Source organism: Tympanuchus pallidicinctus, unplaced genomic scaffold (assembly GCF_026119805.1).
Source record: "Tympanuchus pallidicinctus isolate F22 unplaced genomic scaffold, pur_lepc_1.0 scaffold3, whole genome shotgun sequence".
NCBI lineage: Eukaryota > Metazoa > Chordata > Aves > Galliformes > Phasianidae > Tympanuchus > Tympanuchus pallidicinctus.
The window spans coordinates 2,059,163-2,130,531 of NW_026294747.1; the positions used below are offsets into that span (position 1 = coordinate 2,059,163).

At 45.8% G+C, this 71,369-nt stretch overlaps 2 protein-coding genes across 9 annotated transcripts; one reads left to right on the forward strand and one right to left on the reverse strand.

The window, feature by feature from the left end:
- Positions 1 to 6,231: 6,231 nt before the first annotated feature.
- On the reverse strand, positions 6,232 to 60,021 carry WT1 (WT1 transcription factor). Of its 8 annotated transcripts, XM_052692473.1 has the most exons (10): positions 59,922 to 60,021; positions 41,378 to 41,507; positions 36,044 to 36,166; positions 35,863 to 35,965; positions 31,355 to 31,432; positions 22,416 to 22,518; positions 20,952 to 21,102; positions 13,931 to 14,020; positions 12,752 to 12,844; positions 8,060 to 9,433 (listed from the first exon to the last, which is right to left on the reverse strand). In XM_052692473.1, exons 3-10 carry the CDS (start codon positions 36,063 to 36,065, stop codon positions 9,312 to 9,314), a joined length of 762 nt encoding a protein of 253 aa, XP_052548433.1. In that variant the 5' UTR covers positions 36,066 to 36,166; positions 41,378 to 41,507; positions 59,922 to 60,021; the 3' UTR covers positions 8,060 to 9,311. The 8 variants fall into 8 exon arrangements, with proteins under 8 accessions (XP_052548430.1, XP_052548429.1, XP_052548433.1 ...); XM_052692470.1 differs by lacking the exons at positions 8,060 to 9,433; positions 41,378 to 41,507; positions 59,922 to 60,021 and adding exons at positions 6,232 to 7,976; positions 39,498 to 39,996 and having other exon boundaries at positions 12,761 to 12,844; XM_052692469.1 differs by lacking the exons at positions 8,060 to 9,433; positions 41,378 to 41,507; positions 59,922 to 60,021 and adding exons at positions 6,232 to 7,976; positions 39,498 to 39,996.
- LOC128085304 (translation initiation factor IF-2-like) lies at positions 40,460 to 43,425 on the forward strand. The gene is made up of 3 exons (XM_052692481.1): positions 40,460 to 40,579; positions 41,690 to 42,045; positions 42,278 to 43,425. The coding sequence occupies exons 2-3, from the start codon at positions 41,805 to 41,807 to the stop codon at positions 42,982 to 42,984; spliced, it is 948 nt and encodes a 315-aa protein (XP_052548441.1). The 5' UTR covers positions 40,460 to 40,579; positions 41,690 to 41,804; the 3' UTR covers positions 42,985 to 43,425.
- Positions 60,022 to 71,369: the final 11,348 nt, after the last annotated feature.

Consider the following 71,369-nt stretch of genomic DNA (forward strand, 5'->3'; position numbering starts at 1 on the left):
TGCCAGTCAGCTCAGGCAATCTGCACAGAAATTCAGAGGTTCCACTAGAAGGCAAAATTGTTTTTACCAGTTACTAATGTTTTCAGAAAAGGTCAGAATTCTTACTGTATCGATATCCAAGAGAAAGAAAAAAACCTTAAACTTCAAACACATTAATCTCAGATTTAAAAGCAGAACTGAAAAATCCAGCTGGGTTACTTAGGATTTTTTTCCAAGTGTAGTATATGTCTGAATAAAAACATTTTAAGTGTAACAACAATTCTGCCCTTTAAAGATGGATCTCTGTAAAAAGAGCCAGGAATGTACTTAGCTATTTCCAGAAAATGGCCAACTTAAACAACACAGAATGACAAAATTCCCCCTGACTGAAAAAATGTAATACTTTTCATGACTATTTACTACACTGCTCCTAAAATGAGTCCACGTTCTGAGCTAGTATTTCAGCTAAGTCTCCTGATTAGCTCAGCCCTATCCTCTTACATTAAAGATTAATTCCAGGCAGAGAGGGGAAGTTGTGGCTTTTTTTGGTTTTGTTTTGTTTTTTTTTTAAATAAAAAATACTGCCCTGGGTTTCTCTGTTGCATAAAATTATGTTCTACTTAAGTAACATTCAAATCTTATAGTGATAAATGCAGAATCACATGTGAGACGTACTGGAACACAGCAGAACTACAGTGCTGTACAGAATATAATCCTGTCACATACTTTCTTCCATAGTCAAACTGCATATTCATTGCAATAACCAGTATGCTAAACTGGGACTAACTGGTGCTTTCTGAACCTAATCTGGCAATTCTGGGTCAGGATGAAGCCCTATTCCTATTAACTTTGGGAACATGGGACCTTCTTCTCTTTTCTAAGTAGGGATTTAAGACTGCGGATTCAGCAGAGGCTGTTACTGGAGTATTGCCTTATACTACGTGTATTAACAAGGGAGATTAATGTTTTAACTGGCTAGCCTCAACATTCATAGTTAATTGGGAAATTCAATCTGTAGTCGTTTTTGTTTCCCTGCAGTACCCAGTTCCAGTAAATACTCCGGTGCCATTAGAAATTACATTGCATAAGTCTTTATTAAACAAAACATTTCAAGATGTAAAACCTTCAAAAGAACAGTACTTTTTGCAGAGGCTGTCTCCTGAAAATTACTTTGGGTCAGTGCAATTTTTTTCATATAATTTGAGATACCCAGCCTGCACAAAGCGTTCTGTCATCCGGTTACTCAAAACCACGCATCAGAGGAAGCAGGTGAACTACAGAGGGTCTTCAGTAAGAAGGAAAAATCACTCAGGTATCAGGCGCTTCACGTTTGTCATGGTGGCCACAAAACAGTCTCCCTTGTGCTGACTGACTTTAATTTAGCCCTCGCTCATAACCCAGTGCCCAGCTCCTGCACATGCGCATCCACGAAGCGTGAGAGCCAGAGAGTGGGAGGGCAGGATGACAAAGGGCAAGGCCAAGACTATCCAGTTTGGATCTGCAGTTCAGCTTTGAAGGCTTGATGTGAAAATATACACAGCTACTGCCTGCTCCGTGTGCTGTGTAATTAAAAACAAGGCTCTACCATTTGGAGCCGGGAAAATTTCCTCACTGGTACGCTGGTTACTTTTTTTTCTTTAGTACATCACCATTTGTTCAAGGTACAGTGGGAACGTCTTGATTTTGCTTTAGAAGGAAGGGAGTCTCTGAAAGGCAGAGCCATTAGGCCTGAGTGAGCTGGATGAGGGCTCCGGGGTTAACAAAGCAATTGTGGGCAACCATCAGGCAGAGAGAGTAGCAAACATGCTGGACACAAACAGGTGATAAAAGCCGATAAGAGAGATGACAAAATTAAGAAAATAAAGAACACCGTTATAAAGATTTATAGATCAGCTAAAGCAGAGCAAAATAAATGAAAACAAACACTGATAAAATAGAAATGGGGCATCAGCCATATAAACAGACAGAAAACTTCAATGCTTCTGTGTAGTACTATGACACTGCTTTGTTTACACCAGCATTGACCTTTTGCTCCCAAAGAAGTTTATTAACCATCTTGGTCTTTCTTTGCGTCGCTTTACTCATCAAGAGAAAGTTGTACGGGGTTGATACTGATGAATGGCTTTTTCAGAAAGTCAAGTTATCCTTGACTAGATGCAGATGGCCTAGTAAAAAATGAACGCTGCCAGCAGACATTGTCTTTATCAGTAGTAAAAGTTCAGCAGGGACTAGACTTCCTCATCTCTGGCCAGAGAAACCCAGCCTTCTGTTTCAGCACCATATCACATATTGTCCTAATGAATTCTTGTAACACACTGCAGCCCAGATAAATATGCTTATATTAATGGTTCTTGGCAGTCTGGGGCTTGGTACAGAATCGACACAAGTGTTTGGATTCTGCCTGAAGCAGACACTAGGAATTTACACAGCTCAGAAATATTAGACTGTTGTTAGGTTGTTTGTCCTGTGTGCTGACCTTCAGTATTGCACACTGCAGTTCACTCACTCTGGACTGCCTTCATAAAGGGGAAGCCTGCAGCACGCCATGCTGACGCCCTGCAGCCCAGGGCAGAGGGAGAAAGCAGCTCTGTCACTAGGAAGTTTCACCCATCCCACAGCAGTACAAGCACTCATCTGAGATCCTATGTCTAGCAGCCCAGTGGACAATACTCACTGCAGGCAATTCGAATCCTGCTGCCACGTGGCCTTTCCTTTCCTTGACTCTGTTAATTCTTCCTGCCAGTAATAGAAAGAAAGCGAGGCAAGGAGCAGTGAGTGATTCACTGTGAACTTCTCTTCAGAGCATGAAGCACATTCTAGGCAACAAGCTCAGGGACAGCAGGATCTTGGCCATTAAAGAAGGCCCCGGGCGATACCAGAGACAAATAGCAACCAGATTGCAAAAGCTGTAATTCTCAGTAGCTACCCAGATCCACTCGGAGAAAGGCTGTGAAAGCAGTAACAGCACAGTGCTCGGGGTACTGACACACATTTTGAGTTGTGTTGCATGATATTCTCCAGCTCGGCTTGCTGCTTTGCAAGCGCTGTAACTTTGTGTTGCAAGTTAGGAAATTCCATCAGCGGCAGTGGGTGGCTCAGCTGTGTGGTGCTCCCAGAAATGTAGCTGTCCTGCAAACAGGGAAACCTTCCATGCTGAGCCACCTAGTGTCTGAAAACGAAAAAGCTTCCAAGTTCTTTGTCGGGCTGGATTTCTTACCACGCAGCAGATAAAAACCTCTTTATTGGCATTTATGGTTTACCTTTGCTGTGGCATGAGGCCCATAGCTTAACCTAAAAAGCTCAATGATGTAGCTAAAAATATCAGAGACCCTTCCAGGAGGGAACATTAAGCAGATGTGGCTACTTGTACATTAGTACTAGTAGAGCACATTCACAAGAACACACAGTTTCCCGAGAAACTCTGGGGCAGGATTTCTTTGCAGGCAGTGAAGTTATTCCTTCATTTATTTATTTATGAAGTTGTGTTTTTCAACATTTCACTGAAATGAATGGAGTTCTGGGACATGACTCAGAGACGAATGAGGCATAAAAAGAAACAGCCTGAAAATAAATACAGTTGTATTTCCCTCTTGCACCGCCACACTAAGGTGATTCAGTGCCCTGTGTGTTTTTTTTTAATCCTCTTGCACCAAAAGAGTTTTTTTTGTAATGCTGGGGGAGGGCGCCTCATTTTGTACCAGATCCATCTAGCCAGTCAAGCCAGGATGATCAGACAGATCTTCCCATTTCTGTTCTGCTTATTTTTGCAGATTAAGATCTTGGCTCTGCAAGAGTTACCCAGAATATAAACAGCCTGTTTCACTTAAAAATAAAAACAAAGCAAAACAAGAAAACCCTGTGATGCTATTAAATAATATTCACACCTCTGTGACACGCATTTTATTCATCAGGATTAAAGAAGCCTTGCCTGGGACTGTGCTTTTATCATTCAAGATGTTCAGTGCCTTTAAACCCATGCATTTGAACACCTTACGGATGGCCTGCAAACTGTTTGTGGCAGCACTTTCCTGAGCTCCTCAGTCCTTAGCCCAAGACCTGTCTGTGTTATGTGCAACTTCCACAAGAATACCACCTTTCACACCACCACTCAACACTCAGGGCCCTCTGAGGATTCAAAGCTGGCATTTCTGATTGGATTTCACACTCTATGGAAACCTGTACTAAAATTAACTGATGCTCTGGCTTATTTCCAGTGGCCAAGCTTGCCTTGGTTCCTTCACCACTATTATTTCAGAACCTCTTTGTGTTGGTGGAGCCACATCAGCTTGTCAGTGCAGAGATGGTTTGAGTTGGAAGGGACCTTAAAGATTATCTAGCTGATGGCCAAACCAAGCACTTAAAACCCGGCTTCATCACGCTGCTATCTGAAGCCACGGAAGTTCTGCCAGGATATTTTATGGGAATTGACACAGGCTGTGCTGGCAATGTCAACGTGAAAGTATGCAGCTTCGTACAAGCAGAGAACATAATCTCTGTATATTTTGTCTTTGACTCATTTGAATCATATCCTAGCCAACCCTGTTGTTTCCTATATTACAAGTAGTCTCTCATGAAAACTAAAAAAGAAAGTTGTGCTTTTTTTCTTCCTTTTGGTGTCTCTGTATGAGCTCTGCACTGATAACTTACTACAAAACAAGCTGCTCAGGTAGGACCTCCTCAAAAATAAGCACTTTTAGCAAGTCTGCCAGGGCATCTCAGTAGGGAACCCAGAGGCAGCAGTCACAGCCGTTGCACCTGAGAGTGCACCCGTTGCTACCTGCCAGGCTCAACTCCCTCCCAGACCGCCTCCCATCATCCCTCATAGGGCACTGCAGACAGCCCTGGTGCATCTATCTCCTCACAACACCCATAGCTGCCCCACTCCTCACTGGAGCTGGGTTTTGGAGCCCTCTCCAAGCTACTGGCCCACCGTGCCTGTCCTCTGAGTTATCTCAGCTCTACCCCCGGTTTTGTCACTGTATCCTTCAATCCTCTCTCTCCCCATAAAAGTGTCTAGCTGTCTCTTAAACTCACTTTACCATTTGCTTCTTTGACCTCACTTGGCAACTTATCCTTGTGTTTATTATTTGAGGTGGAATAGTTCTGGCTACATTCCTGGTTTTACTCTTAATTGTCTAATTTTTAGAATGGTGTCAGTGGGGTTGGGTTTGGGGTTTGTTTTGTTGTTTTTTTTTAACTCACCACTTTTGTGACCACATCTTCATTTTCAGTAGATTCCTTTGTGTCATCTGGACTTCCAGTAACTAAAAGGATCCTAATGAATCTTTTATTGGATCTTCCCAAATATTGCAGCTGGATCTTCTTGTCCATTAGTGCCATTCTGAACTGCATACATTGCCTTTAACGACATCTTTGTTAACTCACGGGGGGAGCAGTTTCCTAAAGCGTGGAAGAGTTCCCCAGCTCAAACACTGAGTGATTCTCCCTGCCCATTCTTGCCCGACAGGGAGGTACAAGCAGGGCTCGAGCAGGACTGGGCAGCACAGCTCTGACCATCTTCTGGCAACCCATCTCTGCCAGCTGGCTGCCTTTGTGTACCCACCTCACTAGGTGCAGGCAGCTCCAAGATGCAGAGCTGCAGGCATCTTCTTGGAGGCCCTCAGTCCACCCCAAAGCCTTGGACTGGTTTTACTGTCAGGTCACACTGATGATTGGAAAACACTGCATGTGATACAGTTTTCTCAGTGCCTGCCTGCAGGAGAGGGAGGAAGAAACACTGGTTTTAAGCACCCACCTGTGTCTTCAGGACCCATTCTCAGTAGCCGTAAGGTTGGTTGGTGGAGCAGTTTAATAGTCCTACTAACATCCTGAAACAGATAGGCCAAGTTGGATTGGTTTCTAAAATGAACAACTTGCCTAAATCACCACGGAAAGAGAAACAAAGAGCTCTTCTCTGCGAGTCCCTCGCTTCCCTCGATGGAATGCCTGAACAGTAGGACTGCCTTTATGTTGTTTGCTTTACTGTAGCAAAGCAATGTCTTGGGACCTACTTTTTGGTCAGTACTCATAAAGAATACAACGTGCACCAAGAATATGATCAGGTGGTTACAATCTAGGCATGTTAGGTCTTAAGTTTTCAGCAAGCAGAGAGTTGGACTTACTTGGATGCATCTACCTTAAACAATCGGTGCAAGGGAATCCTTAATCTTGGCTGACAACATCAGAGAACTGACATTATGTTCCCTTTCCTATCCAACACGTGTTGTACCTCATAAAGTGACAAGAAAAAGCTACAGAACAGAAAAAGTATGTCAGTCACAGTAGACATTTAACCATCAGCCAAAATAACACTGCTGACTAGTTCCAGTTCATGAACACAGATCAGAGGCTGTTGACTGTGAGACTGAAAATTTTCCAGAGAGCTAAAGATACTTGTAAGATAGAATAGCGTGCAGTCCCCTCATCTTTCACATGGAGATCAAGCCCACAGAAACTCAGGCTGCTGAGCAATTTCTGCTTGCCACAAAATGAGGAATTGCATGCTGCAAGAAACAGCATCTGGGGGCTGCTTCTGAGAAATTCATGTAGTAAAGCGCTTCAATAAAGGTGGCTTACCTTGCTGATAGAATCTTGGAAACAGGAAAAAGAGAGGGAGAGACATAAGAGGCCTCACGACAAAGACTCTGAGATGACTAGGAATAAAAATAACAAAGAGCTTCCAAACGTCACCGCTGTCTTCACCGTGGTCGGAGTGTCGGAGGGCGTAATGAGCATCAGACAGCAGAGCTGCAGCAAGTGCTTTCATTGAAAAAGGGGCAACAGCAAAAGCGAAGGGACATACTCTGTCACTCATCACCCCACGCTTCATTTTTGGTTGCTGTCTACCATTATTATTATTTGGCGTGCAATTGACCAAGCAGAAAAGGTATGGATGCAGTTATTTACAGGTCACTGGAAGCCTGGTCTGTGCTGCAGCGGAGTTTCGGTTATATTTCACAAAAGATAGTTTTATTTATGTTTGACTAATGCAGGCACAACTGGAGGCTGATTTTTCTTTCTTTGGCTTTCAGTATAAACACTTCTGGCAGCTCTCTATTTTGGGTGCAGGCTGAAGAACATTGTTTTGTAGTTGCAGAACACTGCTGGGTAAATCAGAGGACATTGTTATTACGACTGAACTTTTCTCTCGAGAAAGAAGGAGGAGTTGCTTTATTTTTTAATTCTGTGCAGTTTTATATACACCATTTACTCCAACTATTTGATGTTTGCCACACTTGTTATGAGTTTCTCCAGAGAGATGCTGTCTTTTGGCAGCAAAAGATAAAGTTGACTGATACAAATGAGTCACAGTACCCCAACAGTAATTAACAGTGATGCAATACCCCAGCGAAAAAGAGGACTTGAAGAATTAACTGTTGAGTTTTCTTGACGATGCAGCTGCACTTTAAGAGAGAAAGCTCAACCCATCATAGAACTCCATTGTGTACATTAGAGAAAAAAGCTTGGCAAGATACATTAAAGATTTTTGCTGAAGAGATACAAATATTTTGCAAGGTCAAAGGGCTCTCAGGCAGGCTGTACTTACTTCCAAAGAAAAGCAGGCAGTATGACAAAGAAACAATAATTTTTTTTTATCTCCATTTTCACACTTCATCATGTAAGAAGGACTGTCTTTTTCAACCTGCTGAACTGATTTAAGCCACCCCAGCTCTAAGTTAACTTTCAAGTAAAAGTCACTGCACGGCATCCTAATCTTAGAAGTTATCTGTGCTCGTGGTTTCAGCACAGTTCTACAGAAGGCCAATACTGCTATTTATAAAGTGGATTTTACTGCTCTGTGAAGTTCCTATACAAATCTTACAGGTTTCAAGAAAAGGAATAGTTTTGTAAGAAGACGAACGATTGAAGCAACTGTTTTATAGCGCAATATGAAACTTGACACTGTTTTCTGCTGCCAGTATGATTCCCAAGTGAGATGGATAAATTGTGGTCAAGACCTGGACAGGTTAACTAGTGGTCATCAGTGCTGGTGGTACCTTTATATACAAAAAAAAAAAAAAAAAAAAGGATTCTATTGGACAGGGCATTTGAAATTTAATACCAGACATGAAACAAGACATCTGTTGGACTCTCATTTGTTTCTCTTTGAATGGGCTTTAATTGAAAGCTCAGTGAAAAATGCAGGTTACATTCTTAGTGTTATCAATAGTTTGTAACAGCAACAACATCAGAACAGTGATGCATCTAATATTTATACAGTTTCTAATTTTAGATGTCTAAGAGCAATACATTATCAGATATATATATATACACACAATTTCAAGCAATTAAAAGTAAATAATAAACCCCTCCTCCCAAATCCCTGAAACAATATATTTCCTTACACTAATAATGTCTTTTTCACATATACTTGACAAAGAGTCTTTTTTAAGTTACTTATCTTAAGAGTAATCTGTTAATGGAGATCCTGGACCAGCCCCATTAAAAGTTCAGTTTTAAGTTTATACAGCTTGCTAGCCACATAACCAGTGTGGCATTACATTGTAAACAAGTCCCAAATGTCTACAATGATTGGAATCACTTTTGTGTAAAGGAGATCTGCGCATCTCATGATGGAATAAATTTAAACAAATACATTAAAACAGAAAGAGAGAGAGAGAAATAGAGCTATTTGATGAGTAAAACAGTTTGGGGGGGAATCGATTATGTGATTATTTAAAAAACAAGTTAACTTAATGGTAAGATTCTTATTTTCTATACAGAAGTTCTCGTTCATCTAGCACTAGCTGCTCCAGAAATAGGTTCTTTTAAAAAAGGGTTGATTTGTGAAATTCAGAAGCATTGCCTCCAAGTTTAAAAGTTTGCCCTGTGGCAGCACAACTACAAAGTTTACAAAAAGTATCTCAGCTGATTGTTCTGCCTCATCTTGTGAGGATAGAGGTTCTAGCATTTGGAAACTTCAGCATGTGCTCAAAAGCAGTAAGCGTGAAGCTTACCTTCAACAGGCACTACTCGCCCTACCCACAGCGGGACTAAAAAGAGTACAGTAAAATGCACCTAGAACAGCTCAAGCAAAAATAAGAACAGGAAACTGGAAACACCTACAGAATGTAAGCATAGTTTAGAGTAATCTTGAAACTGCGGTAATCTTGCTCGTTTTTTAATGAAATTGCAAATAAAGTTTGAAGTTATTGAACAGGGAATTCTGAATGTCGAAATGGAAGCTGAGCAGAATCCTACTGTTTAGTTAACTTGTGTCAAATGGGATGCGAAGACAGCCGCAGCTCTCTGACAGAGGTGATCGAAGATGGCTGATAAAGTTTGCAGTAGCTCATAATGTCCCATCTGGTTTATTCACTTGTTTGAAATGCCTAAAGGGCCAACTGCAGTTTAGTCATGTTCCTCTGGTGCATGTTGTGATGACGGACTAATTCATCAGACCTGGCAAATTTTTTTTGACAGCTGGGCCATCGGCAACTGAAAGGCTTTTCACCTGTTAACAAAACACCCTGTTATTAACTGGGTAGAAGAGCTCGCCTGGGACATCACTGCTCCTTCTCTTTCTGTAGCGTTGTGAGAAGCTAGGCAGATCTCCACCAGGAAAGGTGTGCTGGGCCATCCTCAGAGGTTGTGGCCGTGCCCTCAATAACTGCTCACCTCAGCACCCAGTGCTTTCTTACAGACCACTCTGCTGATGTTTAGCCACAGCCTTTGCAGGCGAGGCACTGCATTCTGCAATGGATCATTCCTGAAGACAGGCCCTTACTGAACATCCTAGTGTCACGTATACTTTACTCTCAGTTCTTGGATGAACTGGTTTAAAAGTAACTCTGGCACCTACAGAAGTTTCGGTCACACCTTTGACTATCAGTCACTAGGAGAATTGTCAGTGATTATTCAGAGCTTGACCTCTAGTCAAGGAGAATTTTTCCTGCGAGCTCACTAAGTTTTGCCCAAAGTTATTCTGTGATGGTGAGGGTGGTGAGGGTGAGTGGTCAGTCAATATGAAGTGGCTGAACCAGACTGAAAGTTTCCCACTACTGTCTAGATTCCTTCCTGCAGGAGATTTTAAAGGACCAGAATACCTAGTATTTTTATAACATTCCCACGAGTATAAATAATAGCCACTAAAAATGACCCCAAGCAAAGTGGTTGCAATTTTGACAAGAAATGCCATCACCTTTTTACAGTTTAATCTGCTGTCTCGATTTTTCACAACATTATGTGGAATTTCAGGCCTTGTGTCTGATGCTGCAGGAATGCTGCTGGAATGCTTTCATTAGCTCAGAGCAGTGCCCGGTGACTCCTGTTTCTTTTAGGCTTGCCTTTTCTTCCCCCCAGCTCAAGATAGATGCAGAATTTTATAGTAGGTTCAGCTCTGGGACAGGACTCTTCCATGCCATCTTACACACCTCGTACTCTCCATCTCAGGACACCTGGGCTAGGTAGTTCAAGCTCATCCAACCATCTTCTTCTCTTCTTTGCCTCACACTTTGTACATTTCACATACATCCAAACTCAGGCAAAAATCTGGGAATCTGGGAGTGGCACCAAAGTTGTGTATTTCTGTTTGCAAAATCCCATGAGATAGACAGATCACATAAAGCAGGGGAATCTACGTAAAATCTATTTTATCCACGCCACATATATGCTGGCAAAAGCATCAACCATCTCACGAGTGCATAAAACAGTATAGGACAAAGCTGCCAGAGCTACTGATAAAAATCACAGATTGTATCAGGTGGCCTTCTTTCATCTCAGCTGCATTTGCAATATCATCCTGCGACCTGATGTGAGCTGTGGAGATTTTCACCAAAGCACCACCACTAAAGCAGCATGCAGTTTTGCTGTTTCACAAGCAGTGTGACTGTCCACTCATGACAGGGACAACATCTATTAGTTCTGGGCTGGGCACAAACTACCTTACAGCTTCCCTGTACAGGTTCCAGAAGTCACTTTTTGATTGCTAAAAATGTATATGGATGTGTGGAGCTTTTGTTTTGGATTCTTCTGTTGCTTTTTTACAGCTAAGATTGCTTTTACAGTAAACTTGCTTGCGGAGACAAGAGAGCAAATAGTTTAAGAACTGACTTACATTTAATCCCACAACAGATAAAAGTCACTTGCACTATGCTTCATCAAAATTTAACATGGAACAAGTTAACAAGTTAATTATTTTGTTGTAAGAGTTAGAGAACATGAAAAGAAAGGAATGAAGCTACAGGGCAAGATGGACATGAAGAATCGCCAGCCATCACTCCTGCTTGTTCCTCTCAGGTTATGTGTGTTTTACAGTCAGAAGAGCACAACATCCAGCTGCCGATGGAAGCATCATCACAGCAGGAGCAACTGGGCTGCAGAGCTCACGCAGAACCTCAGCAGAGGGGCTATGAGGCCATCAGCACCCAAGGGCTGCTTTCAGCAACAAGGGAAGTGCGGGCTTGGATTGCGTGGAGCAAGGAAGAACTAAAATGGGGAGATCAGTTTCACTAGAGAAAGTGATTCTTCACTGATTTAGCTGGCTTAGGCTAAAAAAATTACTGAAGTCAGGAAAGTATGGAGTCTTTCCCTGAGTTAGCAGATCAGCTAGTGGCAAAATGTGAAGGGGAATGTAGTTTCTCCTAACTTGCTAACATGTGGCAACCACTTGCCATCTTGTCTCCATGAGAACGTTACCTCTTGATGATTAAGAAAGTATCTTTCTTCGTGCACATGCACCAAACCCAGGTCCTACAGTTCATCATGAGCTACAAAGCTTCTGCAAGTTGCAAATGCTGATATTGCCACTGCTTGATGCATTTACCTAGTTGGTGCCACAGAAAATGCCATTATTCTTAGATGAATTGCTTCCTTTATGAAAATTTCTCATTTATTTTTGAAAGTCTTTAATATGTGTTTTTATGATCATGAAGAGAAGAAAGAATCCTTAGCAGAGGAAAAAGGATTTTCAAGCTCCTTGTCATTCAGTAGAGAAACTGAATCTAAAAGGTTAAACTCAGTATGGCAAATACTGTGATGTCTAATGACATGACAAAATGCTTGGTAAACAACTACTTCATAAAAATACTGCCTATGTAATGGAAGGGAACAGAAAGTGTCAGTTCACAAGAATAATTCTAAAGCTTACAATACAGATGACATTGCAGTTGCTTCTTAATGGTGTTTATATTTACTTGAGGGCAGAGTAGACTAAAATGCCTGCTTTTTTTTTTCCCATGTACTGCTATGAAATATAGTTTCTGCACAAAGGTCCTTGAATATCTGAGTAAGCTTTTACTTCAGTGTCTGTCCATATGAATTTGCAAGAGGCACTCCTTTCATCTTCTGGAGAGATTACAAAGCAGCAGCAGCAACATCTTTGCCGTGCTACACTGCATTAGGCTCAAGTGACACTTAGGAGAAGCACAGGTAGGCATGAATGCTTTAGATTACAGACCTTCAGCTGGAGCTGGAATTAAAATTTCTTTCTTGCAGTTTTTTTCAGGGAACACAATAGATGGAGTTGACATTTGTGGGCTGAGGCCATGATGTTCATTTCACTATAGCTAACAGAATATATTTTACCAAGCTGAAATTTCATGAAAAAAAAAGAAAGCATAGTTTCAAAAGTCACTTAAATCCCATTGCAAAAAGTGACCGTGATATTTAGGGAATATAGTCACACTGGCAAGCCAGCGCACTCTGAAATTATTTCTGATGTTTAGAATATTTAATACTCGTTAAGAAACTTTCTAATCATGTAATTTACAACAATATTATTTTAAACTTATAAAGAATAATGAAATATAAATGTGAAGAAAAGTTTACGCACTTGTTTTACCTGTATGAGTCCTGGTATGAGTCTTCAGGTGATCAGATCTGGAGAACTTTCTCTGACAGGTTTTACACTGGAAGGGTTTCACACCTGGAGAGAGGAAAAAAAATCTGTTTTTAGAACCCAACACCTTTTGGAAGGCTGAATGACATCAGCTATTTCTGAATTTTCAGAAGTCTGGATTTTTTTGGTCCTGCTCTGAAACTTCTCGTGTCCCACGCAGGGTGCACTCGTGTTTCAGCTCCCAGGCAGGGGGCCATGGTCATCACCATCTCCTTTTCTGTGATTTTAAGAAGAGCAGTTGTCTAGCCTGTTCATCTAGATCTCCAAGAACTCCAGAAGTGCTGAAATGGGCTGTCTTGATATTTCAAACAAATATCAAGCATAAAAAAATGTTGATGAATTTGGAATGAACTCACGAATAGTTTGGCTGTCTCAGAATGTCAGTAAATGATAACCTAGTAAGTGATTCACCAAGAAGGACTGCAGAATGTAGGCAGGGCTCAGTCCTGATCATGACTGTTACTGCCTTCTCCACTGGATGTTAACATCTGCTATACACTTTCCTGCTATTCTTAGTCAATTGCACTCCAGTATAATCCAACCAGCCAGATCTTCGACGTTTTTCTCCTTGCTACTCCTAGAACCCTTCTGGAAAGGCTGAAATCTAAGATTAGGTGTCTTGCTGAATTAGGTACTTTATTTGCTATGGTTTTTCCTTCTCCCTTCTGCTTTCCACATGGAAGTGCCCAGTAAGTTCACCAGCCTTTCATGCTGCACATAGTGTCATTGCCACACAAACATCAGAACATCTACAGCAGCACTTATCTGGTTACTCACTGGCAACTCTTCCCTGCAGAGCTCTCAGGCTTTAAAAAACAGTAGATGTATTACATCAGAATACTGTATAGCAAGCAGTTTCATTTAGAAATCTATTTCAAAAAGATGGTGATAGGATAAAAAGGGCACATATACAATCAACGTAGTGCTTAAATGCCAACAACAAAGAAACGCAACACAGTCACCAACCCCCTCCTAAAGTGAACTTTAATAATTTGTCACTACTGGCATTGTGCATTAGCAGATACATCAGAAGTCTAGAAGTACACTTTATGGATTCCAATTCAAATAGAGATATGGACTCTTTTAAGCAGTACAGATGCACTGCCAGCATACCTGTGTGTCGTCTTTGGTGCCGTTTGAGTTGGTCTGAACGAGAAAATCTTCGTTCACAGTCCTTAAAATCACACTGATATGGTTTTTCACCTGCAAAGTACAAACAGTTTAGCTGAAAATGCGGGCAAAGTGGGAAGCGTGTCAGGTAGAATCAGCAGATTAAATGCACTACCATAAGAAATGTAGGCTTCCCCACTTCCTAAAGCAATTTAAAGGAAGGACAGCCTCAATTGCTATAGATCCATACAACTATACTGGACCAAGTGGATAAAGGCTGGCATAATTTACTACATTGTCACCATTATTGAATCTGTTCACTCTAAAAAATGGTCCACCAGATGAAAGCTATGAGAACTTTTAGGTTGTAAGATATTTTTTGTTTTCTGCTGAAAAAGAACAGGGTTTTTTGTTTGTTTGTTTGTTTGTTTTGTATTTCTTTGGAATCCACAAGAAACCCTTGCCAATGGTTCCAGCTAAAAGTAATTTGTACAAGGGAACAACTGGCTGCTTGCTCTAAATCAATTTTCAAGCAAAAACTAAGTAAATTATGTGGTACTTTTCACCATACTAAATGAATTAAAGAGAGCAAAATTCAACTACAAAACCATACATTCTTCCCCAAAACTCAAATGATGTTTCTTCCACAAGGCAATTCTAAATAGAATTTTGCTGCACACCTCCTGCAGGCAAGGCTGTGAATTATTGCAAAGCTTCATGTCAAAACGAAGTCTTCCTCCAGCCTGTATAGTTCAGCAGAGACCTTCAGCATGCATTCTCCCTGGCACCAAAAGTAAGCTTCTGATTTAAAGTAAATAAATTAATGAATATTTTGAAATCCTGAAGGCAGGCTAGTGTCATAAATGAACTCAGCTTTTAAAGGCAAAAGTTTTTTTTAAAGCAGAAAGACTCACCAAACACAAAAAGATGCAAGAAGAAATGAGCAATTGAGGAGCCTGAGGAAAGTGGGAAAGGTTGCTGGAATGTAGCATACCACAGAGTTGTGAGAATTCACTCAGCATAAAAAACCCCCTAATCTGTGTGCTGTTACAGGAGGAGCTGCATGACATTTCAGATCCCATTATCATCTAGTCTAAGGCCCCATTGCACAACACTGCAATCCTGCAAGAGACTAAGATATAACTGCACTTCTGCCTACATCAAATCTGTCTCCAGTGCCACAGCCCTGCAGAGAAGCCTCACTGAGCACAAAGGCCAAAGAAACACCTCTCACTGCAAAGCCGGCCGATCCTATGTTTTATCTGTAAGATGCACATCAGAACAGCTGGGATCTGCTCTGTCTACTGTAGAAAGTTGAGATACAAAACAAAGACACAGCACGAAGGATCTAGAGAACAAAAATCAGCTGAAGACACTGGAGCTGTGGTTTTGGTTACTATCTTAGTTTAAAGCAGAAGCCTTCTGATGTAGGTAAGAACATAAGCAGCAAATTAAGAAGAGCATTCCAAATTCATACCGATGTGGTTAGAATCAAGATTTCACAAAAGCAGCTAAATCTGCAAGAACAAGTTGACTTCCTGTGGCAGTCACCCAAAGGAGTTTACAGATTCTCAAACCTAGGTGCGGACAACTTCCACGTCTGCTGCGCTTAATTTATTAGCATCAAGGATTAAAGTTGCCACAGGTGTTTGAAATAGTTCCGCACACTTTGACCACAAGGGCTCCCAGGGGGGTGCCTGCTTTTCAGAAACCACTTACTTCCAAGGAATTCTGCCCTTTGGCAGATTTAAGAGGGGAAATGTCAGCAGTGCAGAATGCAGTGATAGGATGATTGTCTGCTAATTGCAGTGTAAATGCAGAAGATAGTTAAGGAGGTCTTTGAATAAAATAGTACAGCAGGCCTGCTAGCATTTGCCTTAAAGAATTTCTTCAAGTACTTTGAAATATAAATGATTAAATTAAGGACAAATTTAAGCAATGTACTTTTTAAAGGAATCAATCCAATATGCTTACACAGAGATATGACTGACGCTACAGAAAACAAACAGTAAATAAACAAGAGGCAACACAATATTTGGCCAGAAAGCCTAACTTCTCTTTCCTTCTACATCTTCCATGCCAACCAGTGTCAAGAAAGAAGCCTGCTGAAGCCAGCTGCCACACAGCAGTTAATTTCTGCCAGTTTCACAAAAACAGGATCACCGAGTCGTCCCATGTTAGAAACCTGCTGGTGCCCCACGAGGTCACTATGCAGAAAGGGGTTTGACCAGTGTCTTGTTTCCCTCCACCTATCACAGCCCCTCCAGTAAAAGGCTCGAGCCTCTCGATGTACAAAAAATATCCCGTAATAATGTCACCTTCCTATGTGACCATATACAATTTCAAAACAAAACAGGAGAAGACGGAGCTTCACCAGTCCTTTCACCTGTGACTCAAAGGATCCCACGATTACTTACATTTTATTACTGAAAGAGGGCAACAAAAAAGGCTAAGCTTTGTGTCTAATGAGAGGACGGATGGAACAGCAGCACTGGAATGCTATCCAGAAAAATATTTAGAGAAAAATAAGCTCAAAAATCACAGAACAAGTCTGAATCAGCCTTTGCATTCATTGCAATAAATACACTTAATAAAACAAACCTTTCTGCTCAAAGCAGGTTAACTCAACCTAGAGGAAGCATGCACATCCCTGCTGCAAATTAATTTGCACGGACACACAGGAAAACAGAAATTCCCACTGCTGCAGCAGTTGCACAAATATTCATAATCATTTCATTTCATTAAGGCACACAGCAAGAGCAGGAGCTTGCTGCTAACCAGAGAACATGGGGAGAGGAGGCTAATTTTGAAACAAAAGACAGCAAGTCTTAATGAGTATCTGAAAGCTTGTCTATACTCACTTCACCAACTTCAGCTGCTATTCTTTTACACCCAACTAATCAAACAAGCACAATCCCCATCATCACAGCTTTAGCACACTAATGTGTTTTTGTTCAACACAATTTGCTTTAGCAAACTCAGAAAACTTTTGTTTTTCTGTTCAGTACAGGTTATTTATAGGTAATGTTTTCTGTCATTTTCACACCAGAGCTCAGGTGTGAGACAATCTCATTACTTTTGCAAAAACAGATCTCAAATTTTAAACACATAAATAATTTTATTTCATTCCACAGAAACGGGATTATTTCATTATTCCAAAGCAACACTGACAAAAAGTGCTATCCTATAAGTTACTGCACTGGATACTTCAGGGGTCTGTGCAGTTCCCAACTCAAGCACAACAGCACCCTCTTATCTTCTGCTTACACAGAAGATAGAGCTCTGTCTTTCAAAGGTACTGTAATGATGAACTGTGTTAACGACTGTAAGGCATTTAGCAGCATGGTCACACATGCCATAAAGAAAAGATACTATGTTAGTCAAAGCAAAGAAATTGTTCTGAGATGATTAGCAAGAAATTGGTTACTTATCCGCATTATTTGTGCTGCCCAGAGCCTCAGAAATTCACTTCCAATAGCGATCCCCTGCCACATAAAGTATTTACTTTCTTAATTACACACTGTCATACTTCATTGTACAAACTGATACCTGCACTTGAGCACATGTAGGCTGAAGAATATCCCCAGCAATAAGGCAGAGTACTTTCTGTACAAAAAATCCTGTTTAGTGGTAAAAACAGTTTACAGAAACCAATTCTGTGTGGCAGGGCCCTGTTTGATTTTGCAATACTGCAACCAGTGAATGGGAGATCTGATGAGCCAAGTTCTCTGCAAATATTTATGAGAGAAAACAAAAAGATAAGCAAAAGTGAACATTATTTCATAATGATATAATCTGTTTTTCTAATATCAGGTATGTGGAACAGCTTGTTTTCAAATTGTGTGTCCGTAATTAAAAAATTGACCTACCACTATACTAAGAAAGGTGGGAAGGGCTTCAAACCCTTGAGTGAACACAGGACCACCTTACAGAAGGATGAGTAAAATCCTGTGAGTAAATGAGTAAAATATGTTGGCTGTAAAGAGGGATCCCAAACAAACAATCCTCCACTTGAGCTACTATCTGACAGTTCTCTAACCTCAAAATGGCTTGTCAGGATTCCCCATTAGAACACCAGAGTGGAAGAAGATGTAGTATGTACTAGGCATTACTTTCACCAGCCTCTTTCCAGCTAAGTGAGTATGCTGATTCCAGCAAACCCAATTTCTATACTTTGCAGTGAACTCTAGAGCAGTGGGATGGAATGGAGTTCATTGTGTTACAGGCAGGAAAGTGACATGAGAGCCTAAGAGACAGCTATGTAATTATCAACATATACCGACAGCTTCATCTTAATTATAATTATCAACATATACCAGCAGCCTCATCTTAATCATACTGGTCACTTAAGATATCCCCTCACATAAACCAAAGATGTGGAGAACAGAAAGATGGTAAGTGTGAACTGTAGCAATCGTAACTGTTACCAACAAAACACACACATTCCTCATAGCAGTGACTGATCTGCTCTTGGAGACAACAGCTCTGTAGGAAGGGCACTTCTACTATCAACAAGTCCAGCTGCCTGACCCTTTCAGTGCTAACCAAAGGTTACAGCATGTCATCCAAATGCCCCTTGAACACTGACAGGCACGGGGCACCAAGCACCTTGCTAGGAAGCCTGTTCCAGTGTCTGACCACCCTCACGATAAGGAAACATTTCCTAATGTCCCGTTTGAATCTCTCCTGGTGCAGCCTCGTGCCACTGCCGCATGTTCTTTCGACGATGAGGTTTTCCACAAGGAGCCACAGATCAGGGTCAGATAAAGAAAGACATGAAGTTACCTAGGAGGCTGGAAATGGCTCTGCACCACAAACCATCAGTTCATCTGCCCAGGATTACAGAAGAGCATGGCACTGGCAAGGACCACACGGACACCAAATCCACACCTTCCACTGTGCCACGCAGCCAAGAAGATGTGTTAACTCAGAAGTGTTGGGTCTACCCACTCCACATGCTCCCACAAGTACAGTTCACAAAGCACTCATAAAAGCTAGGAATAACAGGCTACAAGAAGATATAAGAAATGAAGGGCATCATGTCTTACGTACCTACAAGCAGCTTGGAATTGAGTAAGTGAAATTTCTAGATAATAGTTATAGGAAATGGTTAGTACTCGTGCAACAAGCTGGAGGATGGAAACCTAACTGTCCCTGCCAGCCTGACAAAGGGGCAAACTCCTTTCTGGTCCTAAACCTGAATGCCTCAGCCACACAATTTAACCAATTACATAAGCAACACTCACACCAGTAGTGCAATTTCCCCTTGCTTCCTCTCTTTAGCTTCAAGCAACCTTGGAAGTTCACACAGTCTTATCTATCATGACATTTTTATCAGCAAAGCCAAACTCTGGGTGTCAAACTCACCACTTATAGAAAGCAACTTGCAAAGGTTCAATGGAGAAAAAACAAGTTTTATTGTCAACATAACACAATATAATGGCAGAAGGATCTGGGTACATCTGTAAAGAGATGTCTGAGGGGAAAAAAAAATGTTTTTCTCTCTTCTGTTCCACCAAAGGAGAAGGAAGGGCTGTTTATGACCTCAAATAGAAGGGCAGAAGTCTCTCTAGGGATGCTAGACTGTTACAGTCCTATTCTCTATCTTGTCTGGGGCTTTTGTGACTCTATACGGCTAGATTATATAATGCTTGATATCCTCTTTAGTTTAATAATAATAACAGTAATAATAATAATAATAATAATAAACCATGTAAGCAGAAGTTCCTGTGGGGGCATCCAAAAATAATACTGTGAAAGCCAAGCAACTAACTGGAATGAAATACAGAAACAATGATTGTGATTGCTAAGGTAAAGAGTAAATCAAGCTAGGGATGAAAGAAGCTGTGATTATGAGAAAGATTCAGAACTGTTTAGGAATACTAAAAAAAATACTGCCGTTAATGCACCCCAAAAGATCTCCAAATTGTTTTCTGTTTCAAATTTATTTACAGAAAATATAATAGCACTTCTGTAGACCTTTGGCTCTAAAGACTAAATTCCAGTTGTAATCTAAATTACATCTGTAATTTTAGCAAAACTGAATATCTCTGTCAGTGTATTTTATGACTTGCATATTCAGAAATAAAAAATGCTTTGTAATGTTCATTTCTTTCCTGTCATTGTCGTATGCAAGTAACTAATGTCAGCATATGATACCCAAAAGGAAAAGTGTGCAACCATTTTTAATGAAATATCTGTCAATCTGCTAAGTCTTAACAGTTGTCTGTTGTCTGTTTCATCCTTTTGACCTTCTGTCAGTGTTGACTGAACATCCATATTTACAGATTTTATTCACAGGTTTCTAATTAGCACAGAAAGCTGTCTAAATAGAAATGTGATGAGCAGCAAAAAATATGCATAAGGAGCATATCTAAAGCTATCATTATATATTTTCAACACAATAAATCTTCACATAGGGGAAATAGTCCCTTTTAATCATTTGCAGGGTACAGCAGGGCATTTTATTTCCACATTTTCAGATGCAAACTGGATGGCCTGAATTCAGAGAGAACTCAGATCTTACCATACAAATTACTGGCTTCTAGCTCAGTTCTTCATGGGATGATCCCACAGCAAATATGCTCCTTTGCCAATCCCTGCATCCGACCCCAACCAGACAAGGTTTATACAGGGGGACTAGATTATAGTAAATGTCTCACTTGCTCTTGCAGAAGAAACTTCTTCATAGTTAATGACAGTTAAATATTGGAGCAAGCTTTGATGCTTCTAAATTTAAAAAATAGAAATAAAAATCACAGCCCCGAATGCTGCCCTGTAACAGTAAGAGAGGGAGGGAGGTGATTGACTTGCTCTCAGCACTGCTCTGTGTTTGACTTCAATAGACTCACAGTCTTCTGCATCCGAAAGAGGGGCTGCTCAGATGACAGAGCACGCACACCCCTCAACCCATAGAGTCTCCCTGCCCCTGAGCTGGTAGAACATCTCTTGCACCGCATGCTGTTTCAAAATCCCCTGCCCAGCTAACACGATGCGATGCGCGCCATTCGATGCCATCACTTACCAGTGTGCTTCCTGCTGTGCATCTGTAGATGGGACAGCTTGAAGTATCGCTTGTTACAGCCGGGGTATGCGCACATGAAGGGACGTTTCTCATTTGTCTCGCTTGCTGATCGCACGATGGTCGGAGCCACGCCTGGCACTCGTCGCACGTCCTGCAATGCCACACACTTGCTAATGTGATGTGAATGTTCACAAGCTCGTGCTCAGCAGGCGAAAGGCAAACAGTCAGAGGCACTTCTCCATGACGAGAAATGCTTAAATACACCACACCGCAAACAGTAACTTATATTTCAGTGAAAGACAACGTCAGTGTATCTTAATCTGTTATTTCCAGAGCATTAACATTACATGAAGGTGAAACAGTGAACTCAAAATGATCTCATTAATATTTATATGCAGGATTAAATATGATATGGAAGTAAGACTGACTGGCATAAGAAATAGTTTTAAATACATACTGCCACGTAGATAAGAGCATTAGCCAAACTAACATTGTATAACATCAAATATCCATATGAAATTAAGGTGCAGGCAAATAAATGTATTAGGTTAATACAGATTGTTAAAAAATCAAATAAGAAAAACTGGTGGAGCTGGTGAACAGATTGGCTTCAGTGAGTTTTGGCCATCATCCACCAAATGTTCCACCAAAGACCATCTTCTCCTCCTGACACAGCGAGCTTCCATAAGCATGTCAGCTGCTTACTTTCATTTACTGGGCAAAAAGCTGGCTCACAAACCTGTTTCTGAGAGTTTGCTACTGAATAGTGACTTGTGAAACCAATACAGACCAGAAAAAGGAGAAAAAAATGCCATCTGAAAACTTCCATCTACGCTGATTACACAGAAAGAGCAACACATAGGAGGCAAATGTTACGTGACGACTTTCCCATTGGTTTTAACAAGCTGTATCTTTTACAGTGGTGTTTATAGATGATATAACTGTGCCAGAAAAAGGGGAAATTCACTTCCATGAATGAAAAATTCCTTCCAAATATTTTCTCTAGTCATTAGGAAACAGTCGCTTCTTATATTATTATATTTTGCTCTAAGGAAATGTGTTCGAATTAGTAAAGCTTTGGAATGCTTAAAAGCAAAATGTCATCTAGCACCTTCTTACATGGTTATCAGACTTAGTCCGTTGTAGCACAAGTTCCACATGGCAAAGTGGCTGGAGCTAGAAGTTGCAAGCTGAATCTATTTTGGACCATCTGGAGAAGTTGGTAAGAAATACTGCCTCACAAGTATCTTTTAGAAATAATCCTAAATGACTGAGTCAGAAAGAAATCTTACATTTTACTTCAGTCTTTTCAGTGAAGTCACAACACTTAATATCAGCCATTTCTCAGTGCCACAGGGAAACTCAAATCAAAGCTGAATTCATAAATACTAGTAAGGTAGTAAACAAACATTACAAACAGGCAGCAGTGTTACTTCTCTGTGAATAATGCCCTACTATACTCACTTGTATGCCTCTAAAAACTCCATGGGTGTGTATTCTGTATTGGGCCCCACAGCTGTATAACATGGGAGCACTGTGGTTCTCATTTTCATATCCTGTCGTATGGCTGCAAATAAAGAAAGGAATAATGGAGAAATGAAATATTTTTCAGTACTTTTTTCCATGCGAGAGGTTTAATTTCTTAACTTGGTGCTAACATATGTAGAGTTTGCTTTCAAAGGCAGGATATCCAAGCTCAAGAGGAATTCGCCAAGGGAAGCCTGCTCCACCTTCACGTGGACCTGCTCCCTTATAGCACGGTGCACAGACTCCATGCACACAACTGTCAGCATTCTTTAAGACTGTCCAGAAAAAAACAAAGAAGAAAAAAAAAGACGAAGAAAAAAGAAAAAACATGATTTGAACTCTGATGTGCTTCCACAAAGATTCTAGGTAAGGGGGAAAAATCCACATAGCAGCATAACTGTGTCATGTGCACATGTACACATTATTTATCAGCTAAATGTGGGGCTGACTATTGCTAATATCTTTTGGAATGAGCAAAATGCTTCAAGTTTCACATTAAGTGCAGTGGATTTTTGTCAGCACTTCATGACTCAGATATTACCAGATACTACCAAGCAAGTGATGACATTTATAAGAACAGCAGTCATGTACTCATAAACAGAGATTACAAATCAGTGTCCAAACTATTTATCCCACGTATCAGCTTGCAGGATGCATTACAAATTAACCCTTTATTTAAAAAAAAAAAAAAGCCTACATTGCTGGGATTCCTTATGCAGCAACATGACAATTTAAAAAATAACTTATGCTGTGTTTTCAGGGTGAATCAGCCACATATTTATCCATTTATGTTTATTTTTCAAAATCATACACTCTTCTGTCTAGAACATTAGGAATATTGCAGGTTGGTGGGTTTTTTTTCCTGCTCGTGGCTTTCTTAATGTTGAAATAATATAAATATACTTTAAAAGAGTATGTTAGATTAGTGTGGACATTGCTACGTGTATTAATGGACACCAGCAACAGTAAATGTTCATATTTCACACTGCACTAGAAATTAGAAAGCCCAGAACAAAGCCCAAGGGCACAGAGCTAGGGACAAAGATGGATACATAGGATGTTATCCCAGTCTTTGCCAAATGCTTGCAATAGCAATTTTAAGGGGTCCCTGAGGCCCAGGCTCTTGTTTCACTGTGCCTTCCTTTCTCTTCACTCAAAGTTCATGTGCAGAGTAGAATTACAAGGAAGTTTTAAACCTCTTAAGTGATTTGCAGAACAGCCAGTGGAACTGGAATGCGGGAGATGTTTCAACAGTTTGTGAACTTTGCTAAAGAGGAAGGGAGCACTACTTGTGAACTGCTGTTACTCCAGCACTGGGTCACATTCCTCGGTATTCCTCCACTTAGCGGCCTGCAGGCTGCCACCTGGCACGTGTTCCTCTAGTTCAAGTCCTCTGCTGCTTCAAATACTAGATTCAAATCCTGGCTTCACCTGGCTGCTCAAAACAAAGGCTGCACTTTCTAGGAAAGCACATTCTGTTTGTTTCAATTTTAGGTGCCAACCAGGTGATGTAATGAAATAAGCCTTTGGGTGCTGGCGATGAAGTATCTTTGATCTGCAATATTACCTTTAATAATAAGAGAAAGGAATATACTGTGAGCTGATTTAGATGCATTAAACACTTCTCTAGACACATACCATTTCTAACTAAACAGGTTCTCCTCTCTGCTCAGGGTCCAGATGTGGCCTTTTGTTCCATAATACAAAAAACATTTGCACAACTCGTATTTCCCACCAGCACTGAATTCTCCTCTCCACCTACAGAATCACAGAATGGCCAGGGTTGGAAGGGACTCAAGGATCATGAATCTCCAACCCCCTGCCACACGCAGGGCCACCAACCTTCACTTTTCACAGCAGCCCAGGCTGCCCAGGGCCCCATCCAACCTGGCCTTGAACACCTCCAGGGATGGATGGGGCATCACAGCCTCTCTGGGCAGCTGTTCCAGCACCTCACCACTCTCATAGTACAGAACTTCCCTCTGACATCCAACCTCTATCTCCTCTCCCTCAACTTCAAACCATTTCCCCTTGTCCTGCTTTATCCATCCTTTCAAAAAGCAGCAAAGCCCATAGTTGATTAAAAAAGAAGTGGAAAGGAACCAAGACCATCATGATACTCATGTTAATTACAAATTAACACAGAAATTTGATGACATTACATATCAGTAAGGAGGAATTCCTGCAGTTGAAACCATCTCTGATCTGTAATGTATCAACAAATAAAGGCTAAATAAGAACTCCAGCTCTAGTTACCCTGAGTAGCTGTGTGTGTTATCACCCCATTCCTGTGCTACCAACTGAGACACCAATTCAGATAAGAAGAATTTGCAGGGCTGAAACTTTAAAGGAGAAACAGTAACATATAGTAAAATGGCACCAAACACAACCTAACTTCCCCTCCAAATTCACATTTTCCAACTTCCAGTGTTGAATGCTTCTGCAAAAAGCATTTGGCTCTGAAGTAACTCCTCCCAAGAATAAGAAACAGAACAGAGAGCCCACCAGTGCCCTGAAGAGTCACTCATAGTTCTCCTCCTCAGTTGTCATTGCATGTTTGGGATGGCTTCCTCAACATTCAGCCTTTTTTGTATTTCCCCCCATTATTTCTAATTATACTTCATTATAGCTTTACACAAAACTGCTATGCTTAGAAGATAAAAACTTTTCAGAGCTTCTTGACACATGGAACACTAAGAGGTGAAGAGGCATCTATTTAAACAGCTCTCTTTGAGAAATGTTCTAGCAAGCAGGAATCACGGTTCCCATCTCATCAGTGCTGGCTGGTTGGTCATAAGATAACTGCAAAACAGTGAGATTTTGTGCTTATGGTGATTTTTATTCACTATGGAATAATCTATTCTTTGTGGAGATAGAAATTAACAGGTGACTGCTCCTCCTGACGAATGGAGAAACGTGAATGCTGAAGGGGGGGTTTCAAAACCAGCCCCCCCTACTGCTTTCTTGAACTTCACCTTCCATCAGTAGTAACCTTACTGTGAAATAAGATTTTTTGGCTCTGTGTACCCATGATGTATGCCACAAAACACATGCTATGCTTCACACAGCAGGCTTGCTTTATAATGCTTGTAGCTTACACTAAAATAAAAGCTCCAGCAGCAAACATAAATCTCCTGAATACATTGCTGGAACTCAAACATCTACTGCCTACAAAAGATAATGATTGCATGCGAATGATGCAAGTAACTGATGGATATATGTCTCCAGTACATTGAGTAAATGAGAATCTTCAGAGGGTAGGAGATCCCTCAGCTTTTAACTTTTCGTGTCAGGCATTCTGTGTTTAAACAATCAGAAAATACTTCATGCACATAGGTCATGAGATCTATACAAGTAATAACAAAAAATTGTCCCAGTGCACTCTCCAGACCAGGTAACATTCCACACCTTCAGCAAAGCACTACGATGGCTGCACTGTACATCTCAGATCCTCTAACAGCATCTGCACTGTGAATTAAAAAGATGGCACGTCAGAGATGATGCCATGCTGTTCAGATGGGCAGAGAGAGTTCAGGGCAGGTAAACATTGACATCTCAAGAGAGAGAGGCTTCTCCAGCAGGCCCACACGTTCCCTCCTGCAGGTGGGCTGCTCGGGCAATGCCCCCCATACCCAGGGTTGTGCCCCCGAGCACAGCTGGTAGCATGGCCAAAGCTCCGGGGGCTGAGCAGCCCCAGGAGAAATACAGCTGAGGCCGGGGGGTAACCAGGGCACAGGCAGTGGAAGGAAAAGGAAAAAAAGCCTAGTAAGGCTTAGCTGTATTTGGGAGAAACACTAGACCAGTCCCTCCACAAGTCCTAAAAGGACTCAAGAGCTAAGTAAGGCTGGATGCAGCCAAACTGGCCTGTCAGGATCTAGCAGGAATTTCTGTTTGAGTAAAGACTGAAGGACTTGGCTTCACAGTTTGTTTCTGCCTCTGCTTGTAAATACACAATTCCCTTTAACTTCAATGGGAACAGGACATGGGCAGAACTGGACTACGAATATTTGCAATTCATCACGTTAGCTGGTGAAACAACTCAACATTTTGTCCTCTGGTCCTAGGCAGCCAGAAACAGACCTGGAAACATATGCACACAATGCAACTCCAGATAACTGGGCAACAAAGACTGATACTTGCAAGGCGAAATGCTAAGCAAGCAACAGTGTTGCAGAGTCCTTAGAAGGGCCTGCATTTCCCCTTAGCCCAGCGCATCCCCAGCACCCGGAGAGTAGCTCTTTTAAATGATTAATCTCAAAGTTGTACACATCGTACAAAGATTAATAAAAATGAAGGTTTTACTGATGAGAATGTGTGATGAAAAACAGAGCAGCTTTAGAGAGTTATATCAATCTAAGTGGTTATAAAAAAAAACTCATAAAAGATGACATTCTAATCTGAATATTTAAAAAAAAATAATCAAGCTGCAATTTCTCTCTCACACCATTTTTACTTTGTTAACCTGAAATTGTCTGTCTAATGTATAAACCAGTTACAGCTTAATCTGTAGAGTTAAGCTTCTTATTATTATTTCATGAACCAAAAAAGGGAAGCTTCAGGGCACACTGAGAAGAGTTAGAAAATTTCAGATGAAAACACGAATACAAATTGATTCATGAGATTCAGACTTGAAAGAATAAAAAAAGCCAGAAAGCAAGATTACATAAAACAGGCACCACATTAAGCCTCGATTTAATTGTGTTTCAATGCAAGAACAGGAATTTTAGGGTTTAGAAACAGAGCCAAAAATGAGGCGAAGTGAGGGTGTGGGCCAGTCCCGTTGATAACAGAACATAAAGGAAGAGAAGTAGAGTTAATTCCCTCTGCTAAAATATTTACCATCCTAACACCCTGGGAAAAATACGTAGGGAGACAGCAAAAAGATTCTGATTAGCTATACAGAAGATCATGTGTCTGCCTGTTTTGTGTCTAACACCATCACGGAGTGTGGACTGTAAAGCTGCATTTTTATCTTATTTTCCAAGGCAATGAACATCACAAAAATGTTATTTCACTATGCTGCAGCCATTCTGCCATCTTCAATGAGAAAACCAGCTGGAGAGGAAGGCACTGGACTTCAGGGCACCCTATTCTCATTGACTTCAACAGTTCAGGGTTGTTTTTTTTTACTTTGACTGCAGTAGAATCAGGATTTCACCCAACACTTCCCTTCAAAATGAGACCCTCAGCTATCAGGGGGAAGGGAAAACGGAGTACCACAGACAATGGGTCACTGTCCATCTCAAATCCATGTTGACTGCAGAACTGACTCTGAGCAGGAAGTTTTACACCTCCATATTTTACTAATAATGCTGTTATAGGAAACAGAAAAACCTTTACAATTCACTCCTAGACAAAATAAGTTTTCCTTGTCTTGTTTTAGATGCAGTTTTAAAGATCATCACTGATTTTCTTTCCAGTGGACATGAGCAAGCAGAATGTGTACAAATGTCCTTCAAACACACTGATCATTCAAAACACAAGCAGAAGCTAAAGGTTAAAAAAAAGCCACTGCATTTGCCTGGCTTTATATCTGACTTCAGGTTAATGTCAGAAATATGGCTTACAGCTCTCATTCAAGCAGCTGAAGATAAAACCATGCAATATTTCTACAAAGCCTTGTCATTGGGTATGTGCCTATCCTTGCCTATCATGCCATATCATTTCCTGCTCGGTATAAATTATTTCTATGTCCCTTTTATATAGAACATGTCACAATATCAGAGGATTTTAAAGTTGTGAGGGCTGCCTTTGCAATGATATTATGAAGGGCAATAGGATTTTCCACGTTGTACAAATAAAAAAGTAATACAAGGGCAGAAGCTGATGGAAAAAGTGTCTGCAGATTTATGACATCCACTCTGAGACATCTGGGATCTGAGGACCCACAGCTTTCTTGCAGCAGTATCAACCAGGTCCCAGCCTCCCAACCAAGTACCACAGAATACCATCAGCAAACAGTGACGCTCACTGCATTAACCTTGAGGCTTTCCCTTCAGATCCCTCAAGTTGCCCGTTTATGTGGCAACTCCTGCAGAGAAGACGACAGCCCTCTCTTCTGCTCAGAGACCAAGAATGGCAGAGGAGTCTCTGGATGGGAAAAAACAAATGTTAGCTCACAGTTAGCCCATGTGGACTCTTCTTCCCTCACTTGAGGACTTCACATGATTTACAAGCACAACTTGAACTCAACCCTATGGCATTCCAAACCTAAAATTCGAGTCACTTGGACTATACAGCAGCAGCAGGGGGTTGCCATCTTCTCAAGGAACAGCTCCTTGAATAGATGCTTATTTAGGGCCACCAGGCCTCATTTTGGCTTACCAACAGGCAGAAATGTCTAGAATTCAACACTCAGGACCCAACTCCGTATTCTGGAGCGGCCTGACCGCAACATTTCTGCCCATTTCCCTGTGTGCATCTCTTCCTTTCACTTGCCACCCTTTCACATCGCTGTGCTGTCAGAAGACAACTCCTCTGTTCACCTCGTGTTTCTCTCTCCACCAGTTAGCAGTACCAGGATGGCACTCTGCTCCATCCCCTCCATCAGGCCATGCCTTCTGCTATTCCTTAACACACTGAAGGCACCAGAGACTAGAACACACAGAAATGAATAAGCTTCCTGTCCTCATAGCTCAACAGGAACGACTGTCATGATGAGTGGAACGGACACAGCTTTGACCACCTGACAGCATTCATGGCCAAATTGCAAACTTTTAATTTGAAGTGAGATTTCACAGCTGATTGATCAGAAACTAGCAGGAAATGCAAACAGCTGAATCCAGAATGCTTCCAGAAAAACTGCTTCACGAGTTAAGGACAGAAGCTGCTAACTGTCTCTGCATAAACTACATAGCAACCACTTCACTCCAGGTATTAATAAACTCACCCTGAACCCTGAACACAACCTACTGAACTAGTCTACTGTCACGTATACCTGAGTTTCAGATGATCACAGAACTCTCTAACTACTTGCAGAACTGACTGGTAATGTTTTCTTCCTGATTACAACACACACAAGCCTTAGCTGAGCCAGGAAGAAGTGCTGGGAAGAACCCAAGGCAAGGAGCTAAACAAGGACTGTCATCATTGGACAGAATCTAGAAGCCCTGTATTTCAACAGAAAGACTGATTCCAAAATTCTTCAATTACAAGATTGAGAAAAGCATCTGAAATACTAAGCGCCTGGGAATCGCTTATGAACAGTTCATATATTTTGGAGATGTAAATCTTGGGAAGAATACCTTATGTTCATGGCAACTGAGCTTGGAGGTGCTGTGTATTGTAACTCTCGGCCAGAAAAGACAGATAACTATTTTGGCTCATATTACCAGAGATGAGGCTATGTCTAGCACTGATTTTCCACAGATTCTACAACCTTGGCCTACACCAAAACTTTCAGCTTTGTTTTACCATAGATCATTCATCATGATTTCTCCTTTTCTTTTCTCTTCTTTTCTATTTCCTTTTCTTTCCTTTTTTCCTTCCCTTCCCTTCCCTTTTCCTTTCCTTTTTTCCTTCCCTTTTCCTTCCCTTTCCCTTTCCTTCCCTTTCCTTTCCTTCCCTTTCCCTCTTTCATGCATTCTAGGTTACATACTTTACACTGCTAACAATCTGACTGCCAGACAAGTAAAAAGCCATTTATTTTGCTCAGTACTCCTTCAATATTTCTATTGTGTCTTTTTTTTTTTTTCTTTGCTGAGTTCCCCAAAGAATAACCTCTTCCTTGCTTTAATAACTTGGACCTCGGTCAAGGTTGATGCGTTACTCCATTTTGCAGGATATTTTCTTCAGAAGAGACAAAACAGTGTCTAATATTGCAATGACTGATCTTTGAAGTGTTCAGATTAAAGAGGAAATCACTAAGAGTCACGGAAAATAAATGTAGGAAATAAGCTTTAAGAAGAAAGAATCGGCAGCAAAGGCACTGAACTGTGCACAATCTGGGGATCTTCTTAAAGACAAGAGATGTCCTTGGCAGATCTCCTCAGCCTCAGCTCAGGTCACTCCAATACACATGGGTTACCATGCTATTATCTGTCCCCGCAGCCTTCCAGCACCCTTTGTGAGTGAGCCATCAGCAGCTCCAGGATGTTGTTTCCTTCATGCTGCAGCACTGCTCTGTATGGACTAAGCCGGTACCAACCAAGGCTTCAGCACTCGTGGACAACTACGTGAAAGCACAGATGTACGTGGTATTTTCTAGATTCCCCTCGCTGCTCAAGCGAGACTACCCGCACGCGCTTAGGCACCGGGAACGTCTCCAAGCACGTCGGCGATACCAACCTTCAGGAGGGAAGTTTCCGCTACTCGAGGCGCAACAGGCAGCCTTTGGCTCTGCCTCGACTAGGATCCAAAGGCGGCTCTTTCGCTCACCGGCAGAGCGGCCCCCCCTCCCCTCCCTTCCCTCCGCCCGAAGCTCCCTGGGGATACGGCCGGCCCACGGGAGCGCCGCCGGGGCACCGGGCACGGACCGCAGAGCTGTGCCGCCCCGCGGGGCCCCGCGGCGCCTTGGGGCCTTCCTGCTCGGCCGGCGGCAGGAAGCCCCGCGGGGGAGGCGGGCCGGAGCCTCTTCCCCGCAGGTGGGAGGGCGACAATGGCCGGGAGGAAGGAAGCCGGGAGGCGGCGGGCCGGGACACAGGACGCAGGGCCCGGCGAAGGGAGGGAAAGGGAAGAGGGGCGGTAGGAAGGGGCGGCCGGGGCGGCCCCTCGGGAGGGCGGCGGGCGGACCTGGGGAGCTCGGCTCGAGGGGTGCCGGCAGCCTGCGGCCGCTGCTCGTGCCGGGCACAGGAGTCCAGCCGTAGCATCAAAAGGGACGTCGGCTGCCTAACGCGACCGGTCCGGGCGAAAGGTTAGACGAGAGCGCAGCGCCTTACCCCTTCAGCGTGGATCCCAAGTTCATCTGGTTCCACGTCATGCATTCCAGCTGTGATGTCATTTGGTATAAATTGTCACTGCGGTGGAAATAGCCAGAATTAGAACCAAACGCGCTGCCATCGGTTTAGCACCGACTCGTCTAAATAGCAACATTTCGTTATCGTCTTTAGATCTAAAAACAGTAACACTTACTTATGTAAGTGTCTTATCGATGTAAGCATTTGTTCCTCGGGAAGGGAAGGGAAGGGAAGGGAAGGGAAGGGAAGGGAAGGGAAGGGAAGGGAAGGGAAGGGAGTCCCTTGTAACCTACAAGCCTGTAAGTCAGTGCCTGGCTGGAAGCTGAGACACCAAGCTTTTTCCCTTGCACAAAAGTCACATCCGATATCGGCACATTTAAATTAATGGAAAGAATAGAGACCCGCGGGCTAACAAAGCAGATTATTTGTTTTAAAAAGGCAAATCTGTTAACTGTTTTAACCGGGAGTGTAAAAGATCACGTGCTTAATGGAGTGAAACAGCTATCGTGACTCGTGATGGATGGCACAACATCTAGGGACTTGACAGGCAGAAGAAAAATGGAGTGGCTGAGCGATAAACTAAGCTCGCCACGGGAACGCGCTGGGACGTCTGATGTCTGCCCGCTCGCTGCGGCGCGCTGGGAACCGGCAGCGACGGCGGCACCCGCGGCTCCTTCGGAGCGGGCACGGCTCGGCTCCCGGCGCGGAGCGGGGCTGAGCGGGGCCGGCGGGAGGCGGAGCCGAGCCCGAGGATCCCGGGGCTGCGGGAGGGAGCGGCTGCTCCGCCGGGCGCCGCGATGGACGGCGGGTGGGGAACGGGCGTCCGCAATAAGGCGCGTCGGGGCTGATTAATCGCGCCGGGATTCGCCGCGCTCAAGCAGCGAGTTTCTCTCGTCCTGTTACTAAAGGGGGCTTTCTTTCTTCTTTTTTTTTCTTTTTTTTTTTTCCGCGTAGCAGGTAGAAGCGACCTAAAAAAGTCAGATTCCAGTGGGAAGCTTTTGCATATAAAAACAAATTAAGTGACTTCAATCTCGAAGTATGCGCGGTACCATTTGTCAGTATCACCGGACGCTATTATTCATTAGTGTGTCTGAACTGCTATTATGCTACTACAATGTCCCGCATATCAGCTCGGGGATTGTTAAACTCTCCTGCAGTTTCCCCATTTGCAATAGCAGCTCGTGCTGGTCTGTGCCAACTACGTTTTGCAATTCCACGAATTCTTCCTGTAATGCTGCCGTAATTAATTCCTCCAGGACCCTGATTTTTATTAGAAGTGCCCGCCCGATGCATTTACAGCAGGAGATTTCCCTTTAACTTTCTTTCCCTTGACAGTTCATTTATAAGAGCCTCCCCCACGATATCCACTTTTTCCCCTCCTTTGCTTTTTCATAAAGCAATACACTTATTCATCTTGTCACTCGCCAGCAGCCACCGTGCCGCACGCCGCCGTCGGGTGACAGCGTCCAAACCCAGAGCCCCGGACCGAGCCGCAGCCCGCCGTTTTGCCCCCAGCCGCCCTTCGGCCCGGTTCCCGGTTCCCGGCCGCGCTCCGCTCCCTGCCTCGCAGCCCCGACAGCAGCCCGGCGGGACGGGCTTCGGGAGCAGAGGGGCGAGGAGCCGCCCAGTAGTTGGTGCCGGACCCGGACGGCCCCGAGGGGGCAGGCGGAGAGCTGGGGCCGGGGCCGCGCCGGCCTTCGGGCACGCCGTGGGCTGCGGGGGGACACCGGGAGCATCGCCGAAGGATGGAGCACGTCGCATCCGACGCGTGACGGAGTGCGGGACGTCCCTCGGCCCCGCTCGCGCGTCGGCGCGGCTCGTTATTGACGGGACCGGGAGATGAGCTCGTGGAGATAGCGGCCCTCGGCAACATCTCTGCTTCGAATGAAGCTTGGGTTGGGAGAAGGGAAGCGGGTCCCTGGGGACGCGCCTGCACTGACTCCAGTCGGAATCGTTGGCCCTCCAAACGGCCACAAAGGAGACGCTAAATATAACTTATTTTCATTAGGAGACGCTTTTAAAGAGAAAGGAGAGGAAGGGGGGAACGTTTCTACAACGGGATTAATGTAAGTTGGAGTGGAATAAAAGGAAGTCCATGCGGAGCAAAAAGGGAACTTAAAAGGAAACCAGTAGTAGATCATATAGAGTTTGTTTTGGCCTGCACCACGGTATTACCGAGTTCTTGACCTCTGCACAGAGAGAGCTATAATCTGAACCGAGACTCCTCCACTTTTAAAGTCTTTGTAAGTGTGACTCACTGTAAATTTTCAACATCGGGCATGTTTACTACATCGAGCAGCGCGAGGTAGAAAAGTTCACATCCCCACGTCACCGCCCCGTGCCCGGCTGCGTCCCGGGCAAAAGCCGCCCCGCGGTTACCCGCCCGCTCGGACGGAGCCCGACGGGACCCGGTGGGACAGCGTAGGGCCGAGCAGAGCCGAAGGCTCGGCCGGGGCGGGGGTCGGCGTGCCCTCCGCGGCAGACTCGGCAGCCCCGCCGCAGCTCGCCTCGTGCCGTGCATCACGGGCGGTGCGGGGCGAACGGCGCGGGGAAAGAGGCGATGTCCCCCTACGCCGGGCTCCCGCACTCGGCCACGCCGCCCCGTTCCGCGGCTAAAGGCGGCCGGCAGCGCCCGCTCTACGGGCACGGGCCGCAAGGAGCGCCGGCACAGCGGGGCTGAGCCTGAAGCCGCGCAGAAGGGCACAAGGTGAAAACAGGCTTACAGACGGTAACACAGATTCCGTCAAATCAGTGTCGGGCAAAAAGAGGGTGGTTGGTTTTCAGGCAGCTGGAAACGCGGCCAGCGAAGCCAGGCTCATCTCTGCACGGTAATTAGCCACCCGCTTGCCGCGGCGGCACCTCCTAGCAAAACTCCTGATTGGAAGGAAAGTCGTTTTTCTCCGGACGCCTCTGAGCCCGTGGGAGTAAGGACAAGGGCTGCTCGGCCTCAGCCACCTGTTCTGGCCTCGATGTGAAGCAGGACGCGTGATGTGGGGCTGCCCCCCGGCACGGAGCGGGCTGTGCCCCGACCCACAGGCTGCCCCACGCATCCCTGCTCGGCACAAGTGGCCATTCCTGCCGATCTCACACGTCCCGCGATCGGGCTCACCCCACTACACGAACGAAAGACCACTTCGGTGGAACAAGAGAAAAAGAACCCTTCGGATCGTGCTTGGCAGACCCTTCGGAAGAACCACAGCTGCTCGCTAAGGAAACGGCAGGAGTCGGGCAGGTTTCTCCCCGGCTCTCCCGAGGGTCCCCACTCAAGGGAAGAGCTGCAGCCTTCACTGAGCTCGGAACCTGTGGCCAAAGCGCAGAGCAGAGCGGCGGAGCAGCCGTCCCGCCGAGGGCAGAGAAACCCCGCAGAGGGGCTCGCAAAGCCTATTTATAGACGGCCCCGCCAGGGCAGCCGCTTTGGTCGCCTCGGCCAGGAGCTCTCCCCGCCGGTTATTCTACACGCTAATCTCTCTGGATAGGCTTCTTTCCTTCCTTCATTACCTCATTCCCTCCTTCCCTTGACGTCAACTCACGTTCGTTAGCGAAGCGGCTTCTGGAAGTGACAGAATTGTGTTGTCCCGCTTCCAGTGCTGATTAATCAGAGGCGATAGAGCCGGCCTATGAGAGGAGCCGCTGCGGCTTCCTTCGCTCAGGGATATTGTTTTGTGTGCCGCAGTTACTTAGCAACTCCGAGATACGGGACCGGCTCCAAGTTCACAAAAAGTTGAAGAATAAATTTTGGGGAACTTCTCACTAAACACGTTGTAAAACTGCGAGAGGCACGCCCAGCCCCCACGCCACACCAGAAAGAAGGGAAGCCGCGATTGCAGCAGGCCTTCTGTTCGCGGGAGCAAAACTCCACATATGCTTTTCTCCCAGCAAGGAAATCCGAGGCTTTGCCCTCATATTGCCCCATTCTCGAAAAATCGCCTCTCTGTGGTCCAGTCCCCTCCGCTCCAGGGAGTGGAGCCGAAACCTTTCAGGGAACTGTCGTACGACCGCCCGATCCCGCACACGCTCTGCACGCACCCGCACTGCCGTGCCCGGTGCCGGCCGTGCCGAGCGCAGGCTGCGCTGTGGGACCGGAGCGGGGCCGCCGAGCGGGGGGCTGCAGGCACCGGGCTCGGCCTCGGGCAGAGAGGGATGTTCTGGGGCGCGCTTGGACCGGGCTCGGCCGGCGGGGAGCCCCCATGGCCCGGGAACGGCACCTGCCAGGCGCCCGGCTCGGCCGGGGAAAGCCCGAGACGCCGCGGGTCTGGGGTGCGGGGCCAGCGACAGTTTTTGTTCTTTCTTAAACTCATGCATCCTATTTTCCTTTTTGTTGATGCCGTTGTTTTGGTTTTGTTTGTTTGTTTGTTTCAAGAGGAAGGCAGACACGACCTTCTTTTCCCGCTGCTACAGAAAGCCGTCGGCACAACACTCCAGCGCTGGAGCTGCCCGAGCAGCAGCCGGCGCGAACCGAAGGGAGGGGGAACGGGGCGAGGCGGAGGTACCTGTTGTAGGGGGTCCGCAGGAGCAGGGCCTGGCTGCCCGTGCAGCTGTCCGTGGGGGTGTGACAGCCGTACACCGGAGGGGGCACCGAGTACTGCTGGTCCCCTGCGGAGAAAGCGGGACAGGTTAGCCAGTGCCACGGCCGCCGCCCAGCCCCGCGTCTCTCCTGTCGGTGCCCATTACCTAGAGATGGCTGCTGGCTCATGGGGTCCTCATGTTTGAAAGAGTGGTTCGTAAACTGCGCGGCGTGGTGAGACGGCGTGTGGCCGTAACTCGGAGTCCCGTCGAAGGCCACGGTGCCGTAACCTGCGGGAGAGAGCACCGCGGGTTCAGGGGCCGCCCGGCCCGCACCCGCTCCCCGGGGCATGGACGACCTCCATGCGGCCGTCGGGTGAGAGACGTCCCCGGGGCAGCCCCAGCGCCCGGGTACCGCGGGGAGAGGCTCGGCCGGGGGGCTTCCCGGCCTCCGCTCCCCCGGCGCAGCCGTGTGACCCGCGGGGTGCGGGGCCGTAGGGGTGCGGGGCCGTCGGGGTGCGGGGGGCGGCTCTGCGGGAGGGCCGAGGCGAGCAGCCCGCTCCGAAGGGCGGAAAGTCGGAAGTGTCGTTCACGTTTCAAGAGAACAGATCGGCTTCGGTAATAAAAAGGATGTTTTCATTAATTGTTGCTCATACTAAAGAGGAAGATTCCCATCTGCTCTGTATACTCCTCTGCCGTTTCCAATTTAGAAGTTACCCTTTAATCTCTTTTTTTTTTTTTTTTTTTTTTTTTTTAAAGAGCAGCTTTCTGAGGAGTCTGCAATGAAAAATGTTACACGCAAAACTAAAACTCCTCCTTTCAGCGAAAATTGCTCTCCAAAATAACAAACAGCCGATTTGGTTTCCTACGCCGAGCAGATTCAGATGGAACGCGAGCACCTCTGCTGACCCCGGGCCGCCGCGAGCCCGTAAATCAGGTGCTCGGACACCGACTTTCATTAATGACTTGGAGCTGGCTAAACAACTTCGGCTAAGAAAGTAATTACAAAGTAATATTATCTCGGCGGCTTCTCGGCTCGTCAGCAGTTACCCCCAGAACCAAGCTGCTCCGAAGTCACTCTTCCAACAAAACAAAACAGAAAGCCCGGCGCGGGCTGGGAAAATGAACGAGGCCGGCCCGAGCGGCCGCTCTCGCACCCTGCCGCGTCTCATCCCGCTCCCTCCGCTCGGGCACCCCGCGGGGTCCTCTGCCTTGGGGCGCGGGTGCCCGGCTGATAATCACAGGCGCTTTTCCGAGCTGTTCCCATAGGGGTAACGCAGGGACCCGCGTGCCGCTTCCGCAGTTGATTGTCTCTGCAGACAATAAATTGGACCCGGCCGTAACACGGGATTTGATCAACCTGCAGAACCGCGCAGGAGAAATTAAGGGAGTGATGGAGAGGGGGAAAAATCCGAGGGCTTTATAGCCCTCACCTTCGAGACGGGTTTGAGCCGACACCGGCCCGGCGGGGCTCACTCGCCCCGGCCCGTCGCCTCCCCACGCCCGGAGCCGCTCACGGCGGTGCGAGCGGCGCTGACAGCGCGGTACCGTGCGGGCTGCCGGCCCGCAGCTGCTTCTCGCTCCTTATCTCCTCCCTTGGCCCTCGGGGCAGAGGCTCAGCCTTCAACTCCCTTTCCCCTCTGCCTTTTTTTTTTTTTCTTTCAGAAAACACTGACACTTTCTACATTACTTTTGGCCCGGCGCAGACTTTTGGTGACCTTCACAATGCAGCTTGGAGCAGAACGATGTTTTTGCCGCATTTTCCGGTGCTGCCTGACCCAAAGCTTCAGGAATGTGATAAGAAAGCCGAGTTCTGAACCGAGCTGCCGATAGCGAGGTCTCTTTAATTAGGGCGTTATCAGAGCCGGGCCCGATTAAAAGGTGCTGAAAATAATTGCAAGCCATACAGCTGCTGCAGCACGGGGCCCGACCGAGGACTCCGGCTGTGGAGGAGCCCAGCCGGGTGAAAGAGACGGGCGGCCCAGAAAGGGAAAGCTGGGCAGAGCTTCCAAAGCCTCGCTCCCTACCCCCACGCCCCGGCCCGGACTCGGCTGAAGTGTCATCGCAGAGCCAAGGTAACGTCTTTCCCACGGTCGGAAGAACAGGCTATAAGCCCGGGAGTTCAACCTTGAGGAGAACGAAAACAAGAACGTTTTATCCGTCGCCGAAAATAAATCAATCAGCGAATAGAAAAACGAGCACCCTTCGCCGAATTCCTCCTCGCCGAGGGAAGGAGCGCTACCCGGCCGGGCCGGAGCGGGAGGGAGGGGCCGCGCTGCCCGAGCTCTGCCCCCCGCAGCAGGGCACGGCCACGCACACACCTGCTCACCGAGTGCGGGAGCTGCCGCCCGCTGCCTTGGGGGGAACAGCGGTGTGCCCGAGAGCTGCGGAGCCCTGCCGGGCCTAAGGCCGCAGACAGGATGGGTGCCGCGCTTCTGAGCGTTAAAGGCTCCCCTCGCTTTTAGGGGCTCAGCAATCAGAGGACACCCGCTCACCCACCCGCATAGGCCGAGGCTCATTCCCTCTCCCTTCTCGTATGACTTCTGCTCGGCCATTAAAACCATCTCAGCCATCTGGAATACTTTCAGGTGTCCGAACAACGCCAGAGGCTCCGTGCAGTGACGGCCGCCTCTGGGGATGCTGTGTAGCTTCCCCAGCCTTGCCGGGTCCCACGCACCGCTCCCAGTTTTTCGACACAGCAGACCGGCAATGTCCGGGCCTCCTCTCCCTTCCCCCGGCCCGCCTCCTTTCGCTGCCCGCCCGGGAGCAAAGGCACCCCGAAACGGCAGAACGCCGGCGGACCCTCCACCCGCAGCACCACGCCCGCGACCCCAGGCTATCTGTCGGGCCGCGGCAGGGCAGAACGCCCGCCGGCAGCGCGGAGCCGGCCGCGAGAGCGCGGCTCCGGCCCCGCCGCACCCGGGCAGCTTCCCCCTGGCCGGGCAGCGCGGGGACGGAGCGCGGCGGGAGGCGCAGCCCGGGGATCCCTAGTGAGAGCTCCGTGCTCTCCCTCCTTGCTCGCTTTAGCGCCGGCAGATGTTTACATTGCGGCCGCTGGAAGAAAAACCATTAGGCGATAACCCCGTTCCGTAGGCGGGGGCTGACCGATCGTTAGCCGCGCACCCACGCGAATTTCTCGGGGCAGAGCGAACCGCGGGGCCGCTGTGCTCGCAGCCCGCCGCGGAGCCGCCGGGAGGGAACCAGAAGCCTCCCGGTGCGATCCCGGCCCGGGAAGCCGGCGCTCCCGAGGTGGGTCCGACGAGCGCCTGGAGAGCAGCACAGCGTCCGGGGCGAGGGGCTGCCCATAGAGGTAAACAACCCTACCCCCACCCCTCCAGTGCGTGGCTCGCGGAGGAACGAGCTCGGAGCGGCGGCCCCATCTCCGTGTCGGGACTGCCTGCAGTCCGAATACGGCCCCGAGAAGAGAGGAGGCTGCTCTGGCCAGGGTCCCACTGTGCCCGCGGAGAGCCGACCGGAGGGACGCGGCGACGGCAGGGGCCGGCCCGACGAACCCCGCACGATGGCTGTGGGCTCCGTGCATGGGGCGAACGCAGCCCGGCGAGGCTCCGGCGGTGCCCGCGGGGCCGAGCCCGAGGCCGGGTGGTTGGCACGCCGCCCTTACCCTGGTTGCGGATGGCTTGCTGGCTCTCCAGGCAGTTGGGCAGGTAGGGCCCGTTGGGGAACATCCTGGCCTGGCCGGAGGGCGGCTGGCTGGGCGGCGGGGCGCCGAAGGGCCCGTAGCGGCAGGCCCCAGCCGTGCCCGTGAACTGCCCAGAGAAGTGGACGGTGAAAGCGCTCAGATACTGCTCCTCATGCGGGTCCGACCCGTTCCAGCTGGGTTCCTGCTTGATGAAGGAGTGCGGCCCCAGCGAGCCGTAGGAGGCCCCCGGGGGGAAGTCCAGGACGGGAGCCCACTGCGCAGCGCTGCTCACCGGCATGGCGCAGTTGCTGTTGCCTGGTAGGGAGGGCACGGAGGGCAGCAGCGCGTTCAGGTCCCGGACGTCTGACCCCATCTGTTCGCAGACCTTCTGCCTGCTGCTCGGCAGCCAGTCTCCTCCCGGGCCGCACTTATTCCAGGACACCTGGCCTCTGCCCGCCAGGCCGGAGGCCGGCTCCGGCTGCAGGCACCAGGCCGGAGAGCTCAGCCCTTTGGGGGAGGTTTGCTCCGCGACGCAGCTCCCCGGGTCCAGCCCGGCGGGAGCAGGCAGCAGCGACAGGGAAAGGTTGTTCTCCAGGATCGCCTCCGGGGCCGCGCCCGCTCGCAGCGCAGGGCGGGGTGCGCGCGTGTCCGTGAGGCCGCGGCCGTGTCCGTGTGTCTGTCCGTCTGTCCGTGTGTGCCGGGGGGTTGGGGGGGCACGGCCGCCTCGCACGCCTCACCTCGGCTGCCTGCTCACCCTCAACTTTGCAAAGCTCAAATAGAGGCGCTCGCAGGGGAGGAGGAGTCAGCCGCGACGATCCTCCATTCACACAACCTTCGTCGAGGGGCTGCCCACAGCCCGCTCTGCTGAACCGACCCGGGCCAGCCGGGGGAGGGGGACGAGGGGGGGGCGCGGGGACGGAGGGGGAGAGGTTAGTGTGGGAGAATATATCTTCCCTACGCATCCCTCCCACCCTTCCTCCGGTGCAAGCGCCACTAAATCTCACCCTAACATCCCTTCGCTTTGGGAGACGTGGCGAGAACGCCAGAGGGATGCGGGCGGCCCCGTAAGTACGTGCTGCGCCGCTTCCCGCAGCCCCGCGCACTTCCCGCGGGAGCCCCGAGGGCGGCGGGGTCGCAGTCCCGGGCACCGAGCGGAGAAGCCGCCGCCCTTGCAGGACCGAGGGAAGTGACCCGGCCCGGGGCGAGCCGACCCGGCGAGGGAAAGTGTCTTTCCAGGTGCTCTCCCCGCGCGGGAGACGTCCGCGTCCCCCCGAGCAGCCCGCGCCTAGAAGGGAGGAGGCGGCTGGGCTGTTGTGGGAGGACCGGGCACAACGAGCGCCCGCTTCGGGGATTCACCCGGCACGGCTCCGGGGAAGACCCGCACTCTCCCTTCCCTACCCAACCCGGACGGCGGCTCCGAAGCACGAACCCGGCGGCACCTCACGAATTATCTCGGGCGGCCCTCCCGGGCAACTCGGCGGGCAGGGGGCCGTTCCCGGCAGCCAGGGGGCCGCCACCTTTTCCCCGCCCCTACCGGCAGGGCGGACTGCGAGGCCCCCGGGACGCGGCCGTGCCTGCCGCGACCAGGCGCACCCCGGCATCCCGCAGATAGAGCCTGCCGCCTCCCCCGATAGAGGCTCACCGAGCGCGGGATCCCGCCCCCTCCTCCCGAAGCACTCGACCGGGCCGTTGGAAGGCTTAGCCCCTAGGGCACGCGTGTCACAGCTCCCCGGGGCCGCGTGTGGCTGCGCTCCCGTTGCACTCCGCGCCCGGCCGACCGCGCTCTCAGCCCTGCGCCGCGGCCCCGGTGAGAAGTCGTTCCCCCAAGCTGCGGTGCTAAAAGCGCCGCGAGGAGCGGTTACCTGCCGCTGCGACGGTGGGCCCCGATGTCCTGCGGTGGCAACTCGCGCTGCGGCGTTCCCATTCCTCGCGGCGTTAAAGGTTACCGCGAAGCACCGCCGACCTCCAAACGATGTTTGAAGAGCGTAAATGCTGCAACAAAATAAATCGAAACGGCCCGTTACTGGCGAAACCGAGTGTAATTTCACGTTGTCCTTACACAGATTAATAACATCCGTAGGGTTCTGCTACTAGTGAAATTTTCACAGGCTGTCTTCAGACAAATCGCTTTTAAATCGCCCTCTTTGATGTGTACATAAACGCGTTTGTTACAGAAATCTGCGCGTACGATAAGAGCGAAAGGTTTCTCTGCCAATACTAAAGGCTGCGTAAGTCTGAAGGAGCTGCTGCTCTCTGTGAGGACACACAAAACGAATTCGGCCTCGGGAGATGAGCGAGCACAGCCCGCTCCCGCGGAGCGAGGAGACCGCTCCTATCTGCTCCCTCTGTTCCCCTCTGCTCCCCCCCATCCTCCCCGCCGTGTGCCCGCAGCCCGCCGCTCCCGCACCCGAGGGATCCCAGGCCGTGGAAGGGTGCAAGAAGGTCGGGGCTGCTGCTGGACCCGGTCTTTTCTGTGATGGATCAACATGTGGAGTTGGTCCCGTTAACCGCCGGCTCCAAAATCTACAACGTACGTACTTAAATATAAATGCTTGTGTAACTTAAACAGAGCATTTTGTTTCCCATGAAAACTAGACCTCTCTTGGTACAAACAGAAAGCCTTCCTGTAACGGAACGTTTCTCTAGTTCGCACGTTTTTTCCCTTTTTTTTTTTTTCTTTTTTTTTTTTTTTTCCTTCTTTTTTTAATAGCCTAACTTGAGAAATATTCTGGGAAGGGAGCAACGTTTTCTCGATCTCTTAGGTTCTGCGTTATTCCGCCTGGGAAGAACACCGAAACCCTTTCAAATCTTCGCCTCCCGCATTTCCAGCAGACACGGCCAGGCGCCGAAGCAAGTGAGCCCTCGGCCATCAGCGCATCTCCCTCCCGGTGGCCCCCGGCTCGGCCCGCAGGGACGCTGCGGAAGGCACCGCGCCCGGCACCTGCACCTCGCGGCACGAGGCAGCCCACCGGGACACCGGGCGGTGCCGGCACGGAACGGGCGGATGCTCCTAGGAGTCGAGCCGGGACGCGGCTTCAGCGGACCGGGGCGGCCCGAGAAGAGGGGCGGGCTGGAAACTTCAGGGAAACAGCCGGAGTCAAATCGGCTCCCGCAGCCGTTTCCTTACAGTCCGCACAAGCGAGCGCTAAAGGCTCCCGCCCCGCTGCGGGGTCGAAAGCGGCCCGGGGCCGCACGTCCCCTTCGAAGCGTTGCGGGCGCACCGCTCGCGCCCTGCCCGGGGTCCCGCACCCCGCACCCGGGCCCCGCCGGCGAGATCACGCCGCGCCCGGCAGCCCAGAGGTCGCATCCCGGCCTCGGCGCGGTTCAGAACGCACAGCCGGCGGCGCCGGGCGCGGCGGCCGTTCTGCCGGGGTACCGACCCACACAGCCGGGACCTTCCCATTCTCTGCCCTCAAACTCGGTCCGATCCAAATCTCGGGCGGGCAGAAAGATGGCCGAACGGCTTTGATCGATAATTCCCGGCAAACGATCCACGTCCGATCCTGCTCACGGGCTAACGCCACGAAACCAACCGGCGGGTATTTCTGGGACGGGGTCGTTGTACCGGGAAGAAGGGGCTCACGGAGATGCTCCCGAGCCCTGAAGCGCCTCCCAGGCGGCGTTCCGCTCTGCGCCGCTGTGCCGACCAGTTAACGGCCCGGCCATTCTACCACGCTTTACTAAGCTTCATAAACGATCCCCGCGCGGCTCGAAGCGGGGGGAGACCGGCTTAAACAGAGATAAATCCCCGGCGCTGTCGGAGCCGCTCACGGCACGCAGAGGGATCTGTCTCCTTTCACTCGGGGAGCCGATCAGACTTTGATTACTTAAGCGCCAAGAGCAGCAGAAGCAGAGCTGCGAGCCGCCCTCCAGGAGCGCGGAGAGGCGGAGAGGGGCGGCAGGATCTCACGGCCCGACCCGGCGCTCCTCGCGGGAGCGGATTCGGGCCGGGGAAGCCCCGCGCCGCTCGCAGCGCCCCCCGGGGGCGGCGGCTGCGCTCGGCCCGAGGCCTCGGTGCCGGTCTCGGCCGGACGCCGGAACTCGGGCCGCTCTTCCACCGTAAATCTTGGCGACGCTGGAACTAATTACGGAGGGACGCGTCTCAATTTGTTCCGCATTAGCGCCGAGCCGGACCGCGGGCACCGAGCGCGGGAAATTGATGAGCCGAGCCGCGGGCGGCCCGCCGGCACTGACCCCGCGCTCAACCCGGAGAGCGGCGCGGGGCGGGCCGGGATCCCGCTCCGCCTCCCGCACCTGCGGGGCCCCGCGGCCGCACGGCGCTGCCATCGGCGCCCGGATCGCCGCGCCGCAGCGCCGAGGGCACGGGGCGTGCTGCTGGGAGCCGGCTGGGAGCCCGTCGGTGCGGCTCCGAGATGCCGGGGAATGGAAAGCCGGCAATCGGCAATGCCGATTCGGATCCGGTATGTGCGGCGTATTGAAAGTCACAGTGCTGCAAGGAAATACTCGTGGAGCAGCTAAAATGATGAAATAGAATTCTTACAGGTTTTCGGTACTTAGAAAAGAGCATGAAGGGAAAAAAAAAAAAAAAGAAAAAAAAAAGAAAAGAAAAAAAAAAGAAAAAAGCCCTTAGATATATAGATAGACAGAAATAGCCAGGTCTTTGCATGATCCCCAGTGGTTTGAAGTCACTAAAATTACTATCTTTGGAGGGGGAAAAAAATCAACCAAAACTACAGTAGAACGCAGCACATCGCACAAATGGGTACATGGAAAGTGAGAGCTAAGGAATTCCTATTTCCCCCTTGTAAAATGCAGATTTCACCCCAAAGGTTTACTTCACTCTCAATGTAATACTACAGAAGGAAATCAGGAACGGTCCTGTTACGTACACAGATCCTCAGAGTTCTTTGAGCTCCCTGGAACGTTTCCTTTGAGCACAGATACACATCTGAGATGTACAAGAAACATTTAGAGATTCAGAAGTGATAGGAAACATCCAAGCATTGTAAAGCTGCTGTGCTCACTGCCACACTGCCGTCCTTGTGGTCACCGGTGGGTAAGCAGCGACTGCAGCTGACACCAGCAGCAGCCTCAGGCCCGGTGCCTGCAGGGCGCTGCAGAAAGGGCACGAACATGAATCACTCCGTCCTGCATTCTCCTGCAGATCTGACACAACCGTGTTCTTAATACCAGCTGTGCCTGCTTTCATGTTACAACAGTGTCACCGTGGAAAAAGCACACTGCAACGGCACAAGCGAAGTCTATATCTCACTTTGTTCTTTCAAAGCCCCTTTTAGCAGCGACCCTGCACAAAGATACTCCTTCCACCAGCCCTTCTCAGGGGGAACAAACAGTGCTCTGGGGAGGTTGCTCTGACTTGAGCTGAGATCTCAGCACTATTCCCAGGATTCTGTTATATTCCCACAGACTTCAGAGGAATGCGTGCACAAAAGCACCTGATGGTGCTTCAGGGTACGAGCAGTCACTGAAATCAGTGCTGGAGGACTTCAGTCCATCGGGCTGTAATACCTTTGCACAAGGGGAAAGCAGGCATGGTCTCTGACTACAGACGGCCACAGGGTGCAGCCCTGCAGCTTCACTAGGAACTGAGTGCTCCTGCTCCTGCACTTAGTGGCAGTCACATGAAGGCACACCTCTCTTCTCTCTCTGGACTGTATGCATTGATATGTCTAGATTGCAGCAGCACACAAAAAGCAAATAAGCTCATTTTTCTCCCTCATCCACTCAGCTAGAAGCAACAGTCAGCAAAAGTGTAGCTCCGATCAAAATGGAAAGTTTGCCAGTTCTTTACTCTGAAGCTTCTTGATGTATTTTCTGTTTGAGGACAAAGATTTACAGCCAGGCCCTCTCTTAAGTGCTATCACTGCTGTGTGTGATACCCAGCCCAGCAGTTCCATGACATCAGTGCCTCTGCCTGAGAGAGATCTGCTGCAAGCAGTGGCAGAAAGTCTGGTGCTGTCCTTAGGGCTCAGTACGACTCACTGGACTGTGCAGATGCCAGCATGGCTCTCAGCAGCATGTCACTGCAGGACTTGGCTGTTCTCACATTTGTGACTGTTGCCATTCAGCAGCAGCCTCTGCTGCCCTCCCTGTGACCAACAGATTTGTCTTGCCAAACTCCTTCTGAGACTCATGCACAGACAGCTGGAGATGAAGCTTGTGGGGAGAAGTGTAGGAAGAAAGGAGAGAGAGGGAGCCCATGTGTTGAACTTGCCTTAGAAGTCACACTTATTTGTTACGAGACACAAGGGACTCCTTTCCCTTCAGATCTGAAGGATGCTTGATTCCCTTACACTCACTTGAGTACTGTTATGACAGAAGAGCTAAAAGCACCAAGATCTTGCTGTGGCCATGGAGTCACAGACTCTTGCACTGTTCGTCCTGACAACTTCCTTGTTTCTCCCTCTTACATCGTAGCAGGGTTCAGTGAATTGCAGACCAGAACTAAGACTCGCTTTTGTGATGGCTCAACGAACCTCTCTTGGAGTGCTTTACATGTTAGTTGAAATGAAAGAGGCGAAACAAGGAAAAAAAGAAGCCTTGCCAACTTGTCATATACATATATATGTTTAAATGAAACAATGAAAGGAACAGCTCAATAAGTGTGACTCCTTTCTAGGGATCGCACGACCTCAGATTAATTGCTCCAAGAACAGATTTGCAAGTAGCACCATAATGCTAATCAGGATGTTTTAAAAGTTTATGAGCAGTTGCTTAGGAAAAACAAGATAAAGCCTATGGAAATCTGATACTGGTCAACAGTGCGTTTATTCAAAACATAATACTGACATCAAGTCTCCATAAATCCTTTGCAAACGAAACTTCCATTGTGATCACTGTTCCAGATCTCAATGATTTATTTATTTTTTCTCTGGTAGACATTGGGTATATCTCAGAATGCACAAGTTATGCACCCACTGACACACAGTTCATCATGCCCCCACGAGGTAATACTTTTAAAATTCAAATAAGATAATTCAAACAAAGAAGTATTCCTATAATGAGGTTTTATTACAATTATTTATTAGTGGATTAACTAATCCACTGACTGAACTTTTTTCTGATTTGCTTCAAAACTCTGGGCTTCCACACTGCCAACCAGTCAGCTCTTGGGAGAAGAGCAGATGTTCCATTGCACACCGTTTCAAAACAGAGTTCTTAGCCATTTTTCTCCCACTGAACAGCAGCATCCTTAGCAACCTGTGTATGCATTTGAGGAGACGAGGAGATTCTACTGCTTTGAGCAGCTGCTAACATCTAAGGCAGACAGTGAAAGGCCAACCAAAGAGCTGCACCAGGAGGACAGACCATCAGCACGTTTTTCTAACTGACTGAGCAGAACTTCCCAAGTCGTAGAAGCCAGACGGTCTTCACTAGTCTGGGTTTCTTGGTTTTCACATGCTGGTTCTCTTAACTGCTCTAATCAAAATGGACTCTCGGTTATCAATTTATTCCAAGCACTCTGAGCAGAAGTCAAAATAAGTTCAGCATATTGGTTGGATGTCAGCTACAAACACGCTTAATTTTTCATCAAACAAACTTCTCTCAGAGGAACTTCTGGAGTCAGCCTTAGCCAAGGCACCATGAAATAATTCTATGTATGGGTGACAGGAACACCCTTTGACAGCTACGTATTCTTTATCAGGGAATGTGAACTCTTGAGTGAGCTGAGTAAACTCTCGAATAATTTTCCTTACATGATTAGTCTCTGTTGAAACATCAGCAATTCTCCAGTCAAATAAGAGCTCCAGAACATTTCACACTTCCAATATGCTCCACTCCAATGCCATGTATCAAGGACATAAATCAATACACTTAGTGTTAAAGGAACGGGATCGTTCCCACAGCCTCAGCACACACGTTGGAGCTCACAGTCTCACAGGAGGTAGGTTTTCTTCAAGAGCGGTAGTATTACTTAGTAATCCCAACCAGAAGGGTGGCCTTAGGCCAGCCAGCACACGGGGGACGAGAGCTGCCCGACAAACGCAAGGAAGCCAAGGAACCTCAACACAGTCAGAAATGGGAAGCACTATCCAGCCCTCCATGCCAAGCCATGAGGTGACTACGGAGCTATGCTTTGTGGAGCGCTGTGAGGCTCCGAATACTCTTGTATAACATTTCCCAAATCACAGAAGTCCCCTGGGAAATGTCAGCAATCAAACAAAATCTCGTGGTCAGGAAGCTTTTCTTCATTCAGCCAATTTTATTTCCCCTTCATCATTCCATCTATTACTCATTACATCCTCCTGCCAAACACGACATAATTCTCTCTCTCTCTCTCATGCTCACGTGTTTCAGTCCCATGTAGACCATGATGCCCTTTCATCCCAGCTTTTCCTACTCGTTAGTCAGGCTGCACATATTTAGTCCTTTTCATTTTTCCTGCTGTCCTCCTCCGAGCTCCACGCAACAGCATCTCTCCAGAATAGAAGCACTCCACGTCAAATCAAGTATCCTGCACATAACTAGATCTGGCAGTCTCCAGACGTAGAGCCGCAAAAACCAATGACTAAATCACCTTAAAGAACTGAGAATCCAAAGCCATAAAATTGTCAAATCAGGGTAGGAAACTCTGGACGACACTGCAAGATCAGCTCCGCAGGAAGCCCTTAACTAACAGCATCTTCAGAAATTTCCCTGGTCTGTTTTATGGTTCTTGTCTCAAGGAATGTGTCACAAAGTACGTATCTGTAGTGATTTTTATGTTCAAAATATTTTATAAGCATTCTCTCACAGTGACTTTATTGAGATAACAGTAACTACATATCATAGTTATACTCTTCGTCTTAGAGGAGATTGCTGAGACAAAAGTTCTGAAACAGTGAAGCTCGTGTAGAGACAACTTCACGTTCAAATAAATCACTTATTTTTAGCAGCTCATGCTCAAAACATCAGAACATCTGTATCACTGTCACACAATACTTTCCTTCTATTATCGTATACTACTTTGAAGCAGCAGCTTCCACAGTCTTTCCCTGCTAAAAATGTGTGCTTCTTATCCACGAAGAATGCAATGTCATTCCACGAAGCAAACCATATTAAAAATTATACCTTATCTATGTAATCTAAAATTTCATAAGCCGAGAGGTTGAAAGACTTCAATTTCAGTCATCCGAAGACGGTGAACACGCTAATTCATCTAATCAAACCCCGAGAACACTGTACATGTGAAACTGGGTTTACACCTGGCTAAGAAAGGCAGTTATCTAGATACTTCCTTGTAGATTCTCACAGTTTTGCTCTGACTGGACATGAACAGTGGTGTCTGTGCCCATACAGACAGAACTGCATTATCACTGCCTGAAGTCAACGTTTGATTTTCCTTTCACAGTGGAAGGGAGAGATGAGAAGACTGGAACTTCAGCAGATGCATCAGCCCTGAGAAAAGAGATGAGAGAGAAGTCCTGGTACCGCTGCATGCAGCGTAGTGTGTTCAGTGCCCTGTGTGCAGTACACACTGATAAGAGGTAACTTCTTTTTTAAGCGACGTCAGGTTCAGGTTGAGAGTGAGTCTTGGTGCTTTCTGGGACCTTGCCTAAATAATATGCCAGAGGAGCACTGACCGTTTGGGGTCAGAGAAACTTCCATCTGCGAAAAGCACGATGGCTTCAGAGTTAAGGCAACTGCCACATACTGGGGAACTCTGCATGCCTGAGCAAGAAACACCTGGGTAACATTCAAGATGGAAAGGATATCTCAAGAAATTGGCAGGTTTAAAGGATCGTAAGCGTTTGATAGGGAGGAAACAGATGACCAAGTGAAGCACCTGCGTGTTGCTGCTAACTTGCACCTCCGCGCATGTCCCCAAGCCAAGACCAATTATTTTAGAACTGCATGACTAGAGGATGGTTTCTGTCTTTCCATAATGCCATTCTTTCCCTTTTACTCCAACTTCTTTGTTTGCTCTCTCCTCAGTTTGTTCTTGTTATAAAAGAGAAGGTTACATTCCTTTTCAGCCTTTCCTGGGTAACCAGAAAATGCTACACAATAGCACATTTGCAGATAACCTTCATGCCAAGGCCCCAGAGTTGCTTTGATTACCCAGCAGGCATTTACAAGCAGAGTGGAAGTGAAGGGAGCCTCATCGTGTCTGCCCTCTCTCGCGCCTTGAACGCTGGCTGGTGCAGCAATCTGGCTCTGCCTCACCAGACGTGGCCCTCAGCTGTTCTGGGCTGTGAGCTAGCCGTGTTCTTTCTTGATTAAGGACCAGAAAAAAGTGGCGCAAGGTATGCAAGGCATCGGGCCATTGACCACTGACAAGCCTTTAATTGCCATTTGGGTTAGGTTGGAAGCGTATTCCTAGAGATCCCGTTCCTGTTTATAAAGCCTTTTGGGGTGAACATTGCTCAATGGAAAAGCAGCACAGAAATTTAACAAAAGCCATGCTGCAAAATGTAAAAACAAAAAAGTAATTCTCCCACAGGAACTGAAAGGCATTTCATACATGTCCAATGAGACATTAAAAATAATTATGTGGAAGAGTAATAGCTCCCTTGGTTGTTTTAATATATTTTTGTCTACAAACAAGAAACGTTCTCTAACTGCTGCCTTGGCTTGTCTTGAAAGGTCCCTCAAACAAAAGCCCTTCAAGTGACCCTTAGATTATTAAAGCTCAGTAACAATGAATGCAGATCTTAGTTAAATCAGAGGCTGTAAAAATAAGAAGACAGCAGGTTCAGTTCTGGAAATGAATGTGCCTCAATGGAAACATGCAGAATGTAGTTCTGACCCGTGGTCATATCTTCTCTGAACGAAACAAAAAACTTTTGCCTAAAGTATCTGGCATTTGATTTTTCTCCATGAATAACTGCAAATAGCCCCATGTCTAGCACAAATAGAACATACTGGATCTTGTATCTTAATGCAGTTCCCCTGTCACGGACACAGATTGATCTAGATAACTCCACGACAACATCACAGAGTTCATTCAAAGAGTAATTCACATCACCGAGGTTATTTTGGATTCTACTCTTAACAATTTCTCTTCCAAAACTTGCAAAGTGTCACTACCATCATCGTAACACTCGGGGTGAAAAAAAAAATGCCAGCAATGCCAAATTACAAGGCTTAAGCAATCTGATCTGCGTTTCCCCTGAGAGCAATACAAATGTTGAGATGTTCAATGACAGGCACTGATGTCACATGCCAAAGCAGAAAAAGCAAACATGGGAGTGGGGAGAGATATATAGGCCCCGTAGAACACTTTGTTTTGAAAGTCATATGTCATTTAAATGGCCTTTATAACTCAAAAAAGTTCTTTAAGAACACATTTTGTGTGGTTTGAAGGCAGAACATGCACCGCCACCAGGTGATAGGGTCGGTTTTGCATTTGGGAACTGGGTGCACAGCTCTGATACCAAATCTGCTTCATTGGCGTGAGCAACAACAGCTGTGCACAGTGCTCCCTTAAGCAGAGGCCCAAAGGGATGCTGTCAGGGAAGTGGCCCATCCAAAACATCAGAACGACCCATTTCCTCCACCTCCTTTGTGTCTACCAGAGTCACACTTGCAGCCAGCCTAGAGAAACAGAGAACTAGAGAAACAGAGACTGCCACTGTGGCAGGCAGGAGCAAAAGGCTTCCCTAAACGACAGTGGTCCTGTGTTCTTCCCAGCCAGCTCAGCTGCCTCTCAGCAGTTGCTCTGGATTTCTTTGTGTGCTCTGGGGCTTCTCTTCTTTTCCACTCTCCCTCCATCAGGAGAAGCACTCGAGCTCGCCCAGCCCTGCCAACCATCACATTTGTGCCATCGGCTTCATTCAAGACTAACAACATAGTGGCATTCAGCCTTTTATGAGGAGGGCTAGACCATGACACACAACAAACTGGCTGGTGTTTCCATCAGGGGAGCTCACCACCGCTGGCAGTACTGGCAGTAATGAACAGGTGGATAAATCGAGGCTGGATTTGATTACTTACTTATCTACCTCTTTCTCTCTCTTGTTTTTTGAGGCATTTATATTCTCCCTTAGGTTTAGTGAGCATCTCTTTCCTGCCTTAACAATTCTCTCTTCAGCATCCACGTTGCAAACAGTACCGTGCTAAAGCTCACCTGTAGTACAGAACGATCACACAGAATTCAAGGCAAACACAGCTTCTCTTTGCACAAGTGCACAACAGAATCCTGATCTTTGTTCAAAGAAATGGCAAACCAGGACAAGGCACTTCAAAAGGTTTATTAAAGGTTTACTAATGCTCAAGGGGTACTTAGGCATTTTTCTCGTGATTTTTGAGCTAGCTACCTTGCACCTGAACAGCTGAAACCACACTAATGGGAGGAGAAATACATTTTTGGACTAATTCTGTAAACTTTCAAGAAGTCAACGAAGTTTCAAAGATATTGTACATTTCTCCTACTAAGACAGCAACACAGACTGTCAAATGCAGGGGGAAAGAAGAAGGACATCAAAGGAAGAGTATCACGATAGTAAAAATGTGGTGAAGTCAATGCAAACTAGGCAAGACTAGATGAGCCATGCTCAACTTGTAAATCGGTAAAAAAGAATTAATCAACTCCTACTCTTAAAAAACAAAACATACAAATTGTCAGAAAGGTACTAGCATGCTTGAAGTATCACTTCATATGTGTGTTTGCTTGGTTTTATGCAAGCACTTAAGTTTTGGAAAACAAAACAGAAGTACTTTATCTTTGCTCAAGCAAAGCATTTGAAGGCGTTTGCATTAGGTAACTCCACTTGTGTGGTTGCACTGCCAGTGCATCTGTCTCAGATAACTCCTCCTGTTTCAGATGAAGTCTGCAGAGACATGACACTGCCAGTAACGCTAAGTGAGCACAAGCTTCAGGAATACTGGCAGCTCAGCAGAAACAAAAGGACTTAAATTAGTGCCCCCACTGAAAGATGAACTGCAAAATGAACACAGCAGTTATTTGTACTGCTTGGCTCCTCCCGGCCCAACTCAACTCAGAGCTAACTGCACTGTGTGCTGCCATTGCCCAGTTACTGTCTGGGGAGCAGTAAGGGAAGTGAAGGCAGTGGGAGGGGAGGCAGTCATGGGGGACACGGAGGGAGCAGGGGTTAGAGGGGTGGGCAAGGAGCTCCCAGGCAAGGACTCAAATCCAGGAAGCCAGGATTCATTAGTTCCACTGTCACAAGCATAATTTGTTTCTCAGTTTTTCAGTTCAGCCAGGAAACTAGAGAAATGAGCTATTTGCACAGCTCAGTTGATACTGGGCTTGCAAAACCCAATATCAGCCAAATTTGCTGGCATTTCAGGACTAACCATGAAGACTTGTGCAGGGAGAAGATGTGATCTATCTCAGCAAGAGACTGCTCTGCTCGAGGTAGGAAAAGAGCAAAATGACATCAGTCTAGAAATGCAGTAAACATCAGGTTGTTGTAAATGCTCCAGAGAAGAGCCTGTACCCTTCCAAACGGATATTGTCTGCTTCTTTTCATCTGCACCATTGTCTCCTATAAACCAGTCTTTTATCTGCTTGGGAACAGTAGAACGTGTGAGTAAAGACAGAGTTTACAAAATACTGAATTGGTCGAGGTTGACTTAACCATCTAGGCTTTTACTTGTGCTGAGCTTTGAAGAAGTTGTTTGAGCTCATTTCTTCTAAGTGGGATATAAACCAATTCTCTTCCATTTCCTGTAAAGGACTCCATAAAAAGCTGTGCTGTGACATACTCAAAATATTGTCTGATTCTGTGAAAGCCAGTGTCTTGCTATCTAAGGAGTGGGACTAGTAGCACTTAGGGCTGAACCTCCTTGTCAATGAAGTTCACATCCCAGTGATTGTGTCTAAACTTTCTGTACTTGCCACACTTTGTCCAGAAAACCCAGTTATTTACATGGCTTCTACGGGGCCTCTGCGCTTACATTTCTTCACTGCAGCCATGACAGGGGGAGGAGGATAAAGAAAGTGACTGGTTATGCACACCCATGCCTCATTTGAAAATAAATGGCCAAAGCATGCTGCAGAGAGGGAAATCGTCTTGATCCTTCAGTTCAGACTTAATGTGTGATGCCTTTATAGAAAAAGCAGCAGCAGGATGTGTCCACAGAGTAGTTTTAATAGGTGGTTTCATTAGTTGGATAGATACAATAAGATTTGGGAGCCTTAAAGAGCCATGTAAACTTGCCAGCAGAACAGACCTGGGTGTCTCTCAGTACAGTCCTTGCTGAAGATACAGCAGAATTATTTCAGGAGCATGGAGTGGGGCAATAAAGGCTTGGGACAAAGTTAAAGAAGGTTGTTAGAGATGTCTGCATATTCTATTTTGTCACCATCTCCAGTCAGGGTATGTCAGGTGTATTTCTTCACTGCTTCCTAGGTGCCCTCTAACAGGATGTGTAACAAAAAAGATTAAAAATAAAGTGGTGATAGGGAGTGAGATTTCACACCAGAAGATCCACTTTTGCTTTTTTCGATGAGTTAAAGCTGGATGGAATTCTTTCCCATCACTGCCCTTTCACCTTGACAGATACATTAACAGAGCTGGAATATGTACCTCTGAGAGCTGTATGCCCATGAAAGCCCATACAGTTTTCCATTGGCTATATTCAGCTGTCATTTTTTGCTTTTTAATTCCTCATTGTCCAGACAAGTTCTCTGACAGGGCTAAACACCTCCACAGCCAGCAATTACATCTAGAGCATATTGCTGTCTGATCTAATGCACCACTGACTTCCCATATTTTCAAAATAAATCCAAGAAGAGACACCAGAACTACAAGAACAGTCCAAATAAATTAAAGAATTCTTTGCTTAAAAAGCAAATGGGATTGCACAGCCATCTGCTTTAGCTGCAGACCTGTCCCTAGGGCTACATACAAGGGAAAGAAAAGTGAGGATTACAAGGCAGGAGAACATTCATTTGAAAGATTACCCCATTTCCTTCGAACCAGGCTTGCATGAACACTGCCGTGGCTCTGTGCACAACAGCAAGCAGAGGTTCTTGAGACTTGGTCCTGACATGGATCCTTCCTTGAGTCTGTCACTGAGCTGCAGCACCTTAGTTTTCCTGCTGATTCAAATCAGGATGCGAGTGACAGTGCTTGGGCTTGTGTAATCCAAGGACTACTTCTGGATCATCCGTGGTAGCATCAAGTAACTTCTCCAGAAATTAAGCTTTAATTGAACTTGAGTGACTAATATGTACAAACCAGAAACTTTCCTGTGGGTTTTAAAAATTTAATTATATTCCATCCCCAAATTTTCTTTGTGATACTCACTGAAAATACACAGCTGCACTGGTGAAACTGTCAGTGAAAGGAAGCTAGAGGTTTTGGCAGCTGCATGGAGGGGAAGAGGTGAGGCCCTGGACTCATGAGAAGGCATTGGAGACTTAAGGTTTGGAGATCTCTGGATGTCTGCTGGAATTCTTGGCAGTCTGAGGACACTTCATTTAATCCCACCCTTCTGTGAATAAGGGAGAGCCGACTAGGTTACAAGGCAGTAGGTCCTAGTCTTGGCTCTTCCAGGGACTCACTGTATGACTAGAGTCACACAGAACCTGGTTTCTACCTCCATCTGTGAACAGAAAGAAAGATGTGTTCTTTGTTAGATGGACATCAACATCTGGGACAGGATCAGGGAGTGTTCTTAGTTCTATGAAATGGATGTTTGAACCCAAAAGAGCTTAAGGCATGCACTGATGTCCCCAGCTCGGATTTTGGCTGAGGAGCACTGCGCACACATTTTTGAGCTGGAGGACCTTCTCAGGAAATACTTGTTGATCACACCCGTCACTCTGCTACTGAATGCTTGCTCAAAAGCTACAACAGCCTTCCTGGTACCTACTTTTCTCTACGTGCCACAGAAATATTTTCCTTTCTCTTTAAAGCAAGGACCACCTGTTTTTACATTTATACAGCACCTACCACTGAGGAGGGAGCAACCACCACGTCTCTAAGCCACTGCAACAGAACAAAACAGTAACAGAACCAATAATAACAAGATCTTGTTCTGGGGAATTTATTTTCAAGCTTGTATTTTAGTCATTTAAAACGTAACAGAGAGAATGATCTCCCTCCTCTAAGACATACCAATAACCTCTAAATAAATTCCAGGGATTGTGAAATACTGTAGGAAAAAAAGTCACCAGCAGATTGTCTTAATAAAATGATATTTTCCTGCACAAGAGAGGCCATTTCACTCCAGAGGATGAGAAGTGCTATACAAGAAATGAGTAATCACTCTTTTAAGTATTTTTCTAACTGCAAATTCTTACTGCTGCTGTTTGAACTGCCTACACAATACATCAGAAAAACATCTCCTTCCCAACCATACAATGCAGGAGGAAACTTTTGACACAGAAAAGGCAGTTTTCAAAGCACGTCTTTACCACAGGAGGTTCAATAACCAGATCACACAGCAGTATACTGACACCGGCTTTACTTATTAGCCTTGCAGAGCACCATAGCTGATATGACTATTTTATTCTTGAACTCTGCTCACTTTTGAAATATGTGAACAATGCACGCATAGAGTTTCCCATAATCAGAGCTCCTCTCCCACCGCTGCCTAGGAGGATGTTCTGCATTTCACATTGCAACACGCAATAATACCAGTGATCCAAATGAAATAGAGAGGGTACATAAGAGCAATTATTGGGGGGAAAGGGTTCAGGACACCCTCAAGAGATAGCAACGGCTAAAACAGGAGCAACTCTCCCAAAGGAGTGCTTTCTGCAAGTGAGAAGGATCTTTCTGTGCACACCCAACAGAGGCAGGAAAGGTCCACATCCCAAGTGCTCGGCAGCACAGGGTGACCATGTACAACACAGGCCCACCTAGGAAAAAGTATTTCCTCCAAGGGCTCACCGCTCCCCACTACAGCTTCTGCAACAGGGAAAATGCCCGTTGTGAAACACTGCCTTCCACACACTGTGCAGGTGTAGATGAACTGATGATATCTAAGGTGCTGCTAATTGAGACCTGCTGTTCCAGCAGATAGTGAAGAAAAACAGTGCATGTGCTCTCACTGACACTGTGAAATCCCTTCTTTCCTGCTCTGGAGAACTGGCCCATCAAGCTCTCCTTGATGTGGTAATGTAATAGCGGTCTGAAAAGAAATGTGCAGCTTTCAGCAGTGTACATCAATGAGGGAAATAAAACAGGTTTATCAAAGAAAAATGTGACTCTGACCCATCCTTGGAAACAAATCAAAGAGTATCTAATGGCAGCTATAGGCCTCCAAGAAGAAAACAAAGCCAAACAAATTTAAAATAGATCCAAACAAGAATACATATCTTTTGTGTGTGTGTGTGTGTTGTGTTGTTTTTTTTTGTTGTGGTCACTGCCAGCCAGACTATGATTGCTTACAAATGTTAAGGGCCCGAGAGTTGCTGGAGCCTTTAATCCATCAAATTGGCCATCCCTATGTGCCAAGCAATGACCTCAGTCAAAAGCCATAAATTACTGCTCGTTTAAAGCATGAAGCCTACAAGCTCCCCAAATACTGCTTTGCTCAGCACTTGTCCAGGACTTTGGGTTAGCTGCTTTACAGGGACAAAAGAGCTCTCAACTCAGTACCAGATCTTGTGTGAACAGAATCTAGCACGGGGCGTATGAATAAAAATGTCAGCGTTGCTCTGCATGTGTGTAAGGCCTGAAAGATTCTCTTCCTTACAGTGTGCACCCAGTAAACGATTTAAAGCAGCATGTAAGAAGTTAAAGGTAACTCTCTTGCTGCCAATCCTCCTCAGGGCATCATAAGACGAGTGTCTAAGTCCTCTGCAAGTTCCCAGAGAAAATTCACTGTCCATTCAGAAGGAATCACTAGTTATATTCTATTCAGCATCAAGATGAAGGTGATGGAGCCTTATTTTCTCAGTATTATAGTTACTTCATCTATAATTATTTCAATAAAGCAGGAGTTCACCTACAAAGCCTTTTCAGGCATGAATAATGAAAATTACCTCGAAAAACTGCCATAAAGATTTTGAGGAATTAGGAAATTGTAAAAACACTGGAGAATAAAAGTGCTCAGATTTCCAACAGTTGGCACTCCACAGCAAACTGTGCTGCCTGGGGTAGGACATGTTTCACAAAGCCTTCCACTATCTCTTTGTATTCCAGCGACTGTTAGCCTCGTTTCCCAAACATTTCTCTGTGGGTGTACACAGATAGATAAACAGATACGGATATTTAAATGACACGAAGCAACAGAATTATAAATAACAGCAGAAATACACAGGAGGGCAGAAGTTCATTTATCACTCATGCACTTCCTAATCTGCTAGTCTTGCACCTCTTTAGCAAAGGCTCAGCTGAAAACTTTGCTTCTGGCACGCCCCTGTGAAAACTCCTGGGAACCATCTGGAAGCTCCCTGCAGCTAAGGCCAATGCTCCATTTGTATCTACAAGCTGGCTGGCAGAGGCAAATTCAAGTATTTCAAACCACATCTATAGTAGTGAACCTTAAGATTATGCCTCAATGGCACACTTTAAACAAACGCTTTTAGGGGATCCAAGTGATCTCCAAAGTTATCCTTGTACAGGGAACAGGCTGCTGGCTAATGACTGGCTACACTGACTTCGACTCATTTTTGGAATGAGAGCACTTTTCTCTTTAAGAAGAATAAAATCACTGCGGTGCTGTACAGCTGGATACGGATATTTCCAAGGTGCTTTGGGGCAGAAGACTCTATCTGCATCCGTAATAACTGGCAGAAAGTCATAATCTTGCAAGCTCTTCTGCACAATGCAAATTAGATCTCGTAGCCCCTGAAGGGGCCAGTCATATTAACTCATTCATTCAAAGGTAAACATACAATTTATAGAAGCAGGCAGCATTTTGCTAACGAATTCTTACCTCTCGTAGTTCAAAGCACGATCTCAAATGATAATTCATCAGAATGAAAAGCGCTGGCAGAGCATTCTGGCGTTTTGCAGTTTGCTTACAATTTTATTATTACACACTTTTGGCAGTGAACATCTTTATTTTAAAAGTTCTGTTATATTTATGTCACAAATGTTTGCTTTTGTGGGCTCTAAATGTTTTACAGTCATTCAAAGAAAAGGAAAAGCGCAAGAAGTGGAACACGTGCAGCATCAATACAAACATGTGAAACTGCTGCCTGCCACGGCACGTCCCATTTCTTAATCTCAGTAAACACAGCTTTCTGAGGTGCAGCTCCAACATACTGGGATATGCTGCTTCACTTGGATACGATGATTGATAATGACAGTTGTACGTGCTACAAGTGCTTCACGTCGTTCAAGAATCACTGGTGTCATCCTTTGCGGCAGCTCTGCAGGCTGAACCACGCAGCCTCTGGCAGGGACATTCAGCACTGCGGTCCCTTCCTTGTCACACGTTGGTTTTACTTCCCATTCGCCCCACCTCACCTCCAGCTCGTGACAGATGGCAAAGCACAGCACTCAACTGTACGTGGCCCAGTGACAGTGGCCGGCCATGCCTTGCTGAGAAGCTCAACATAAAGGGCACTTTTAAATATACAACTGCCAATACAGCATGGTGTCTTTTTTTTTTTTTTTTTTTGGCAGGGAAGGTAAAAATAGCAAAGAAAAAAAACATCTCTGTTCTTTTTATGAAAGCCTGGCAGTTTTCCAGCAGAGACTTAAGTACTTTTTGTACTTTGGGGGAAAAATGATGGGATGTGGTCCAAGACTGGTCATACGAACCTGAGAAATATGGAATAAGAGGCTGGGCTGAAGCAGCCAAAGTGGTACCACCAGCTGCAGCCCCATTAATTAGTGCTCTGCGGTATGTAGCCGTAAGAATGACCCTGATACTTGCTGAATACAAGCAGATAACTTTCACAGAGCAGCTATGCTTTTCTTACTGAGGTATATTTATCCAAGAAGTACCTTGCACGTTTTCCCCTGTCTCACAGGGCAGTAAATTAGTTCTAATTGCAGAGGTATGTAGTAAAAGCTCTGCTCAGTCTTCTGCAGCATTTGAAGATTTATTTTACAGTTTTAGGTTTTTTTCTGAATGTCTAAAATTGAGGGCAGAGGAACATGAGAGAAAATGCAGGTTTTATAGGCCTATAAAATTACCTTACTCTAGATAAATATGTGTTTCTTTGCAACTTAAACAATGTAACTGAAAACTACAATTCTGTGGCTGACAGTGCACCGCACTAGAATATAGATTTCCTTCTCCGTTTGCAGTTATTCTTCTAATCTGAAAAGAATGACAATTTTTATCTGCAAAGAAGGGAAAATACGACAGGTACAATAAACTATTTTAATGTACTCTAACTCCAGGTTTTATGAATCATATCTAAAATAGTACTGATAGAAGATACAAAGGTAAATTTTACAGCTCTGTTGACAACACGGACCTGTGCGCACAGTAGCAGGGCCCTCACTGGGTACAACCCCACATCTGAAAGACCCCCAGGATTTTGGGTCCTCACCCTGTGCCAGATATCATCGGCTGCATGCAGCCTCCCATCACAGCGCGGTGTTCAGTCACAGCCCGACTCACCTTACAAATACCAAGTGTCACTGTCTGTTTGGTCTGCTGTCCCTCGCTGACCTCTGCCTCAGCACTGGCATCAAGCACTGAACACCAGCTAGCCTCTGCTGTCACAGTGAGATGGCTCTGGTGTTGTACACTGGACAGCCTGTCTGAGGATTTACTACTGAGTCAGCTGCTGTGTGCTCCAAGAAAACAGTGTGGATGCCAGAATCAGCAGAATACAAGCTACAGCTAGAATGTACCAGGCAGATGGCTGACACTGAACTCAACATGTATTTCACTTGGCATGGAGCTAGCTACCTGTTTCTGTTGTGTAATCCAACACACAGAGGAAATGCTGTTTTCTTGTCTGACACTAAAGGCCAGAAAAGAATCACTTCCTCTGACCAAAAACCAGTGCATACACACAGGACTACAGACAGGTGTTTTGTGATAAACATGAGATGGTCTTGCAAATGAGAGAAAGAAACAAATGAAACATAGTCACCTAACCCAAGGCCAAACAAAAGAAGAAAAGACAGTAGAGGACTGTCGAACTGGCTGGCTCTTCTGGGAATGCAGCTGTGCATTCCAGCACGCTCCAAGAATGTGGGTTTTTCCATTTACATTCATCACAAGCTTTGCTAAAATTGGCACAAAAGCATTTGTCTTCATGTATATGGCTCAACCATAGGGTAATACTACTTCATATGAAAGAATGGAAATAAAAAGTTCTTTAGAAGTCTTCTAGCAACACAGGGCAGAAAAATAAAATGGGTTGTTGTCAGGAACACATGTTTTTTTTCCCTGTATTTCCAAGCCTGAACACACTAGGCTTAGGTGGCACACAGGTTGATCCCATCTCGAGAGCTCTTCAGTTCCTATCACTGTCAGATAACTGTGATAACAGTGCCTGGTAAATTCCTTCTATCAAACAATGGACATTATCATACACAGATGCATTTCTTGCAGTTATGGAATCATAGGATCACAGGCTGGAAAAGCCCAACCATCACCTGTCACCACCCAGCCCAGCTCTGCTGGTTTCTTCAGTAAATCGATCATTATGAAAATGCCCACACTGCCACCTATCTCCAGTGGGATTGGGCACACACGTATTAGACATCCTTTCTAGCAATGTTCAAATGTGGCAGCAGGCAGAAATTGCAACAAACAGTTGCAGTGCCAGAAGCATCCCTTCCTGCTGTCTGTTTAAAGCTCTGCCTCCACTCGGGCTCAGCACCTACCTGCTGCACCAGCAGATGGCACCTGACTCTCCTCAGCAAGACACGCTTGAAAGTTAGAGCTCTGTCACTTCTCCAATGACAGATCATTTCATGCTTTTTAAGGCCTACAAAAAGCACTTGGGACTTGGTCTGGTTCTCATTAATTTCAAGGGGAGCTGGAAAAAGCACTAGAAAAGCTTTAAGAAATGAAAAGCACTGAGAAAGAATAGAATGTAAAAATAAAATTTCTTGCCTTTAAATCTGCCCCGCTCTTTTTTACCTTTCAATAATGGTTACATGTGTCTTCTAAACATTTATGCATCAGAAAAACATATAAACAATTTTTATTGCATACAGAAAAAAAAAAAAACCTATGTATTTCAGCTTAGACCTGCAAGAATCCGTATAAATTTTAGAACCAGGATGAGAAAACAAAGACAGTCAGTTTTATTCCACACACAGCAATCAATTCAGCTGTCAGCACGAGTCACTCTTAGCACTCAAATAAAAAAGTGAAATATTGAGTAGATCCCCCCACAACAATACAAGTTCATGTAAAAAGATCATGTCTTCTGTTCTATAGTCTCTTGGTGCTGCTAGGTGCAAGAAATAGCAAGTTACCACACAATAAAAAGGAACAAAAAAGCCAGTTGTCCAAGGGAAAAATCAGATTATTTCCTTTGCATGATGGAGAACCAAAGCACCAGGTTTCAAAAACACTTGCAGACCTTCTGCCACTTTCCTGTGCTTTGCTGTATGGAGTGAAATCCTGCTGCTAGGGAAGCCTACAGGAATTTTGCTATCAGTTTCAGTGGAAGCTAGAATTGTACCCTGATCTCAGTAATACGGCGCAAGCTCAGCCCTTTGTGATTTGTTTTTAACAGCACACAGAGGTATTCAGCGCTTGCTCTGAGCTGATGGCTTTTTCTCCTACTGTTAATGCGAGATGCTATGATCTCAGTCAGGAGGGAACGCATACTTCTGGAAATGCTGCACTTTAGGTAATTCATCAGTATAAAAATGGGAACATTAATTTAATCCTATCCTGACAACTCTGAAAGTCTCGTTTTCCTTAAAACAAAACACAAAGATAAAATCTAAAATCAAAGCCTAAAGTGGATGGTGAAAGGTTTTAATAAAAACCCTCTTCTGGGTTGTGCTGCAGGTCACATTGATGTAAATCCTGTACGTTTCCACGGCTTTGCCTCGGCTTTCTCAGCATTTACACAGGAAAGAGAATAAATCCCAGAACTGCAATACAAAATGTATCTGAAGAGTTTAATTAGCACTTCTTGCTGCAGAAACAGAGATTGTGCACGTCATGTACAAAAACAGATTACAAAAAGGAAACAAAGCAAACTTCTAATTAAATTGCATGTTCTCCATAGCCAGGATGAGTACTTCTAGCTCACCTACCATAGAAGCCACTGCACATGAAATGGGGTAATGTATAAACAAAGTGCTTTATCTGGGGTATGACTGGAAGCTCCAAGATTGTAATGTCCTTTAAGATAACATTCCAAACCTATCCTTTTAAGTTTTCAGCCAAGAATTTGTTTTTATAATTTCTTTGCTCTTGGCAAAAGGAAACTATACTCCAGGCTAAGCGCTCTCTCTCCTTCACTGCTGCTACCACTCCCACATTTTTTGCCAAAATTGATACAAATGTTTTGAAAACCAAAACTACAGGGAACTGGTTATAGCCGCTCTCTGTCGCCGTTTCTCTCCTTATCATATTTACTACAAGGTATCATAAAAAAGCTCATTAAAAAACATGAATAATCGCATTGTTTTATCTGCAACTGCATCTCATCCTGCAGGTCTCACCAGGTATCCCCAGCCACGGAGTTGACCTGAGAAGGCAATCTTGTGCTGAAAGACCTGGTTCCTACCTTAGGGAAGAAGACATAGGCAGACCCCCCTGTGCAGCTAGGTAGATCCAGCATTCAGTGTCAGCATAACTGTTGCTGCAATACTCAGAAACACAACACTGACTCATTCAGATGAACAGCAAGCGGAACCAACATTTCTACTGCTGGACTGCAGATGGTTCCATCGCCCAGAGCAGTGCTTGGTGCAGTTTTAGGAATCTTAAGGGCTTCAAACACTACTGTCAACCCCGACTGTCTACAGGCCACTAGGAACACCTCTGCTTCCCAGTAAATCCGCTCACTTCCAACATGCACTATGAGATGAGGTCATTTACTGAGCATGTCCATTTATAAAACTACAGAAGGGAGATTTTAGGGAGTGTTGGCTCCCTTCTCTCCCAGCTGCAGGGATTTGCTAATCACTTTATACTGCCATAGCACTACGCTGAGCTTCAGCTTTACTTCTCAGGGGAAAAAAAAGCTGCTGTGGGCTAAACACGAGGCTAACGTTGAGCAGCTTTGAAAAATCCCAGTCTCAAATAATTGCCAATAACATCACTCTTATTTGCAGTTTGTAAAAGGAAAAAGATGTTGTGATAATCCCGCTCTCTTTTTTTTTTTCTCTGATTGCCACACCTTCATCTGACATTAAAGTAAATGCTGTATTTACTCTAAGGAGGCAAAGCTCTCATTTCGCTTTGTTGAGCAATCCCAGAGTGAGGCTACATAGCTGTAAACAAAACCTTTCCTTGTCAATTTAAGCACTCACAGTGCACAAAACTGATCATCCTTTACAGAAGTACAGAAATGCTCTCTAAAAAAGCAACCTGGTAGCAAATATTTTTAATTATCTGAGTGGAGAGAAGAGGGAAAGGTAAGCACTGGGGACGTGTGCAAGTGTGTGTCTGTGAGAGCCTCATGCCTGTGCTCTCCTGATCGATGAAACTCAGTCCATGCTGCCTTTTGGCTCCTTAGAGGGAAAAGCTCTTCAGCACAGTAGGAACAATTCTCTGTTCATCTTCACCCCTGAAAACCATCTGCAACCTTGGGACAGGAACAAAGACCTTCCTTAAATAAAAAAAATCCCCGTCAAACAAGGAAAAGAAAAAAAGTCCTATTATCCACTGGAGGCTGAGAGTAAAGCATTATTTTACCTTTATTCCCCTGACAGATGAAAACCCAGACAAGGGGAAAGCTTGTCACAGCCTGCTGCGAGAGACTTTGGGGCAACAAGGAGAAACAGAGGCAGGTTCATGACCGGCTGGATTCCTCTGCTGCTCCAGTTAACTCAGAGAAGCACTCAAACTCAAACTCACAGCCTTTGGTGAGTCTTCCTCCAGCAGATTTACAGCTTATGCATATGCAGCTGAAGAGGCTGTGCTTACTGTGCTGTCCATGTTGGCGTGCCAGTCTAAGTTCGTTTTAAATGCTGTTCCTTTCTCCTGTCAAAAGGCTGCATTCTGCTCTCATTCCCTGAATTCAAAGGCTTTGTTCTGGGCTTAACTAATTTCACCTGATATCAGCAATGGTATCAGGAACTCAGGAATTTAAGCACTTACAATTCAAAAACTTGAATCTCTGTAAAAACAGTTAAATAAATTATGAGGTGCCTGTTAAATTTTACACTCTAAAGTCATAATAAACTCCTGCCTTAGAAGAGCCATCCAGTCTAAGTTAGAATTTCCACAGCAAAAATCATGGAAGCCTTTTCATGAGAGCAGGGCAGGCTGATGCTTAAAAAGCAGTGGTCACTGATGACAGCTGCACGACGTGCATGGAGTTAGACAACATGAGTTTAAAAATACAGCCTAACATAGAATTTCCTTTGTCACCAAAGCCTTATGGATTACGTGAAATGCTGAAAAACTGCCCCTCCTCTGCAAGAAGGAATAATATTAGTTTAATATTCTAAGGAAAAATGAGCTATGCCATGCACACGTACGAATGAGCTAACAAAGAGTAATGTGTGCAAATAACAACAATCCCCAGGCAGGGGAAGAGAATCGAAGAATGGCATGCTTTTCTTCTGGAACTGTAATTAGCACAGCCAAAGCCAGAAAATCTCCTGAAAATAAATACACAGGGTTGTTTTTTTTTTCCCCCACTTTTCCCCCTTATTTTTTTTACTAGTATTTGCTGAAAATCTATTGTGTTTAGCACAGAGGTGTTTGGTCTACAGATCAGCACTAGAGAGGCAAAGACACAGCATTGTGTGAGATTCACAGGACGCCCCGGGCCAACGCCTGCTTTATGTTTCACTGATGTTTATAAACGAATTCTCAAGAGCAAACAAACGCATCTCTATTTTGGAAGACTAAAGGAATGACCTTGCTTCCATTATCAACTATAAAATGATAGTACAGATGTATTGGGCTGTTTAATACAACAACAGCGAAAAAAAGAATCACCGAATGCATCAAAGTGTCTACTAAGGGTCTGTTTTCATAGAACACTTCAGCTTACAACCAAGTAATGTTCCACTTCTCTTAAACTCACACTTCTCTTAAACTCACACACTTTTTTTTTTTGCCACAAAATATTGTTTCACATCAGTAGAAAGCAGGAGGAGAAAAGCTAAAAGTGGATGATCAGACAGATCTGGAGGATTTTCTAGATGGGCTATGCTTTACAACTGGTAGTTTTTAACAACTCCTTACTCCAAGCTGCTACTTAAATTCAAAGCTGCTGTTCTGAAATTCAGAGAATAATGGGGCCAGAAATGGAAGACGAAACTAAACACAAAGAAAGACAGAAAACATTCAGTTGTTACATAGAGGGCAATAAGAATGTGATTCTGGAGTGTCCTGGCTTTCTTTTCTCCTTCTGGTTCCTCTGTACATTTCAGTATTCAAAATCACTTTATCTACTGCCTCACATGATGCTGCCTGCATTAATCCTTTACCTTTCACACTGTTACCACTCCACACTTTAAGAAAGTGTCAAGACAAATTCCAACACTGCAATCCCATCAAGGGGAGGAAGTGATTGGCTTCATATTGCATTCACAACACAGCTGGTTGAATTGCAGAATTTGTTTCGGTGTGCCTTCTTTTTGACAATGTTGCTGGCTGTCACAGACTAAATAAATACTGCCCAGTACTCAGTACACCACATGCACCACGAAAAGCACGGCAGCATTAATTAAACTGCTCAGTAATTACAGTATGTGTGTTAATACCCATGCAAACAGACAGAGAACATGATGGTTCTTCTCACCTCTTCCTGCATCCTTCCACTCTTAACCTGACGAGATGTGACAGGTCTCCAAGGTGCTGGAGCAGTTCTGCTCATGACTTAACAACACTCTTTGAGCTCATTTTGGAATGAGCCCCTGTGTGCTGCTGCCTGCACCGCCTCCGAGTTGCTACAGTAAGCAGAGCTTCTGCAAGCACTTAAAATATACATGGGCCTTCATAGCAAGAACAAGTAGCCTCAAATTCTAAATGATTCTATTCCTGCCCATCAGACGTGTGCAAAAAAACCCAACAAGTATTTGTTTAACCTGTTGTGCTTCAGTATCACCCTCTGCACAATTGCAATTCTTACGTTTAAGTGGCTGTTTCTCAGCAGAGGTTGAAGAAAATATGGTAGGTCTCATTTTTGCCAGCAGTGCATTTGGACCATCACAAATGTGTACTGAACAGAATGTCATCAACAAACTGGCATACATAAGGAGTTCGGCTTCTAGATCCACTTTATTTCAACTGGTCTGAATAGAGTCCAGAATGAAAAACACATTCATTCCATTGGAAGCTGCTGCTGAAGGGACAAGTGTGTACGTTTTTCAAGGCCTCATCAGCTAAAGGTTTAAAATAAATCTTGAAAAATGATGCAAAATTCCTTAAAAATCACTGTGTTTACACAAACTGCTTTTCACTGGCTGTAATTCTATCTGCTAACATCCATTAGTCAACAAATAAGCAACTCCTTTGCTCAAAGATTTCTATTGGAGAGTATAAAACCTCTTAAGTCAAGGTGTATAGGGTCAACTTAATCTTGCAAATAATCTTTGCTGTGCACATGAGATTCTCCAGCATCCTTATCTCCAAAGCTTAAAGGAGTTACCAAAGTCAAAAGGCAGGATTACAGTTATCAGGCCTGTATTTCAGTTTTAAGAGACTGACTATTGATCAACAAAGAGGGAAAGCTGACCTGAGTAAGAACCATGAAACATTTCCAGCCTAATCAACAATAAACTGAAATGTTATTTCAGTGAAGAGCTTGTTTTGAACACATAATCAAACCATACATTAAATTGAAGTTACATAAATCTATGTGCAAAAAAAGAAAAAGATTTTAAGCTGATATATACAAATCTCACTTAATTTTACAGGAAGGGATCAGAATTTATTTTAGCTACAAAGTAATAAAACATTACGAAATTAGCTATTTCAACTATGCCATTCAAAACTTGGAAAAGGGAATTGAAAAAAAATGGAACAGAAAGATTCAGTCAGGAATCTGGTAGCAAAGTGTGTACATTATTTTCACCTGGATGCAGATCAAAGTAATTTGTAAGAGATAAATCACTTGTATATGTGTATAAGTCTTTCACATGGTGGCTAGTACTTCCATCATTACATCTGTTAGCTGTTTTCTTTTTCTTACTTCTTTTTCTTTCACCTTTTTTTGTTTATGTTGACTATTAAATGGCTTTACCCTGTTCAAGCCTAGCATAACTGCTTGTATGCAATCAGAAGTATATGTAACAAGGTGAATCTTGGTCTCACTGCTTATGTTAACACAACCAGTTCTCATCTGTACAGGAGGAATGCTAAGCAATTTCAAGTTTCCAAGTGTAAGGATGAGGCGTGAGCCCTCAACCCCTCACAGGTGTTCTACCATCAAAACCCAGCACAGTGATAAAACAAACCCATAGCAGTCATTCAGAAATAAGACACAAACAGTTTGGCAACAACACAGTCCATATCTCAGGAGGAGAATCACCTACCACACATTACCTTACCTACTCTGCCTTTGGAAGGACATGTGATGAGGGGGAAAGGAACACAGGTTTGCAAGGAAAACATAGGCACAGAGAAGCAATTTAAGCTGGAGCAACATCCCTAGCTGCTGTGACAGACAGCAGTGGCTCTACATGGCAGCTCAGAAGAATTAAGAACACAAATGTACCTAGGTCAGTAGTAGCTGCATCCTGGGAGTCAAGAAAGATCTGGATAGTGGGCCTGCCATCTGCCCAGAAGGAAACCGATCTGTTAGGAAGTTTTACGTACAGTAACAAGGGGTCACTGATCTGGGCAGCTGGTTTTCCTTTTTACCTTGGGAGGAATGCTACGGGCTGCTGGGATGCAGAGATCATAAATAAGCCTTGTATGGAAAATATATGTGTGCCCACTTTGCTAGCATCTTCTAAAGTAGAAGATCTTTTGATGGCAAGACCTGTCTGCAACTAATTGACTGAAAGTAGCTGGAGGAAGAAACATTGTCAGAAACAGTAACCAAATAGTTCCCTAAAAAGAAGTATTTGCAGATCAGTCTGTTTGACCGTGTTCTCAACCTCACCTCAGAGCACTGCACTGCACAGAAAGGACTTTGCATTATCACAGCAAGGGCTGACTGCACTGCCAGTTTTGAAAACCTCTCCACTGATAAACAGCCCGACTTGTTTTTAAAGCACTATTTACTTATGTCTCTGTGGAACTGGCCCAGCATTCCTCGAGTGTATTTTCAATTGTTTCTGCTATTTTTATTTCACAGGATCATTATTTTTTGTTTCCACAGAAATAGAACCAGTTGTGTAGTCCTGGTATTTTCTGCAGAGACTAAAAGGAGCTGTTATCTGCCATGCCATGTTTCTGTGCCTCTGCTGGAGGTACTGCACACGCTGTGCTACGGGCCAAATATCTTTCTAAATTAAGCTCACGATCTCCCTATTTCTGCTGGTATTGTTTAGCAAATATTAACACGAATGGAGTCATCTGCAATGATCAGGTATGGCTTCTTCTGCTGCACTCAGTTATTTGTAAGCAGATTCTGAAAGGCCGTCTAAACAGTTTATAGTAAGGAGCCGTGCAAGTGTTGGAGAAAACACTTCCAAATGTTGGTAAGGGGGTCGGTGCTCTTTGTTCTCAGCCCAAACACTGGAGGGGTGCAATATGCTGCATTCCCAGACATCGAATGTGAGCCTCACTCATACAGCCCTCTGAGCAGTGCACACAGAAGCTGACCCTTTGAAACACACCCGTATCAGTCCTCAGGGGTAACAATTATCAACCTCGGGACAGTTCAGCTTTTAAAAGACACTGAAGTCATCTGTATGAACCGCTTCCTGGTTTTCTATTAAGTGACAAAAGATATTTGAAGAACTTCCTAAATGAAGAGGCCAAAGCCTGATGCATAACGCACTGCCACTGTGATTAACTGAGAAACACCACAGCTGTCATCTTGTGAACTCAAGCGTGGTCCCAAGAGGAAAAATTATTACACACAGGAATAATGTTATGAAGTGGCTAACTCGGCAAGTAGCCCAAACACTTTGTTTACACATTGTTTTATATCATTATCACCGGTTCCATATATGAAGATACAGATTAAAATTACAGTTTCTCACTTGTGAATAATTGTTACATCTGTGAGTAGTTCTGTACGAAATCAGTTCAGTAGAAAAACGTCCCTTTAAGATAAGAGTGTGACTCTGACTCTCACTGCCATTCTAGCTTTGTGACCCACTATAAAATACTTCCACCAAGACTTTCACGACTCGGTTATCAACAAGAGATTATTTTAATCTTTCTGATAATCATTTCTCTAAGCTGTAATTTATGTAAACTATACCTTTCCCTTACACAGAATGCACTCTCACTTCCAATCAAAGTCACAAAGAAGGATTGAAAATCCTTTTTTACATCTATTTTCAATCCGCAGGAAACTTAAGGCAGATGTCTCCAAAAGCATGAGGCTGATGATGAGAAATCACAGTTTTACATATTCGGAAAAATCTAAATATAAACAGAGGCATCCTCTTCCTAAAGTGCTCACGGATTTACAGCTCTGCAATCACGTATTTCGACTTGGGTTTCCCTCTCTCCCACCCTGCACCCTGACAAATCACCCTCGCCTGCTGAGACCGATAATCCCAGTTGGCTGCAATGACACCTACTGGATGTCAGGACTGATGAACTGCAGACCCTGCTGCTGCTGAGCTTAGCTAGCGTCACTGCCAATGCGAGGTCCAACACCGCGGCCCCCTCCGGCAGAACCCCCGCCCACTGCAGCTCTTCCTGACTGCTCGGATCTCGGTTACCCCATGAAGCAATTTCCTGCCTCTTTCAGGCTCATTTCTCAACTCCCAGGTAACAAATTTTCAACCTGATTACAACGAGGCTAGGTTAGCCCAGGCTCTTTTCAAGTCCTTCCACAATCTGAGTTGCTCCACTGCAGCTGTTGTTGTATGAAAGTTATTTATAAACTGCAGGCAAAATCTTCAGATATTTATAAAAGCTAATATGCAAAATAGGAAGACAAACAGCATCACTTTGTCATACTGTTTTCACTGGGACCTTTTGTTTGTGCAGTCCTCCCTGTGAGAATCCCACAGCTGCGTTTTGGCTTTGACTGGGAAAGAATTTAAAGCAGAAGTTCTAATCGCAAATTTAAATTTGTTAAGTAAATATTATGTATTTAATTCATAAACACTGCATCTTCTTCAAGTGGAAACGTGATTACATGACTAGCAACAATTTAAAGTACGTTTGGGAGAAAGGTTTACATTACATTTGTGTGTGAGCACTTCTGATGGCCCCATTGGTATCAGAATTAACCTTTGCTTTAATTGCATTTGTTTTTTCAATTAGCGCCCCTAGGGAAAAAGGTGGGACCCAGTGTGATATCACAGAGGACCAGAGGGGACCTAATGGGAATCCAGCCTCCGGACTGGAATTGGTCAGAATTACCTGAGCTCACTGGGTTTGGAAAGACTCCTGACCAACACGCGTTGGCCACGGCCGCTGGACGAGGAAATCTCAGAAGAGAATACTGAGCGTGAGCCTCTCTTGTGAATTCTTCATTTCAGTGGTGGAATAAGTGATCCAAGTGAGAAATACGCTACCTGAGTTTATTAGGAACTTCAGCATGCAGTCAGAGACCAAGAACCTTGGGGGAACTTCTCTGCGACTCCAGCATTCAGCAGAGGAATTAAAACCACAGCAGGCTGAGGAAGCGCTGTTAGAATCACCCACCCACCAGCTAAGCAAAGTGCTCCTTCTTAAAGTTATCCAAAACGAAAACAAACATGAAAGACTAAAAAAGAAGTTTATCCTGATTGGAAAGATTATGCTCTGATCATGAATGTAAACTCTAAAGTCTGCCTAAAGTCAATACTGGCAACGAGATTCTTAGCTTTTAGAGATGTTCCTCTT

Excerpts from the sequence above, each read along its gene's own strand:
- WT1 (XM_052692468.1), bottom strand. The coding sequence starts at position 39,888 with ATGGGGTCAGACGTCCGGGACCTGAACGCGCTGCTGCCCTCCGTGCCC. Across the intron at positions 35,966-36,043 it reads GAGCCAGCAGCCATCTCTAG|GGGACCAGCAGTACTCGGTG; the intron begins GTAATGGGCACC and ends CTTTCTCCGCAG. Across the intron at positions 14,021-20,951 it reads GCACAGCAGGAAGCACACTG|GTGAAAAACCATATCAGTGT; the intron begins GTAAGTGATGGC and ends TGTACTTTGCAG.
- LOC128085304 (XM_052692481.1), top strand. The coding sequence starts at position 41,805 with ATGAGCGAGCACAGCCCGCTCCCGCGGAGCGAGGAGACCGCTCCTATC. Across the intron at positions 42,046-42,277 it reads CCGGCTCCAAAATCTACAAC|GTTCTGCGTTATTCCGCCTG; the intron begins GTACGTACTTAA and ends TCGATCTCTTAG.